The sequence below is a fragment of the Paroedura picta genome, chromosome 1 (genome assembly GCF_049243985.1).
Source record: "Paroedura picta isolate Pp20150507F chromosome 1, Ppicta_v3.0, whole genome shotgun sequence".
NCBI lineage: Eukaryota > Metazoa > Chordata > Lepidosauria > Squamata > Gekkonidae > Paroedura > Paroedura picta.
In genome coordinates, this window is record NC_135369.1 from 51,483,220 (window position 1) to 51,555,308 (window position 72,089).

The 72,089-nt window shown below is 44.6% G+C and overlaps 1 long non-coding RNA gene across 1 annotated transcript; it reads right to left on the bottom strand.

The window, feature by feature from the left end:
* Window positions 1–1,894: 1,894 nt before the first annotated feature.
* LOC143837356 (uncharacterized) lies at window positions 1,895–59,333 on the bottom strand. Its single transcript, XR_013230964.1, has 3 exons — window positions 59,220–59,333; window positions 4,189–5,076; window positions 1,895–3,189 (listed from the first exon to the last, which is right to left on the bottom strand). It is a non-coding gene; the product is annotated as an uncharacterized LOC143837356 (long non-coding RNA).
* Window positions 59,334–72,089: the final 12,756 nt, after the last annotated feature.

A 72,089-nucleotide genomic window follows, 5' to 3' on the forward strand; every position in this document is an offset into this window, starting at 1 on the left:
CGGATGTAGCATTTCTTCACCTCCATACATTTCTTTTGTGGGTGGTCTGCTGGTTATCCACTGGGGGAAAGTGCTTTTAGGTTGGTGAATCCACTTTTTGGGATTCATCAACTCGCGCTTTAAAATGGCGGATTTAGCGAGCAGTTGGTGACGTCATGTGGAGTGGCTGGAATATAGCGTCTTCAGGTGGTAAGCATGATGCTAAAATTAAGACATGCAGAAAAACCCTAAATCTCACTAACATATTCTCTATGAATTTAAACAAAAAGTCAAAAAATCATTATTCTGTTGGGTTTTGAATTACTGATCTCAGTTAACATTGGATTTATGATGTCAAGAGTTCTGTTTGAACTCCAAGCTAATTGTAAATCCTATTCTTATTAGCTACCCCAGCACACTGTGAGGGGTGGAATACAAATTAAATAATAAATAAATCAGAATTAATCACATTGGAGAATGAAAAACATTTCACCTGAAAATGTGAATGGTCCTTTCTTATTTATTTCATTTATTGATTTTCCCCCTTTTTCATCATTTCTAACAAAAAGCTTATTTCATTGAGAAGGAAGAGGAAGAGGAAGAAGAAGAGTTGGTTGTCATATACCACTTTTCTCTACCCAGAGGAGTCTCAAAGCAGCTTACAATTGCCTTCCCTTCCTCTCCCCACAACAGACATCCTGTGAGCTAGGAGGAGCTAAAAGAAAACTAAGAGAACTGTGATTGCCTCAAGGTCACCCAGCTGGCTTCATATAGAGGAACGAGGAATCATAACTGGAAACATGACATCAGCACACTAAAGAAATCAAGTTCCTTGAGAACCTCATACCAGGTTTACTTGTTAGCAAGCTTGGGTCACAGAGGTTTTATCAGGAAGAGAGCCTGGAGGAGAAAGAGTTGTTTTTTATACCCCACTTTCACTACCCAAAGGAATCTCAAAGTGGCTTACAATTGCCTTCCCTTCTTCTCCCCACAACAAACACCCTGTGAGCTAGGTGGAGCTGAAAGAGAGCTAAGAGAACTGTGATTGCCTCAAGGTCACCCACCTGGCTTCATATGGAGGAGTGAGGAATCATACCTGGCTCTCCAGATTAGAGTCAACTGTTCATATTCACTATGCCATACTGGCTCTCAAGGGAGATGTTGGGAAATCACCGAGTGTTGACATCACAGTGTTCCAAATAAACTGAAAGAAGTGGACAAGACTTTCAGAAGGGTCCTAGTGGAGAAGCTCATGCTTTGCATGCTGAAAGTCCCAACATCTCCTATTAAAAGAGCCAGAGTAGCAGGTCGGTAGAATGCCTTTCTTTGCCTGGGACTGGGAGTTAGATGAACCAATTGTCCATAAGGGAGTTTCAGATATTCAAGATGTGTTGGATCAACCATGGTTATCTTTGGCAGATAAGCGGGACATCTTGTCAACACTGTCTTGACAAGCAGACGGGAAAGTCAAGAATGCAGATGAAAGGGGAACACACACCCCAGGACCTAAGATTTGGTCTAATCCTCAAGGGCTGTAGTTGAAACATCACACATGCACACTCTTTTGCTGTTAAGGTTTTAAGAAGGCCAGACCTGAATTCCAACATGGGAACCTTCAAAGGTAGATAATTAATTCATTAACTATGAACATTCTTTGTTACTTCTTCTGGGAATCTGCCTATGGCAGCTTACAAAATATAGCATCACAACTCTGCAAGTGTTGTTAAGAACATAACAACAAAATCCCTTGAGTATTGTTAATTACAACCCAGTCAGGGCATAAAAAACAAAATACCAAAAAGCTTAAAATGAGCTATACAGTTTTCAGGCTGTAAAATAAACCATAAAACAGTGTTAAGAGATCAAGCCTTTAATTAATAAAAGTGTGAGTAAAAGGAAGCATTTTGGCCTGGTGTTTTAAAGAGTAGTGTAGGCGCCAGGCAAGCTTCAAAGGGAAGGGCATTGCAGCCCATCTTCCACAAGCAGGACTGCTCAAGCCTTGTTGTGACATCAGAGGAAGACGAAAATAGCTACTGACAATGGCAAAACCCTTTATTCCAATGATGTATTACCAAGCCAAGTCTTAAGTCAAAACTGACAGGTCATTCTTTGTTTTGTTTTTATTGTGACATCAGAGCAGCTAAACCAGTAGCTCAGGCCATGTTTTTACAAGAAGCAGACAAAAACTGCAGAGCTTAAGGAGGTGATTTAAAGGGTGAAGCCACTAGAGGGCATGGAAAGAAGGGTGCTCTATTTTAGAAGTTGGTCTGGCTGCACTGCCGGGTTCATAGCGAGTCACAAACGGAGGCATAACTTCCCCCATCATTACAGCCCCAGTTTTGCCTTGTTGAGATCAAAGGAAATACTCAGAATGTATGGTATTACTCTCACAGCTCAAACTGTAGGCCGGTGCAGGGAGCCCTAAAACCAGATCTGTCTTTGGCAGCATTCCCTGGACCAGCAGGGTAGAGAGAAAGAAGAAAGGGTTGCTTTAAATCATTACCAAAGTCCAGGGCATGTTCCAGGTTAGGAATGCCGTCTTGGAGAGTCACAAGCTGTGAATATACAGCTGCAAACATCCTGGATCAGAATAACCCCACATTCAAGCAGGATGCAAGTCATCAATATTAATGAACATTTCGGAGGGATCATCACTGGATATCTGATCCCCTCTGCCAACTTTCCATACAGTTATGCATCCTATTCTGCACGCATTTCAGGTTCTCGTTTCCTGTGACTATGAGGGCCTGTCTTTGAAATCCAACTCCTCTGGTAAGGAAAAGAAAGCATGTTTCCTGAATCCTACAGAGGGAGCATGGAAATGATCCGCATTTTGATACACCCAAAGTAACAGATGTTTTTTCTGGGAAATGGAGACTTCCAATTATCACACTGTTTCTCTACCCTAGCCATGTTTTGGCATCTGTGGCCTGTTTTTGTTATACTCTCTATTTTTCACACTTTTTCCTTTGCAAACTGAAGAGAAAGTGGCCATTTTGATTTCAAGTGAAGTTCCTCTGAGACAAAACTTATAGTGGTGAGACCTCTCTTATATACAGTGATTGCTCTGATCATTCATCGCCCCCAACAATCAGCACTGAAAACTTTTGTCATTTCAGGTGGGATCCAGACTAGAGTGGCAATGCCCACTGATTTCTCCTTTCCTCATCTGGTTTTTCAGGTTCCTCTGCTTACCAGGAGATCAGTGGCCTGCAATGGGAAGGGGAGGCAGGAAAGTTTCAGGAAATTTCCAATGGCAGAAATTCAGCCTGAATTTAATCCTTATTTATGTACACTGCTGACTTGCAATAAAATAATAGAACATAGTTGGGGAGGAGGTTGAGGACCAGATTGATGGTTAGAGGTGCATCTGGAGCATGTAAATGTGGAAGCCCCTATCGGAAAACTATCCTGAGTCAAGGAGTAAAAACCAGACTAGATATACATGCTTTTTGAAAATTGGGTCCAGGTCCCACAGATCCAGCGCTGGGGAATAGTTTTTAAAAATAGCCATTGGGAGAGAGGCGGCTACTGCCTTCCCTCCCAAGCTGTTTCTTTATGCTGAAATACTGCTGGGAGGAGTTATTTCCCTGTTTTTGTAACTCAACATGAACAGAAAACTCTGACAGACCCTGCGGAGCTCTGGTTGAGGCCAAGTGAATGAGAGCTAAAGGGTTCTTGGCTTGTGGATCAAGCAGGGCGGGGGTGCTCTGTAAATGTTCCAGAGTTTGCAGAAGGGGTCTGTTTCTTCCTGCAATGGATTGAACTGGCATCACTGGTGATGGACCTGAGGCTGAGACTTGTCTCACTCCTCCATTGGACTTATTGTAAAGCCCTTTTCACCAGGTCCACAAGACTCTTCACAAAGACATTTTCCCCAACCCTCATGAGATGCAAAACATCTCCTGATAGAAGAGCCTCATCACGTTAGCAAGGTCCATGGTCCAAAAACCCAGACCTTTCCCAATGACACCAGCTTTACAATAAGTCCAATGGAGGAGTGAGATATACATTCAAAGCCTAGTTCGATGGTGATAACTGTAGATGGGAACACGGAGCTGGCAAGAACGCTGCAGAGCCACGGAACTGGCAGGAACACCGTACGTCGGTGGAGGAGCTGGGCCAAAAGCCAAGCTGGGCCAAAAACCTGGCTTCTCCAAGTATGCACTGGGCTAGCCCAACCTAGCCCTCCCCACACCCGTAGCTTACCCAGTAATGCAGAAGAATCCACATTTCCTTAACGCAGGTCTTCCAAGGGCCTGGGTTGGGCCAGGGCTGAGATGGCAGCAATGTCGAGCATAATTGGGGATTTTTCCCGAAGCCCTGTCACTGCCATCTTGGGCATTCAGAGTTGAGAGTCCAGTCTGGGAGGTCAAGAACCAAAGAGACAGTTCACACAGCAAGTGGGGTAGAGAGCAGAGTCAAGCCAAGCCACGGTCAAGAACCAGAGAAACAGTCAAAGCCAAACTTTGGTCAGAAGCTGGGGACGTAGTCAGCAGCCAAACCTTGGTCTAGAGCCAGGAGTGTAGTCTGGAACTGAAGTCAAGTGTCTGAATCTGGAAGCATAGTCAAGTGTCAGGCTGAAGTCAAGTACTAGGAGTCAGGCAGGCAGAGCTTCACCATAGTGAACTGGAACAAGGAATTGTCTGGGAAGACAGGCAGGGAATGCATGCATTGCACTCATGAAACATCTTAAGGCAAGATCCTCCTGAAATACACAGAGCAGGGTAGAGCAGTTCTCATCCAAAGCACTTGCAGATGGACCTAACCCTAATCAGGGGAAGGAGATGCAGCTGGGCCCCATCTACTTGGACAGTGAGCTGATGGGCATGCTGATCTTCTGACAGGCATCAAGGTAGATCTCCTTTGTTGATGCTGCAGTTCAGGTCTTAGCATGAGGCCACTTGTGCTGTTCCTCCAGAGAGTCTTTAGAGGTGGTTGGCGTCTTGTCCCAAGGTTTCACATAGAAGGGCTGAGTCTCACACTGGCTAGTACCAGGCTCCTCATCCTCCAGGAGAGCAGGCAACTCCTGGTCTGTGGCAACCAGGTCTCCTGGTGCCTCCAAGAGATCCTTTGTCTTCAGAGCATTTTCTGGTTCTAGAATGGAGAGTGCAGGCATGACAAAAGGAAGGGGACTATCATCTGGTAGGAATTACAGAAACCTGGTGGGATAATACTCACAACTGGAATAGTGGGATTGAGAGTACAACTTATTTAAAATGGGCAGACAAATAAAGAAGGGGAGGAGTAGCACTATATGTTAAGAATATATATACTTCTGGAGAAATACATATGTCTGAGCATCTGAGCTGAGAGTCTTTGGTTAAAAATAAAAGGAGTAGGAAATAATAATGGTATTATGTTGGGGGGTCTGCTGCAGACTGCCAGGCCAGGCAGAGGACTTGGATGAGGTGATCCTAGACCAGATTACAAAATTCTCAGAGAGACAGGACCTAGTGTCATGAGAGATTTCAATTACCCAGATATCGGTTCGAAGACCAGCTCTGTTAAAAATGAAAAGTCCAATACATTTTTCACTTGTCTTACTGACAACTTCATTTCACAGAAAGTGACAGGGGCAACCAAGGGGTCTGCTATTTTAGACCTGTCAGCTTGATGTCTATAACTGGCAAAATTTTACAAGAAATCATCAGTCAGTCCTTGAGTAGCTAGAGCAGATGACTATAATTACTAAGCATCAGCATAGATTTCTCAAGAACAAGTCATGACCTTATCTCTCTTTTTTGAGGAAGGCTTTTGATAAGGTTCTACATGAAATTCTTATTGATCAAATGTGGTATGGATCCTATTACTGTTAGGTGGCTCGAGAACTGGTTGACAGATTGTATCCCAAGGGTGCTTGTAAATGGTTCATCATCTTCTTGCAGAAGAGTGACGAGTGGAGTGGCTCAGGGATCTGTCCTGGGCCCTGTGTTGTTCAACTTATTTATAAATGATTTGGGTAAAGGAATAGAGGGGGTACTTATTAAAACTGCAGGTGACACTAAGCTGGGAGGCATAGCAAACACACTAGAAGACAGAATCAAAATGCAGGATGATCTTGACTAATTACTGCCTTCCTACTAAACACTGTTACTCTGCAGTTCTGTTTTTTTGGAGGGACCTCAGACAAAGTGTAGTCCAAGAGTCCCAACACTATGTCCCCCAAAGAGTGCTGAGATGGAGTAAACAAACTGGCCCCAAAGAGGTAAAACTGGCCTTTGCCAGGACTAGGGCTTTATCAGCCCTGGTCTCAGCCTGGTAGAATGTTCTCCTTATTGCGATCAGGGCCTACTTGAAACAGTTCCAGAGGGCCTGTAAGACAGAGCTGTTCCACCAGGCCTGCAGCTGAGGCCTGGAACTAATATCAAACAGATTTTGACCTCCCTGCTTGAGAAAACCATCCAACCAATGAAATCTATCCAACACTGACTAGTCCCCTCAGTGAGATTTTAAACTGGTCATAATGGCAGCTTTTAAATTAATTTGAAAACGTAAATGTATTAATGTGTTATATAAGAAATTAATTTTTGTGCATATTGTTTTAAATCTGATTATATAAAATTAATATTGTGGTGGTAGTGGTAGGATTTGGGTCGAGCATTCTAACTACATAATTAGCATTTGGGTCGAGCGTTCTAACGACATACAACTATACAGATTTAGTTATATCACTGCTTTCTGTGATTTAAGATCTTCTTGAGACTTCTATATTCTTCATCAATCTTTCCACATTTTGGATTTCGGACCATCAAAATATTTTGTACCCACGCAGTACAGTTTTTCCAAGACTGGGTTAGACACACTCCTGCTTTCAGGGGTAATTCACTGACTTTCCAAAATACCATATGAATTCTTGGATTCATTAAAAAACCGGAAGAATGACAGAAGGAATTATTCTTCAACCAGGAAATATTTACTCTGGGAAAACAAAGAATAAAGCTACAACTACAGAGATAGATGGGTAGCTGTATTAATCTGTCTGTAGCAGTAGAAAAGAGCAAGAATCCAGTAGCACCTTGAAAACTCACAGAATTTGTGGTAGGGCATGAGCTTTCATGAGTCACTGCTCACTTCTTCAGATACCTATGCACAGAGAGAACTTTTGTCCACATTCTAACACGATCAAACAGCAAACTTATTCCAGTATTTTTGAGAGGTCCAGGATGATACAGATAATGCCAGAGAGCTGAAAAACTCATTACCAAGCAATTACAGAACTGGATCCAGGACTGCAGGAAACTAGGAACCAGAATCCAATTCAAATACTGCAGCTATTACTTATAACATGAGGCACAGAAAAGCAAAGCGTTTTTTAACATGGAAAAATGAGCAAATACAAATACAATCACTATTTGGAAAGTTACCAGAATGTCAAAAGCTAAGAGACGTATAGGGTGGGATTTCTTTGTCTTCCCCAGATACATGCTTTTCTTTATATGGCTCTGTGGGGACATGCAGTAGTATGACCATATATTCTCCCATTCATTTTAGATTAATGACACCCCATTAAAGTTGGCTAGTTCCTGAGATCATGCAATGTTTTGGCACACAAGAGACATTTTATTTCAGAAGGTAGAATTATTAATTTTAGAGGGGATCGACATTATGTCATGTCCAGATGGCACATGAGATTTCCTACCAACACCAAGACCTTTAATTTGCTAGTTTAAAAAAATGCCAAAATAGAATTTGTTTTCTTAAAATTTAGTGCACTTTTAATAGCTGTAAGTCATTGCATCTCTGCCCAGTGGCCCATTGAGATGGACTGTGTGCTTTACTGGCTGCTCTAGGCACTGCAGTACTGTGGATCTTGTTTCCATAGTTTATGCCATTTATGATACATTCAACCATCAAGACACAGGTCATCTGAAACTTAGAAAACTATAGAGGTGTCTTCTGTATGAGGTGTTCATGGATGATAAGCAGAAGGACAAAAATGGGCCCAGTGCTCAAGGATACTTGTATAGCCTCTGTTTTCCAGTTGTGGTCAATTTACCATTGTTTAGCAGGTTAAAAAAAGGTAAAGGTATCCCCTGTGCAAGCACCGAGTCATGTCTGACCCTTGGGGTGACGCCCTCTAGCGTTTTCATGGCAGACTCAATACGGGGTGGTTTGCCAGTGCCTTCCCCAGTCATGACCGTTTACCCCCCAGCAAGCTGGGTACTCATTTTACCGACCTCGGGAGGATGGAAGGCTGAGTCAACCTTGATCCGGCTGCTGGGATTGAACTCCCAGCCTTATGGGCAAAGCTTTCAGACGGCTGCCTTACCACTCTGCGCCACAAGAGGCTCTTGTTTAGCAGGTTACTTCACCCCATTCCTTTCAATTTCTGGTTCCATGTTTGGACACCCTGGGCAGATAGTGCTATGGAGTTCCCTTATGCCTACCACCAGTAATCCCTCATGCCTCCCTTTCCTCCCACCCATCTGCATGCTTCTCAAATTCTACCTGCTCGCAAGACATCCCTGCATCTATTTTTACTGCAGCTTGCACAATATCCATGCTCAGTCCCCAATACTACTTGCTGGTGGTGAACATAGCTGGTAGTCCTCTGATTGTGGTCACCAGGAGCAGTGCTCCTGTGTAACCCTCCCATGCCCTGCTGGAAAGTTGGGAGCACAGGTATTGGAATACTTACACGCGCATGGGCAAGGAAGAACACAAGGACAGGTGGCAAGGGAGGGGCATGGATTGGGGTGGCAGTAGTGGACATTGCCAAAAGCCCTAGGCTCTGGCAGCTGTCCAGCTTCAGGGTATTCTGAAGCCAGTTCTGTTCCTTTCAAGCAGCGCAGTCTGGTACTGTGAGTTTTTTGCTCATGCACATATTCACACAGCCACCACATTGACCTCTGAACAAGTAGTTGTTCAAATACACAGTTCAGCCAGTTGCAAATCAGTTAAAGTTAATTCCCCCCCCCCCCTACCAGAACTGACCATTCAGTGTCTGTCTAAACTCTACATTGTTAATGGCAGCCAATCTCTTTGCATAGGCTGCATTTTCATGAATGAACAATTTTGAAGAAACTCAGGGCAAACCCACTGGCGTTTCTGAGTGCTGGCCTACATATTGTTTCAGGGGTGTGCTGTAACAATGATGACTGTGCAGGGCTATTGGTAGCTTCAGCATCTCAAACAGTTGTCTCTAACAACTCAGCTGGCAGAGATGTTAATTAATGGGATATAACAGAACTGCTTCTGTGAGTGGAGAGAGCTATGGCCTCCCCAGAGGAGCACACAGTCTGGATGCTGCTGTCAGTATGCACAGGCCCCATGAACCTACGTGTGCATACAGCCTTGCCTTGGAAGTGGTCATGCTCCATCTCTCAAGCATGCATAGATGGGGGAGAAGAATGAGTATTAGAGCTATCAGAGAGGAGAAACACAGTAGAAACCCAGGGCTGTGCAGAACCACCTCCAAGGGTTTCATTCTATAGCAGAACTCTTTGGGCATGTACTTCTGTGGACAGGGATGGTGCCTCCTTGTTGCCCTGTTGTCCAGACTCAGCAATAACAAGTCTTTTAGGAATCAGTTACCAGAGACAAAAGAGCCCATACTGTAGGGCCAACCCACCATGTCTGCCGGTTTCCCTTGGCTGGGTTTTCACCTCTGCATACTGTTCTTGGGCTGGATCCTGCAGCCAGCGGTTTCCTCTATTAAGTTCTAAAAGCATTACAGCATTTCTGTACATAAAACTCAAGCCTGCAGCTGTCAGCTTGTGATCCTCCTTCTTCACGAGTCTGCAGCTCTTGGTTTTCATCAACCCCTTTCCACTTCTAGGGATTTTTTCTTCTTCATCTCTTCTTAAACTCAAATTTTGCAGCCAACTTTGATTTCCATCAGTCTTTTCTCTTCTTGGAGGCTTTTCATCAGCTTCGCTTTCTTGGGCTGAGTCCAGTAACCTCGTCTCTTGTTTTCGGTGGGTGTCAACTATCAGGCTTTTGATCTGCAGCTTTTTTGTATTAGTAGAAGTGTGTGGTGTAAAAGAAACAGAAAGAAAGGATATGTGGAAGAACCACATATCACAAGTACTCCTTGCATAAGCAGGGGAAAGAGGGGGAGACACAGGCAAAGACAGTTTGGAACTGAACTACTATGTAAAGCAAACCTGGTGTTTGAAACATAAGCTCCTATTACTCTTTCTTAAAAAAACGAAGGAAGCTTCTGAAACTCTCTTCGCCCAAATTCTCCTTGGATCTGGGGGTTTTGAGTTACCTGCTCTTACTTCTGAAGTGGAACCAAGGAATTGTCCCATGTATTTCTGAATTTCAAACATCGTGTTTGTACATGTATAATTTGCTACCGCTTTCAGTTCCTTCCAGTTTGTTCTGCACTGTTAATGATGCACACATGTGCCTTGACAAACACTGCAAAAAGGCATTCTTGATGTGATTGCATGGCATTTTGCCAATGCAGAGCAGTATGAGTAAATGTCAATAAGATATGGTCTACAAAAGAACCTTGATGCAGTTGTACACGCAATCACATGTGTATACATTCCTTTTTTTTTTTTTTTGCAGTTTTGCAATGTACACACACAGAAATGGTTGCAAATGAACAGAAGGAACTAAAACCTGCAGGCATCAGTGCATGCTCATAGTTAAACTGGAAGGAAGGAACAAACACAACAAGAAATTCCAGAACAGAGGAATAAAATAGAAAGAATTGGATAAACAGGGGAGAAATAATTCTCAACCTACCTTCTTCAAAATCTGTAACCTATCATACAAAATATTTTCTTTCCCTGAACAAATAGAGAGGATTTTATCCTTGAATCTTTCAAAGGAAGTCTTTTGTGGAAGAAATCTGCAGGCAGTTGGTACATACGCTGAACATGCTCCGGAAGATTTCAGGTTATGGTGCACATACTGCTCTTATTTCTGCACGTTCATGAAAATGAAGAAAAGTCCCTCATTTCAAAAGCCTGTTTAACAGTAAGGTCATTTCTGCATATCAGTCAAAATAGCGACATGTATTCTGATCCCAATCACCCAATAGTATGTCAGACCTCCTGTCCTTTCCTGACACCTTCATGCTGTCATGCCTTTTTCAGCCACTGTTTCATGCATCTTCCCCTCCTCAGCTGTGCCTTGAATGCACCTCTCATTGGCATGTCAATCACTCTAGGTGACCAATCCCATCTAGGCATATCCGGTTGGTGTTTATGTTCCCGCGATGTCCAAATTTTAAAAAAAGTATTACTTATGTGTTGTTATGCATATACACTGAATCATATATGCATAGAAATTTTAAAAATTGAAAGCTGTGTGTGGCAATAGAATCATAGAATCATAGAGTTGGAAGGGGCCATACAAGCCATCTAGTCCAACCATCTGCTCAACGCAGGATCAGCCCTAAGCATCCTGAAGCATCCAAGAAAAGTGTGTATCCAACCTTTGCTTGAAGACTGCCAGTGAGGGGGAGCTCACCACCTCCTTAGGCAGCCTATTCCACTGCTGAACTACTCTGACTGTGAAACTTTTTTCCTGATATCTAGCCTATATCGTTGTACTTGTAGTTTAAACCCATTACTGCGCGTCCTTTCCTCTGCAGCCAACGGAAACAGCATACTGCCCTCCTCCAAGTGACAACCTTTCAAATACTTAAAGAGGGCTATCATGTCCCCTCTCAACCTCCTTTTCTACAGGCTGAACATTCCCAAGTCTCTCAACCTATCTTCTTAGGGCTTGGTCCCTTGGCCCCAGATCATCTTCGTCGCTCTCCTCTGTACCCTTTCAATTTTATCTACGTCCTGCTTGAAGTGAGGCTTCCAGAACTGCACACAGTACTCCAGGTGTGGTCTGACCAGTGCCGTATACAATGGGACTATGACATCTTGTGATTTTGATGGGATGCCCCTGCTGATACAGCCCAAAATGGCATTCGCCTTTTTTACCGCTGCATCACACTGCCTGCTCATGTTTAGTTTACAATCCACAAGTACCCCAAAGTCTCGTTCACACACAGTATTACCTAGAAGCGTATCCCCCATCCAGTAGGCATGCTTTTCATTTTTCTGACCCAGATGCAGAAGTTTACGCTTATCTTTATTAAATTGCATCTTGTTCTCATTTGCACATTTTTCCATTGTGTTCAGAACTCGTTGAACTCTGTCTCTGTCTTCTGGAGTATTTTCCAGTCCTCCTAATTTGGTGTCATCTGCAAACTTGATGAGTAGTCCTTCCACCTCCTCATCTAGATCATTAATAAAGGTAAAGGTATCCCTTGTGCAAACACCGGGTCATGTCTGACCCCTTGGGGTGACGCCCTCTAGCGTTTTCATGACAGACTCAATATGGGGTGGTTTGCCAGTTCCTTCCCCAGTCATTACCGTTTACCTCCCAGGAAGCTGGGTACTCATTTCACCGACCTCGGAAGGATGGAAGCCTGAGTCAACCTTGAGCCGGCTGCTGGGATTGAACTCCCAGCCCCATGGGCTTCAAAGAGCATTTCTGCTGCCTTACCACACTGCGCCACAAGAGGCTCTTAGATCATTAATAAATATGTTAAAAAGTACTGGACCAAGCACCGAGCCCTGAGGTACCCCGCTACTCACCTCCCTCCAGTCTGATGAAACACCATTGATCAACCAGGTTGGTCTGGCAGGACCTGTTGGAGACAAATCCATGCTGACTTCCTTGGATCACCAAATTGTCCTCCAGATGTTTGCAGATCGCTCCCTTTAATATCTGCTCCATTATCTTCCCCACAACAGAGATCAGACTCACTGGTCTGTAGTTTCCCGGGTCATCCTTCCTCCCTTACCCCCCCCCCCCTTTTTTTTTCTTTTAATTAACCTTTGGAGGCTTTTTGTCTGAAAAGTAATAGAACTTCCCACTGTGTTGCCGCTTTGGTTCTCCTATTGGAAATGGATCTTGGGTCAGAAGAATGGCGAGCTAGGCTTTCCACCTTTCCTTGAAGGTTTTGTTTATTAGGTTTTGTTTTCTAGGTTTCTTTTTTCTTCTAGGTTTCTTTCTAGGTTTCTTTTTTCTTTTGTTATCTTTTGCAACAGAGATCGAATATTGAATCCAAACTCAATATTTCAGGGCTTCACCCTTCATTTCTGTTATCCATTGGCCCTCAGGCCTTTAAAATTTCCCTAGATACAACACTGAAAGTGTCACTGAAGGTGACACTGAAGGTGTCACCAGACAGCCTTTTCTGGGGATATTTTTTGGCACTGTGCTCCCTTCTACTCTTCCATTCTGTTTTTGATTGACTATTCCTAAATATCAGAGGGCTGTTCTCTATGCTAGGTTAAGGGCTTTCCCCTTCCACTGTTTTGCTGGATAGCTTCTGAGGAGTAGCCTACTCAGATAGATTATGCCGCTGTGGATCCAGCATGATTAAAAATTTATGTCACATGTTTTTTAATTGTGTGTTTATGGCCCCTCTGAAAGATCTCTGGATACAGCAGGTGATACATTCTGATGCATTTCTCTCCTCTCCAGATTTTTTCAGTACCTAACACTGATTTCAGGCTTACTTTGGCTGTAGGAAAAAATTTGGCAGCAGTGGCTGTTGTTTGAGGATGTAGATAGAGTATTGCAGTGATTTGTCTTGTCCAAGACCACTAGGTTACAACAAACAATTATAACTTGAAGCAATTAGTATTGGAATAACAGTATTCCATTCTAAGTATGCTTAGGCATGGTGCCCTAAGATCAGCAATAAAACTAGTTATATTAAATTGGGCCTTTTCCATATGAATGGTTTATTGCCCAAGACAGGTTCTATGTTGCAGGGGATCCATAGGCTTTCCCTTAAAGGAGTATCCCTTTTTGTCAATATCACGTGTGTATTTGATTTTTGACCACACCTGTCCACCATACATAACCTTCAAGATGGCTTACAAAAAACAACACAAAGACACACAGTAGCTGCTAGGCAGGACCCAGGCAGATTTTTCATTCAGTCTTGACCAGTTTCCCTGCTTATTTCTCATCCATTTTACCAGTGAAAAATCTGGTTGAATCCAATCCATAGTTTGTGTCTTCTCCCCAGTTCTGAAAGTCTTCCACCACTGCTGCTCTAGATTTATTTTCCCCAAGCTATGATAGCTACAAGAGAGAGGTGGGACCATGCCTTGTTATATGTAGAAGGTCTCAGGTTTCCATCTCCAACATGCTATAAAAGACCTCTATATGCAGATAAAGATGAACACCTTAATATAAACACCTCCCCAGGAAACAGGACACTGAACTTCTCTTTAGCAGTCTGATGTTATCAATCCCTGCAGGGAACTGTTCAGCTGAACTCTGCTCCATTTTTATAACTGAGAGAGAAGCCGTGATGGCTGCTCTGGCTGTTGCTCCTCCTTCAGGCTATGGCATCCATTGGATAAATCCCCTTTCCCCAATATAGCTTCCAGTCAACATTAACATGTTTCTTTATGCTACTTCCTTTCGTTATATGTGGACTAGAAACAACATCCGTTTTTATGGGACTATTTTGTAAAGGCTAAAATTCAGTAAGGGATCCTTAAACAGATGCATTATTTTATTATTTTTTATAATTGGATTTCAGTGCCACACCCTTCCCATGAGCAGCTCAGGTGGTTCACAACAATACTTATTGATTAAAACCAAGTCAATATGAGGAACTGAAGATGGCGCCATAAAGAAAGCTGGACTTCTGTTCAGCTCTTAAGCCATGCCGAGGGTCAGGGGCTTCTGCACCTGGCTGACCTGAACAGATATGCAAATCTGCTCACCGGTCGCCCCAGGAACCGGGAACGGTGACCTGAGGGTCCTACAGATCCGTAGGGAGATAGCAAGACCTCCCTGGATTAATAGCGGCTTGTGCTCAAGGTCACGATGGCGTCTTTGTCGCAAACAACTTTACAAGCTTGAAACGACCAGCCGACCTCACATTCTTCCCAGACCATCATTTACCAGATCGACAGGAGCAGAAGCTGACAGAAGCTGGAACCTACAACAGTAAGAATTGAAAGCTTTCTGGCTTTTCTCTCTCTTCTCCCACAAGCTCTTCCCTCCCCCCCCCCCTCAACCAATTCACAAGCGAATTCCTTCTTTCCCCGAGTGAGAGACTCCCAGCTAATTATACCCATTAACCAAACAAAGAGAGTGCTTTGAAGATTTATGGGTGAAGGTTCAGTGGGGGAATTTGACTTGATCGGAGATCGACAAACTGATAATTTGGGATTGCTCGTGCTCCCGCGAGACCTTACGAGACTTTCTGTTTACAGTTTGTGACTGCCTAGAACTATGGAAGAATTAACTAAGGCACAGCTTTTCCATTTGTTATGCAAAGGAAACTCAGAGATACTGAAAGCAGTCAATAAGCTGGAAAAGGAAATTCGTGGGACTAAGGGGGAGCTTTTGGATGGAGCCCAAGGTCCGGAGAGACCAGCTGATGACGCAGCTCAGCTAACAGTAAATCAAGTGAAACTTCAATGTCTGGAAGTTAATCAACTGGAGGGAGAGAGTGCCAGAGATGTAAAAACCCAAAGTATCTTTAAAGAACCTGGGAAAACAGATTCACAGAAGGAAAGTACCAAAAACCTGGAAGTCTATTCAGAGCAGGAAATGACTAAGATCAGCAAAATAAAAAGAGTCTATTCAAAAGCGACAGCAACTAGGAAGCTATCAGCAGATATTTCTGTGCGACCAGAGGAAGAGATCCAGATTGACAAAGGATTCAGAGTCCCCTCAAAGGCGATTACAAGCAAGAATCAAGTAAGAGATTTCTCTGGCCCTGACAGAAGGACAATCAGAAACACTCTACTATGGAAAAAAACACAATTTCATTTTCTGCGACCACCTGAAAGATGAGCTGAACAATGGCGTATTCTCCTGGCTTCCTGGGAGAAAAATAGCAGTAGCAACCTTTAGGACAGGTCCAATATATGAAGGGAACTGACTTTATATCATTTAAGACAATAATAGAATATATCCTTATAATAGATTATACCCTCCTATGTATCAACAACTACTTTGTTAAGAAAGATGGTAATAACTCCTAGATCAGGATTAATATGCGATGGGAATTGAATATGTATGTTAATATGTATGCCAAAAGAGGATGACAAACCATATTTTATAGGCATTAACAAGACAACAGTAGTAATTCTTGGGTCAGGGCCAATTTATGAAGGAGACTGACCTAATATCATTTAAGATAATAACAGAATGTATTCCTATAACAGATCTCATATGTATTAACAATCACTTGGCTAAGAAAAATGGTAAAAACTTCTAGACTAGGAATAATATGTGATGAGAACTAAATATCTATGTTAAAAGAGATGGCAAACCATATCAACTGGTCGCTTTTTCTTTACAACTTCTCTGTAAATGCTTTATATAATAATAAACAATAAAATTATAAAAAAAAAACCAAGTCAATATAATATAATATAATCTTTAACCACTCCTGCGGTTAAAAAAAAGGGTAAAGCCACCTGGGGAGGAGTTAGGGCGGGCCCTGTCCAGGATAAAAACTCAGAGGGCTTCGCGGCTCCTGATTGGGCCCTCCGAGTGTCCATCCAGGGCCAAGCAGCCAATGGGAAGGCGCGCGAAGCGCCTCCCTATTGGCCCCTCACCAGGACAGACCAAAATTCCATTCACCCAGCCCAGTCTGGATTCCAGTCTGCTCCTGACCACAGCAGGGAGAGGAGGTCAGCAGGGCTGCCAAGGGGGATGAGAACAGAGGCTTGGACAGGCTTTGCCAGCCCTTTTTGGTTGCCATGTAATCTTCCTCTAAGAAGAGTCTCCAGTCTCATTTTCCCTTCACATATCTGAAGACATGGCTCTGGAAAGCCCATCTCTAACCACTATGCCACAATTCCCAAAGGTCAGTCATCTCCCATACTCAATGAACATTCCACACCACAGGTTCTTGACACCCATATCTCCACACCCATACCCTCATTTGCCACCATGCCACCACAACCTCCCAGACCATTCAACCCCATGCCCTTACAGACTGGGCAACTCCTCCCCTTCCTCTTCCCACTGCCAAGCTCTAGCGCCCGTTGTATTCTTGGAGACAACAGGCTTTGCCTATAATACAATACAATACAATACAATACAATACAATACAATACAATACAATACAATACAATACAATACAATACAACAAAACACAACACAATACAATACAATACAATACAATACAATAATGATTGATTATAAAATGCTCTGCCATTTCATTGGGATTGTCATAATCTTTCTGGCAATTTCCAGCTATTTTGGTGGTATTGGGTGGGGGAAGCCTATAAGGGGTGAGATGTGTAGGAAGGCCCAAGGTAATTCTGCACTGCCCTGGCCTAAGCTGTAGGCCTGGTAGAAGAGCACCATTTTACAAACCCTGCCAACTCCTTCAGGACCTGGATATTCACTGGCAGCTTATCCTATCAGGCAGGAGCCAGAGCCAAAAAGGCCCTGGCTGTGGTCAAGGCAAGTTGGATCTCTCGGGGCCAAAGATAATTAACAGGTTGATATTTCCTTAATACAATGCTCTTCAGGGGATATAAATCCATAATTGTATACAGGGTGAATTTTATGTTAATATTTTATTCTTCCTTGGGATCAGATTTTTAGCTATCTGCTCAGATTTTTTCCACAGTTTATTCGAAAACATTTGCTTTAAAAATTGTCTTCAGATAGTGCTACAACAAAAAACCCACAATGCCAGTTTGCCAGTCAGAATGATCCAGCCCCATTTTAGTGCTTTTGAATCACAGTATTTTCAATGGGAAAGTTAAAGACACTCATAAATCTCCTTGAACATCTTTCACTTCTGAATATACATTCACAGAGTCATATGTTCGAAACATTTAACTGTGGCTGAGTCAAGCTCAGTGTTTGCTGGTCCAGTCACCATTTCTTGTTTGCTTTCTTCACTTTAGTGAATAGATATTTACACAAACTTGTCTACCTGAATGTGGATATTGTTATTAGGCAAGACACTATGCAGGAGGAGAAATTGTAAGAAAAGAGCAATATCTCATCCTGTTTATGCTTTGTTAGGAACACAAATGAATTCAGTGGGACTTACTATGAAGTAAACAGGCATAGGATTGGACTTTTCATCGCAGGGGAGAGGTCTTGGTTTTGTTTTTTTTGCAATGTTCCCACAAGATTCCATGGAAAGATGCACCTCAGCTCAAATAAGCTTGAACAGTGAGATTATCCAAGGCCACTGGGAGACTTCATCCGTTTTTTATCAGGCAGGATTAAAGGTGACAGAGAATGTCCGCTACAACTGTATAAATAGAAAAAACATATCAGGAGGACGTGATGGAGCAAATGTCAACCAGAGCCAGTCTGAACCTGGCACGTGATGACAGACGGGACTCATGCTATTTCCATGGGGAAGCATGACAGAAGGAAATGCTGGCTAAGCCCCTTTTGCCTGGTGAGATTTCAGTTAACTTCTTGAAACAGATATCAATCGAATGTTATGCACAATATTGCTAGGGCAGGGGGGAAAACTAGATATTTTTCAGCCCTGATAATTTGGACAGTTTTTTGTTACTGCTATCTGGATGGAAATAGGAAGGTCACTTCAATAGAGATTGATATCAAAAAAAAGAAAAAAGGCTTACTCTATCATGGAATCAACAACACCAGTTTTGTGGCAAACAGTTACCATTGGTAATCCAAACCAGCAAGGTATAGGGAAGAATAAAATTGTTTATAAACAGGGTTTTGTGGGAACGATAGCTGTCTCTGTTGGAAGTCATAGTATCTCAATATCTATTATGGTTAATTTAAAGCTCTTCTATCTCTATTTTAAAAGTCTAGCCTATGGCTTCTAATCGTCCTTGGACTCTTATTCCCTCCTGTAGATGATTCCTGCATTATGTAGCTTGTGCAAATTCTAAAGAGCAGCTATCACTTTCCAGCATCAGAAAAATTACCAAACATAAGGCATGCACTCATTTTGTTTAGCACTTTTACATTGGAAGAAACTACACACTGCAAAGGCATGCTGTCAAATACAGCATCTCCATGTGGGATTCTTTCCTTCCACAGTTTCAGAGCAGCGACCCTGAATTGCAGTTGGATGTTCAGTGTTTCCTGTTGCCTGCAACACATCATTGACTACTGCTGGAAGAGATAGGAAAACACCCCATAACTAGCTCCATCCTTAGGCCTCCGGTCCCCTTTCAGCTTCACCTATTTTGTTATCCACAGTCCCAGAGTTGATAAATACATGGGCAAAGTTGTCACTGCATCTGTGTAGTTTCTTGTTCCAAGTCAAGAAACGGAGTGATCTTGGATACAACCACACAGAAATTATTTTATCATTTCTCCCCTCCTATGGCAGCCTGAAATTCTCCCCCAACCCCAAAATCCTATTCTTGGAGAGCCAATGGGACCTAGATTTGGAGGAGCATTGGGGGATGCCATGGGAGGAGGGAGGTGGTATAATTGTGCTCCATGGGAAGACATCTATGCTCCAGTGGAAACATTAGTCTGGATCCAACCCAAGATATAGAGATGTGTTCCATATGATCCACTCATCCAGTGTGAACTCTGGCTTCAGATGTTACCAGAGCAGAGTGGGAAGAAGCCAAATGGAGAAGCACTCTAACAATCAGTAATAATAAACTGTATTAATCTCAGGATGTTTACATAGCACTGCAGCCAGGATCTCCAAGAAGGATGATACCCCAGTAAAAACGTCTTGTGATGCACAAAGAATTTTAAGCAGACATACATGTACTTTGGCTTGTGTCATTTATTATTTTAAATCAAGGAAAGGAAACATATGGCCTGCAGACCCTATCCGGTCAATGGATGTTCTGCCAGCCCAGACTTTCACACTTCTCAAAGATGAGGGTGGTGGGGAGTCCAATTGAACTCTACTGTTCAAGCCAGGAGAAAATGCCTAGCAGGGGCCAGGGACAGAACACCCCAGGAAGAATGGATTTTCTCGATCACAAAAAGAAAATGAAGGCTGACATCTCAAGAGAGGATTCTGTGCTATCCACACTGAGAAAGGTGGCAGAAAACCAGAGGAGCTTCTGCCAAAAGAACTTTTTGAGAAAGCCATCATGACCAAGGCACTGAATGGCTGTTTGCTTTCAAAAGGATCCAGAATGTCACATCATCCCTTTGGCAGGATATTGTCTGTTGCAGAAACCTGGGCTGAATCTGCACTGGGCTTTTTATCCCTAGTGACCCTGAATTTTAAAAAGTCATCTACAAGTTTTTGATATCCATTTTGATATTTAGCGCTTTAGTGTTCCCCTTTGCAATGTCTATGATTGATCTGCGGTAACACTACCTTTTCCCTGTGATATCCAGGAGCGGGTATAACTCACTACATTTGAGCAAGCTGCTCCAAGAGCCTCAGTGTTAAGTGTAGACCACTGCGTTTTGCTAGATTAACCTCCTCCCCCTCCCCTGTGCCTCTAACACTGATGCTGATGTACCACAGTAGTCTATTGCTGATTGGTCAGGGTGTCAGTCCAAAGACTTCTGGTTCCTGGTTGCCATTCCCCCGCAAGATTTATTTTTGCCTTCATTTTTTAAGTGACCGTGCTCTTGTCCAAAAGCCCACACATCTCTGTGCTGATATTTGCCTTTTGGATTTTCTTTCCCTCCTTGTTCTCCCCCTCCCCATCACTCATTCAGGAAAAGAAAAATAAGCAAGATACTCCTTCTCCATCCCCCCCCCCCACTTGCTTTGGCTGTAGAGGGGACACAAAGCATGAAATAAACCCCTCTCTAACCTTGTGCTCCTTCAGTGCTGGCTGGAGCTTCACAACCACCTCTTCCCCCTCCCCCCTTAGCTTCCCCAATCAAGCTGGAAGGAGAGCAACCACACAATTAAGTGCAGAAGACAATATCTGTTTCAATTCGGGAAAAATGAAGGCAGAAGACCCAGGTTCAGATTGATCTGAATTCAGCAGGATCGACAATGGGGGGAAAAGTAAGTGCAGAACCAGCCCTGCTGAGTAGAACCTTCTTCTTTCACAGGAGATGGGGGTTATCCTTCTTCCCCATCACTGTCAGCTTTGACACCTGTGACATTTGCTGTTCTCTTGTGAAATGTATCTGCTCAAGGAATGTGTGTGAAGACGCACAGTTCTGCAGCAGCGAAAGAGAAGGAAAAGGAATAGGCAGAGTTTCTGCCCAGAATTCCTGGAGAAAATTGGAACCTGGACTGGAGGATGTGGAGACTCATTTATTTCCCTGGCTTTGAATGGTTTGTGTGTGTGTGTGTGGGGGGGAATTCTTTGTTGCATGCACCTTTTATCTGTTAACTGTTCTTTAAAGGAATTTAGCAAAGCCGATACCCAGTTGCTGATAAAAGTGTTATTGGAAGCAGAGCCAGGCTCAAGGGTTGGCAGTCAGGCAGCTGCTAGGAACCCAAGGAAGAGCTGCCTGCTGCTACCATATGATTGATGAGAAAAAGTTAAGAGGGCTCCCTCTCTTGGTGTGTGTACATGTTTGTGCACAGTGGCTAAAGGTCTCTCCTATGCACTGGTCAGCAGCAGCAAGTTACCCACAACCACCACTTCCTCCCTTTGCTGCAGCCCTGTGCATGGGCAGAGAACCACAAGCATGCATGCATGCATGCATGCATGCGTATTCTCACAGGAGATAGCAAGAAGGACATAACAGTTCAAGGTGTTTGCAGTGACTACTGATGTTTGGAGCTTCTGGCACTCTCCCTACACTCTCATGCTTGCCTTCTTCTTCTCCTTGAGTGGTGCTGTCAGTTGCTCTCCTAAGCACCTGTTACACTCGCTTGCTGGGGAGGAGAGTAGTACAGCACCAAAGGTAGAAGCAGAACACCACATTGATTAAAAGGATAAAGTAGTTTTATTTAGAACAGAAACAACTTTGTATAGAAAGAGATGAGAGGCAGCCCTATTTAACTTTTCCAGCCTCCCAAGGATTGGGACTTTTGGGGAAGGGTTAAGAAATTCCTGGAGATCTGGGGTGGAGCATAAGAAGGAATTCAGCAGGAATATGATTCCATCCAGCACACCTTATGAAGCTGTTGTTTTCTTCAGTGCAAGCCCAACAGAACCAATTTCAAATAGGCAAGTACCCCCTAATGTGCGATCCCATTTACCTGTGAGAGCTGCCCCACTTATCCCTCTCTCCTGTTGCCCAGGAAATCTGCAAGATGGTGCTTTAAAACACTGGCTCCTGATATGCCTGGATATTTTCAGGAATATTCAGGACTGGGATATCGATATTGATGCTAATGCATATCTGGATCCAGAATATACCTGAAAAATACTGATAAAGTGTATTTCAGGTACATTTCCCAACTGAATATATATGAGTGCACAATGCTACTGGACAATTCTCTAGAGCAGCACAGTCTGTTCCTGGAGTTGTTCCAAATGGCCTTTTGGCTCAGTCAAAAAGTTTTCCCCAAGAACAGGGAATGAATGAAATAATGGCAGATTCTTTGAAGGCCATGATGGGAAACTGCTCCTCTTCATGAAAAGTTTCAATGCCTGTATGACCCTTTACAGGCATGCCACATTATAGTACAGTCTCCAGCATGAACCAATCCCCAAAATACAGTTGGGGGGGCAGTAATCAGCAATAACAGGGTAGGGGCAAGGGTGACAACATTGCCTGGGTTATAAAGCCTTCCAAGTGGCTTTTCCCTTGTATACTACTCCATTGTTTGGCCTGTCAGTCACTCAATGGAATGAATGTGATACAGATGTTAACCCCACCAGCCTTTGTGTGAATGCAGACTACAGGAGGAGAGAAGGAATCAAAGGGTTGTTGTTAACAGAACAAAATAAGACAACATGTCTTGAAAAGCTAATGAAATCTGTGCACTTTCTGGATCAAAAGTGTGGGCGGGGAGGAAAACTGTGTGACTTTGTTAACCCTTCAAATAGGATACTTCACTTTCCCTGGCTTTTCTGCAGCTGCACAGTGCTGGAGGAGTTCATCTTTTTACACAACCACATGGAAGATGATGGATCATTATGCCAGCATTATAGTGTATAAATTCTGACCATGGGGATGGATATTTAAAAACATTAAACGTTCTGAACAATGTGATTCATAATCAAAACAAAAAGGAAGACTAAACATAATTCTAAGACTTTTTCTTTTTTTTTAGGGTATAAGCTGCAGGCATTGAGGGGGGGAGATTTAATGGAGTTTTCTTATATTGTGTGTGGTTTTCGTTTGGAATTGTAAGCCACTCTGACCTGCAAAGGAAAGGTGCCGTATAATTTTTTAAATAAATAAATGCAAGTTGCTGTTTAGAGGCTGCTTCTAACATATTTACTCAGGAGTCATGAAATATATAATTTTGCGGATTATACCAACCACATGGTTAGATTCTCCTACCATTTTAATGCTAGTACAATGCAAATTGGTTGGTTTTTTCTTATCGAATTTTCATTCTATCTTTCTTTCTGCAGAGGAAAGGACGCGCAGTAATGGGTTTAAACTACAACAATATAGGATAGATATCAGGAAAACATTTTTCAGAGTCAGAGTAGTTCAGCAGTGGAATAGGCTGCCTAAGGAGGTGGTGAGCTCCCCCTCACTGGCAGTCTTCAAGCAAAGGTTGGATACACACTTTTCTTGGATGCTTTAGGATGCTTAGGGCTGATCCTGCGTTGAGCAGGGGGCTGGACTAGATGGCCTGTATGACCCCTTCCAACTCTATGATTCTATGATTCTTCCAAAAAGTTTAAAACAGCAGAGAACTTCTTCCCTCTTATCCTCACAACAACCCTATGACCTAGGCTCAAGTTAGATAAAGTAATGGTCCCTAGGTGACCCAGTGAGGATCTGAACCTAGATCTCCCAGATCACACTCTAACAACTACACATACTGGCTCTCATGTTATATCATCCCCTGCTAGGTCTAACAGCCACATGGGGATTTCCATGAAGGAAATGGAGAGTGGGGCAGGGTTAAACCTTATCCCTAGTCTGCCTTAGTTGAAATTTGGACACCACAGTTGCTCTTAAAAAATAATGTACTCAATTGTTTTGCATGCCAACTCTCCACTGCAAGCACCTGAGATAGTTTTCACTAATAAAAAAACAATAGAAACAACCCATATGATATTAAAAAGTTCCACCAGACCAGCTACAACCAGCTACAAATTTTAAAGTATCTAGTGTTGCTGTAAAATGATGTGACTAAAAACAACCACAACCCTTTAAAACCATAATGCAACCAAGAACAAAGCAACCAGGGGATGCCCGCCCCCCCCCCCACAAAAAATCCACCAGTCATTAAGATAGCCAGCTGAAAATGTCATAGCTCTTAACCTGAAATGAATTTAAAAAATCTACCATGGTGCCAGTAACAAGAAAAGGGGGCATTTCAAAACAGGAAGGACGACTGGAACGTTCCTGTGCCTCACAGTCGCCTCACCTGCTGTGTATCAGAAGGCACAAAGTCACAGAGGAGAGCCTAAGAAGATCAAGCTCTTCTTTTTTTAAAAAAGGGACTAAGTAAAATGTTATGACACAGATCAAATGCCTAGCTATCCTGAGGGCGTTGTCAGACATGGCCATGCTGTTCATCAGAGATATTTTCAATTAGGCCCAAAGGACTGTTATATGACTCACTCTTCCCCTTCCCTTTATGTGCCACATCTGGATCCAGGATAATTAAAGCACCTGACTCGAGGACAGAGTAGTCCACATTACACAGGATTAATTTGAAAGGGCTAATTATATCATTTCATAAGAAGTCTGTCTAGAACAGATGTGGAATCTGTATATACGATGGTGTGGAACAAGGATTTTATTACTGCTCATTTTGGGTGTTCCAATGAACTTCTGTGTGATTTCATTCCTCAACAGAGCCAAACTAAACAGAGATTTATGACTATGGAGCTTTGGGAAGGCATGTCACATCTTGTCTGCTCTCTGAGCTTAGTTATTATGCTTAGCATCTGTGCACAATGTACGCCCCAGCTGGTGCTCCTTTTGCCTAGTTCTTCCCCTTATTTTCTCTCCCCCATACCTCATTTATTAGAAATATATTATTGATTTGTCCAGTAAATAGATAATAAGAAAAAATGAAATCCAATCCATGAAAGTGCTATTTTGTGGGAGTAATCTGGATATATTTCTTCTTTTCCCCACTTACATTAGTAAAGGTAAAGGTATCCCCTGTGCAAGCACTGGGTCATGTCTGACCCTTGGGGTGATGCCCTCTAGCGTTTTCATGGCAAACTCAATACAGGGTGGCCTTGCCAGTGCCTTCCCCAGTCATTAACGTTTACCCCCCAGCAAGCTGGGCACTCATTTCACTGACCCTGGAAGGATGGAAGGCTGAGTCAACCTTGAGCCGGCTGCTGGGATTGAACTCCCAGCTTCATGGGCAGAGCTTCAGACTGTTTCATCTTATGATTTTAGACCATAAACCTCTTGGGACCAGAGGTCTGCTTATCATTTTTAATGTTCAAAACTCTTTGGAGGATGATATATGCTGTACAAATGATGATAAATATTAATAATAGCATGAGCCATAATAATCATTCTGCAGCAACACTGGGATCTCCACTACATGTTCCAAGAAAAAAGTAGTAGTTGTCTGTTTTCTGGGTTTTGTGGCCATGGTTGGGTAGTTTTAGCCCCTGAACCTTTGCCAGTAACTGTGGCTGGCATCTTCAGAGGTAGAACACAACAGTACGGCACAGAGAGATTCCTATCTTGCTGTGTCCTATCTTTGAAGTTGCCATCCACAGTTACTGGGAAACCAGCAGGGACTAAAACTATCAGTCCACAGCCACATAGCCTGGAAAAGCCACAACATCCTGTTGACTCTGGCCATGAAAGCCTTCAACAATTCATATAAAAGTATCTATGCTTAGCATCGATAGTTGTTAAAATATTGGCTGCTACTGTCCTCTCCCATACACCTGGCTTGATTAATATATACAAAGGAGGTACTTTGGCCACCAGACTTGAAAATTCCCAAACCAGGAACTCCTCCTGCCCTCTTGTTGCTGGCCTTCTGATGACTGGGTAAATAAGGGGACTGCGTCCAACGTTTGGAAGTCGTATTGCTTGGTCTAAGTTTGGCTTTTAAAAAAGTATTGTTACAGTTTTAATTTTGTTTTGTTTGCTTTCTTATTGTTTTCTTATTTTTCTGTTTTTTAAACATGTAGGCCACACTGAGTACCTCTGTAGGTCAGGATATAGATACAATGGAGAAAGGAATAAGTAAATTCTGGAAGGAACTTGTCATTGTACAGTGGATTAACAACAGAACCACTGTATTCAGCAAAGTTCTTTTAAAAGAAATCCCAAGTATTGTCAGAGAGCTCATTCACAAAAGTTAACAAGTGTAACTCAGTAGTTGCTGGAGGGAAAAAAACGAACATTGTTCTGTACATGGGAAATGAATGCCACTCTTAACTGATCTCCTAGCTAAATTCAATTGACATTCCAGAGATGTCTATTTCCAAAGAACATTAAGCTGTCAATCCTATTTTGTCTAGAACGAGTTCAAGTTTTTGTTTAGAGAATTGCATCCTTTACATATGAAACAGAGGAACTGCACATGTAGGGAAGAATGGTATGGGAAACATTTGAAGATAGGTAAGCTTACAGCAGGTTGCAAAAAGATCTCTCCATTACAATGTTTAACTCCTTAGGAGAAGGATTCTGTTTCAGTGAGGGATTCTGCTCCAGTGATTGCCAGTCATGATGATCCCAAAGCACAAAAAATATAAAGTAAATAAAATGATATCTTTTATCAGAACACCTTAATGTGGGTACATGAATGCAGTCTTTGAAGCTTTATAGAGAGAGGAAAAAAAGATTCTGCACAGTGAAAAGCTCTGCAAAACTTGAGAGCTTGTTTACACCAACAACCAGAGAAATAATAGCCTGTTGCTCAAATAAATTCTACTTTTTAATCTCCTACAAAAAAGATTGTTACCTTGTTCTCATTCTAAATCTTCCATATGGAATTCATACAAATGAAAAGGGTATTTCCAAACAAGATGGAAATGTCCCCTCCAAAACAACCTTTTCCCCATTGGAAACTGATCTCTGTAGTCTGCAGATGAACTCCAATTCCAGGAGGTCTCCATGCTGCACCTGGATAACCTCTGGCTTAGAAATTTTCCTCGAAATTTGGAGGTGGGGCTTCAAGAGTCGGGGGGGGGGGGGAGAGAAGCAATAAAGGCTGCCCACAAGCCCCATGGGACACAGCGTGGCCTCTGCTCTCCCTCTCTCTCTGTCAGGTGTTTTCTCCAGAAGAACTGGTAATTGGAGATCAGTTGTTTTTCCTGAAGATCTCTAAGCCCACACCTAGAGGTTGGCAACCCAGCTGGCTGTACATGGAGGAGGAGTGGGGGATCAAACTGGGCTCTTGATATTAGAGTCTCCTACTGTTTAATCACTTCCAACACACTGGATCTCAAGATCCAGGATCAGCACCCAGGAAAGCCAAGGTGCAGGCATGTGTGCTAGCACCCTTTGTATTCCTGGGTACAATGAGCTTTTCCCGTAGTTTTTGATAAAATTAAACTTATATTTATTAGTATCTCCAACAAAATCAGTGTTTAAACATGCTATACAGTAATGATTAACCAACACATCTTGTCCAGTGGTCCCCAACCTTTTTATCACCGGGGACCACTCAACGCCGGGGGACCACTCAACGCCTTTTACTGAGGCCCGGTGGGGGGGGGGTAGTTTACTCCTCTACTCTCAACCACTGCCCTAACGCTCTCTGATCACTATGGTAATGTTTAAACATCCCTTCAAAATAAGATACAGACATGCCACAACAATGAAGTGTGTTGTAAAGGGCTGGGGGGGATGAAGTAAAGGGCTGGGGGGGGAGAAGGCGTCCTTCGGGGCCCACCTCCAATTAGTCGAAGGACCACATGTGGTCCGCAGCCCACAGGTTGGGGATCGCTACTTTAACATATCACAAGCTATTGATACATAGATTACTATGGGGGCCCTAAACTCATGGGGCCACCGGGCAACTATCCAGTGCGTTCATGCATTAAGTCATCCCTAATTTAAGATGGATGATAAAAACCATAAAAGTAATGCTGCAAATTAGCAATACCCAATGGAAACAAGGAGTAAAATAGTGTCCAGCACATGCTTCATCTCCAAATTAGAATCATAGAATCCCGGGGAATGCTATCTGGCTCATTTGAATAGATGAAACCTCTTCTCATACAATCATAGAGTTGGAAGGCGCCATGCAGGCCATCTAGTCCAACCCCCTGCTCAACGCAGGATCAGCCCTAAGCATCCTAAAGCATCCAAGAAAAGTGTGTATCCAACCTTTGCTTGAAGACTGCCAGTGAGGAGGAGCTCACCACCTCCTTAGGCAGCCTATTCCACTGCTGAACTACTCTGACTGTGAAAACCTTTTTTCCTAGCCTATATCGTTGTACTTGTAGTTTAAACTATTATTCCGCATCCTTTCCTCTGCAGCCAACGGAAACAGCATCCTGCCCTCCTCCAAGTGACAACCTTTCAAATACTTAAAGAGGGCTATCATGTCCCCTCTCAACCTCCTTTTCTCAAGGCTGAACATTCCCAGATCCCTCAACCGATCTTCATAGGGTTTTGTCCCTTGGCCCCAGATCATTCTCGTCGCTCTCCTCTGTACCCTTTCAATTTTATCTATGCCCTTCTTGGAGGCCTCTAGAACTGCACACAGTACTCCAGGTGTGGTCTGACCAGTGCTGTATACAATAGGACTATGACATCTTGTGATTTTGATGTGATGCCCCTGTTGATACAGCCCAAAATGGCATTCACCTTTTTTACCGCTGCATCACACTGCCTGCTCATGTTTAGCTTACAATCCACAAGTACCCCAAGGCCTCGTTCACACACAGTGTTACCTAGAAGCATATCCCCCATCCAGTAGGCATGCTTTTCATTTTTCTGACCCAGATGCAGAACTTATCTTTACACTTATCTTTATTAAATTGCATCTTGTTCTCATTTGCCCATTTTTCCATTGTGTTCAGATCTCGTTGAACTCTGTCTCTATCTTCTGGAGATGAATTGTCATCTTTTAATGTATTGGGGTTTTTGATAACTATGATTGATAACTATAAAGGAAATCGCCCATTTGGCAATAAGTTACACTTAAAGAGACCTTCATGAGAGATCATGGATATGCCTTTAAACTATCCTAAGCAAATTGATTCAGAATCCTACTTAAGTCTATTCAATGGTGTTTATGCCCCCCTTTTAGAATTACCCTGTTAATTTATTTATATTTATATTTTAACTTATATACCACCACTCTCGAAGACTCACAGTGTCTTTATTCTTTACAATATAGAATAAAACAACCCAGCTCATAAAAAACCCAATAATTACAAGATGACAATTCATTGGAGTTAACTAAATTTACAATGGCCACAGGATTGGAAAAGGTCAGTTTACATTCCAATCCCAAAGAAGGGCAATGCCAAAGAATGTTCAAACTACCGCACCATTGCACTAATTTCTCATGCTAGCAAAGTTATGCTCAAAATCCTACAAGCTAGGCTCCAGCAATATGTGGACCGAGAACTTCCAGAAGTACAGGCAGAATTTCGAAGAGGCAGAGGAACTAGAGATCAAATTGCCAACATACGCTGGATCATGGAGAAAGCTAGGGAGTACCAGAAGAACGTCTACTTCTGCTTCATTGACTATGCTAAAGCCTTTGATTGTGTGGAGCACAACAAATTGTGGCAAGTTCTTAAAGAGATGGGAATACCAGAGCATCTTATTTGTCTCTTGAGAAATTTATATGCAGGTCAAGAAGCAACAGTGAGAACTGAACATGGAATCACTGACTGGTTCAAAATTGAGAAAGGAGTTCGGCAAGGCTGTATACTGTCGCCTTGCCTATTTAACTTGTATGCAGAGCACATCATGAGAAATGCGGGAGTAGAGGAGTCACAAATTGGGATCAAGATTGCAGGAAGAAATATCAACAACCTCAGATATGCAGATGATACCACTCTAATGGCAGAAAGTGAAGAGGAACTAAAGAGCCTGTTGATGCGGGTGAAGGAGGAGAGTGCAAAAGTTGGCTTGAAACTCAACATCAAGAAAACAAAGATCATGGCTTCCGGCCCTCTCAATTCCTGGCAAATAGAAGGGGAAGAAATGGAGATAGTGACAGATTTTATTTTCCTGGGCTCCAAGATCACTGCAGATGGGGACTGCAGCAAAGAAATTAAAAGACGCTTGCTCCTGGGGAGGAAAGCTATGGCAAATCTAGACAGCATCCTAAAAAGCAGAGACATCACCCTGCCAACAAAAGTGCGTTTAGTCAAGGCTATGGTCTTCCCAGTTGCAATGTATGGCTGCGAAAGTTGGACCATAAGGAAGGCCGAGCGTCAAAGAATTGAGGCTTTTGAACTCTGGTGCTGGAGAAGACTCTTGCGAGTCCCTTGGACTGCAAGGCGAACAAACCGGTCAGTCCTAGAGGAGATCGGCCCTGACTGCTCTTTAGAAGGCCAGATCCTGAAGATGAAACTCAAATATTTTGGCCACCTCATGAGAAGGAAGGACTCCCTGGAGAAGAGCCTAATGCTGGGAGCGATCGAGGGCAAAAGAAGAAGGGGACGACAGAGAATGAGGTGGCTGGATGGAGTCACTGAAGCAGTAGGTGCAAACTTAAATGGACTCCAGGGAATGGTAGAGGACAGGAAGGCCTGGAGGATCATTGTCCATGGGGTCGCGATGGGTCGGACACGACTTCGCACATAACAACAACAAAATTTACAATATGCTACTCATAAATACAACGTGAAGTTTTTAAAAAGCAACAGAACCAAGTTAACATTCAAGTCAGATTTTGTTGCTGTTCATTTTAAAGACCTGCATTACATTCATAATTTTGTGTGCCTGTGGGAAGAAATGTATGTGACCAAATATATGTCATTACTTTTGCTCTTACAGGAGTTGTTTAAGGACTTTATGCTTTGGCATTTTCCTGTACTTTCACTGTGCATGTCCCTTGTGTTTTCTTTTCCATTTTGCATTTCCCTGTGCTTTCAACACAAAGGTCTGTCAGTTTTTGTTTTTCATTCTGCATTGATTTTCCTCCCTCCAATGTTCAGTTCACTTTCCATCACTGTTTCACCATATTTGCTGAGAGTGGTTTTGCTGAGGTTTTTCCTCTTGTTTGCTTCTAAGCTAAGGTGTAGAATGATTCTCTTGGATTTCCTCCCACCCTCTTCCCACCTTTCAAAGGCCACTCCGATACCCATGCGGAGGAAATTTCTCCCTTGCTGCACTTTCTGCCATTCCTTCATCAGTAATAAATACCCACTATTCCATATCTATTTTCTTCTTATATAAGCAGGATTAGTCTAGTAATAAGACTTCTGGGGGGGGGGGGAGTTAGAAGCAGAATGAGTATAGCAATATGACATTTTTACTGAATTTGTATCACTGGTAAACATTATGACAGGGAAAGTTTTAAATGTTGTGTGTGTGTGATAGAACACTGTTTAAAGTTTTAAAAGATGTGTGCCCTTAGGAGAAGATGCTACATTCAGGTGAGAAGTGCCTCTTCCATTGAGCTGGGAGCCTTGGAAGGTTACAATTCTCCTCCAGTCCTCCAGACAGAAAGAATGAGAGACAGAGAGAGACACAGAGAGAGAGAAGAAGAAAGATTGGGCAGAACTATGCTGGGCTTGGCAGAACGACCCTCTCCTCCTCTTCCACTCTGATCCTGTGCAATGTCCCAGAGAATCCGGGAGAGTGCTCCAAGAAGCTTGTAGCCAGATGCAGATGTTGGATTTTCGTAGGGCAAACTTTAATAAAGTCAGAGACATGATGAGTGTCATACCATGGTCGAGAATGCTGGAAGGGAAGGGAGCATGTGAAGGGTGAACGCTACTCAAACAAGAGCTATTGCATGCTCAATCAATGACTATCCCAGAAAGACAAAAACACTGCAGGAGCTCTAAGAAGCCTATTTGGATGAACAGAGAACTTCAAGAGGAACTAAGAAAGAAAAGGAAAATGTTCAGGAAATGGAGGGAAGGACAGAGCTCTAAAGAAGAGTACCTACAGGTTACTAGGCACTGTAGATAATCATCAGAAAGGCCAAAGCTGAGAGCGAGCTAAGATTGGCCAGGGAAGCCCATTGTAACAAGAAAAGATTTTTCAGTTATGTGAGGAGCAAACGTAAAGTAAAGGAGGCAATAGGCCCACTGTTGGGTGCGGATGGACAAACTCTAACGGAAGATGCAGAGAAAGCAGAAAGGCTTAGTGCCTATTTTACATCTGTTTTTTCCCACAGGTCAAAGTGTTCAGGCACATCTAGAGATGGCAGTAGCCAAAGGATAGTGTCTAGGTGACAGGTTAACATGGATAGAGAGGTTGTCGAGAGGCATTTAGCTGCACTGGATGAGTTCAAATCCCCTGGTCCGGATGAAATGCACCCGAGAGTACTCAAAGAACTTTCCAGAGAACTTGCACAGCCCTTGTCCATCATCTTCGGAACCTCTTTAAGGACTGGAGATGTCCCGGAGGACTGGAAAAGAGCAAACGTTATTCCGATCTTCAAAAAAGGGAGGAAGGATGACCCAGGAAACTACAGACCAGTGAGTCTGACCTCTGTTGTGGGGAAGATAATGGAGCAGATATTAAAGGGAGCGATCTGCAAACATCTGGAGGACAATTTGGTGATCCAAGGAAGTCAGCATGGATTTGTCTCCAACAGGTCCTGCCAGACCAACCTAGTCTCCTTTTTTGACCAAGTAACAGGTTTGTTGGATCGGGGAAATTCGGTTGATGTCATTTACTTTGATTTTAGTAAAGCTTTTGACAAGGTTCCCCATGATGTTCTGATGGATAAGTTGAAGGACTGCAATCTGGATTTTCAGATAGTTAGGTGGATAGGGAATTGGTTAGAGAACCGCACTCAAAGAGTTGTTGTCAATGGTGTTTCATCAGACTGGAGAGAGGTGAGTAGCGGGGTACCTCAGGGCTCGGTGCTCGGCCCGGTACTTTTTAACGTATTTATTAATGATCTAGATGAGAGGGTGGAGGGACTACTCATCAAGTTTGCAGATGACACCAAATTGGGAGGACTGGCAAATACTCCAGAAGATAGAGACAGAGTTCAACAAGATCTGAACACAATGGAAAAATGGGCAAATGAGAACAAGATGCAGTTTTAATAAAGATAAGTGTAAAGTTCTGCATCTGGGTCAGAAAAATGAAAAGCATGCCTACTGGATGGGGGATACGCTTCTAGGTAGCACTGTGTGTGAACGAGACCTTGGGGTACTTGTGGATTGTAAACTAAACATGAGCAGGCAGTGTGATGCAGCGGTAAAAAAGGCAAATGCCATTTTGGGCTGTATCAACAGAGGCATCACATCAAAATCACAAGATGTCATAGTCCCATTGTATACGGCACTGGTCAGACCACACCTGGAGTACTGTGTGCAGTTCTGGAGGCCTCACCTCCAGAAGGACGTCGATAAAATTGAAAGGGTACAGAGGAGAGCGACGAAGATGATCTGGGGCCAAGGGACCAAGCCCTATGAAGATAGGTTGAGGGACTTGGGAATGTTCAGCCTGGAGAAAAGGAGGTTGAGAGGGGACATGATAGCCCTCTTTAAGTATGTGAAAGGTTGTCACTTGGAGGAGGGCAGGATGCTGTTTCTCCTGGCTGCAGAGGAGAGGACACGCAGTAATGGGTTTAAACTTCAAGTACAACGATATAGGCTAGATATCAGGAAAAAGTTTTTCACAGTCAGAGTAGTTCAGCAGTGGAATAGGCTGCCTAAGGAGGTGGTGAGCGCCCCCTCACTGGAAGTCTTCAAGCAAAGGTTGGATACACACTTTTCTTGGATGCTTTAGGATGCTTAGGGCTAATCCTACGTTGAGCAGGGGATTGGACTAGATGGCCTGTATGGCCCCTTCCAACTCTATGATTCTATGATTCTATAAGCTCCTTCCCAGGGTTGTCTCCCCAAGGAACAGAATCTAGCTGTGAGCCAGGGAAAGGAGAGCAGAGGCTCCCCTCTCAGCATGAGACTGACCAATTGAATTTGAATGCTGGGAGGGGTGCCCTATTGATGCAACACATGCCAGACTGCTGGCCCACGGCAGCAGCAACAGCACAAGGGAGCTGAAGACAGCAGTGCAGGAGGCATTCTTGGCAGCAGTATGTTCTGTTCTTGGCCCACCTCCACACCCCCTTTTTCTGGCTTGCAGCTTCACAGTGTGCCTCGGAGAGACTCAGAACCCCCAGAGAGGACTTTCTAGACGTGCCAAGCTCCTCAATCCCCAAGCAGGGAAGGGAGCATTCTCTCTACTTATCTGTGACTTTCCACAGGATCAGCTGCAAGGGAGGAGGGGGAGGTCATCCTGCCCAGCCCAGTCCTACTCAAACTGGCCCCTGCTCTGGCTCTCTCTCTCACTTGCTCTGCCCCAAGGGCTGGAGGAAAGTTGCAAATTTCCAAGCCTCCCAGCTTGAAAAAAGAGGCATTTCCCAGCTGAACATGGCATCTCCTCCTGAGGGTGCACATCTTTTAAAACTTTAAACAAGACACACAGACACACACAAAACATTTTAAAGTTTCCTTGTCACTAATTTTTTCTCCCAGTGACCCAATTTCAGTGAAAAAGTTATATTGTTAGACTCTTTCTGCTTCTTAAAACCCCTATAAATTGACCAGTAAGCAGTTGTGGAGCTAATATGTCTACCAGAGAGTAAATGCAGCATGAAAAATATCTATGTCCTCTTTTTAAAAACATGCCCAGTGTAAAAATGGCCAATAAGGAGAGACCAACCATGCTGCACACACACACAAAGACATTTCATTGGTATGCAGAACATATACCCAATGATTCCCAAGAGAAAATTGGAGGGGGTGAAAGGTGAGTGCAGGCACAGGATTCAAAATAAAACCCAATAATGCAACTTCAGTGAAAACTGAAAACAAACTATGTTTATGGGGAGATATATGTCCCCCCTCCCCTAGTAGATTGGATTTTTTGTCTTGATTAATCTCTCTGCTTAAACTCCCTGGGAAGTTTTGGGAAGGTTAGCCCACTTTGAAGCTAAAAACCCACCCGAGCATGTTGCCCTCAGCTACTTGGAAGATGGGATGTATACCAATATGATACATACAATTCAATCTGCACATTGGAAGCGTGCATCATTTCATCCATGGTCAGTTCCAGAATCATTTCAATACATGACTACAGGCAAGATGCATGTAGTATTTTGGCCACTTTTCCAAACCTATTCTTCAGTCTACTTCTGTATTTCCCAGTTTCTTATACTGACTAGAATATAAGCTAGGTTTAGAAATGACTCTATTTTGTTTTCTATGTCACATTCACAGCAGATGCAAGTGACACATATCAGATCAAAAAGTGTTTTCACCATCATTCTGAAAATTAGGGTTAATTAACAAGGCTAGTAGCTAATCAAGTATAAAGGCAAAGGATGTCGAATCTGCAATGGCTTGTTTAGATTTGCCTTCAATGTGGATTGGATAATTTTGTTCTATTGATGGATAACATGGAAAATTTAGCATGGACTGATGGAAATGTAATCTAAAAGAGAAAATGACATCTAGCACTAGTGAAAAGCCCCCCTTCCGAGATCTTGGTTCTCTCTCTGCCCATCTGTTCTTACCATCTCTCTGTGTCCTTTCCAGCAATCTCTCTTTCTTGTTCCATCGTCCATCCTACCAAACCCTGAACATTTACATTGCACCTGACCAGTGATCCACTCAGCCTGGTATTGTTTATTCTCAGTAGTGGTAGCTGAGCACTGACACCTGAGATCTTTTCAGCCGTGAGCAACCTTATGCATGCAGCCAAGCAGAGCTTTGGACTCTCCCTGCCTTTCTCTCTTCCGTCTCCACTTTGCTGGACTGGAAGAAAAGGAAAACAGCACAGATGGACGTTAAAGATGAGATGAAGATAAAGAAGACAACTGCTCCTGGCATAAAATTACAGCAGCCAAAGAAAAAGCAAGCAGCCAGCTGCTTGAGGTCACAGCTCAGGGCAAATGTCAGATTGGCCCATAAGGCAGGCTGCCTTCTTCCCTTACAATTTCTAAGTGGGGGCATAGAGGAAATTTGAAAACTATATCTTAACCACAGAACAAATAATTGATCATACCCAAATGTGTATGTGCATGAAAATGTTTAACAGAAGCAGTCAGGCTTTATAAACTGGCTAAACATCTGTAAATCACAGAGGTGAATGTCTGTTTCCAACATATTGTTTTCTTTTATTACCATTGCACTCTTTCTCCATCCATATCTCCCCCACTCTTATCCTCACAACAGTCCAGTTAGGGAGATTTGCATGTGAGAGGATGACTAGCCAGGTGAACATTATGACAGAATGGGGCACTAGTTTGACTCCCTCACCCTATCATACTAGTTCACCAATTTATTGTGTATATACTGTTTTTGTATATGCTTGAATCTGGCACATCCAGATTTTTTTAAAAAATGAATATCAAGTGTAGATTTGGGATGAAATGGTCATCTAGATGAAGAAGAGCTGGTATTTATTCCCCATTTTTCACTACCTGAAGGAGTCTCAAAGCAGCCTTGTCTTCCTCTCCCCACAACTGACACCCTGTGAGATAGGTGAGGCTGAGAGAGCTCAGACAGTACTGCTCTGTGAAAACAGCTCTAACAGGACTATGAGTAGCCGAAGGTGACCCGGCTAGCTGCATGTAGGAGTTTGGAATCAAACCTGGTTAACCACATTAGAACCCACCACTCTTAACTAGGCTTGTGCGATTCGGCCGGTTCGGCAGCCGTTCCCACCGGGCGCAGCCAATGCCGCGCCGCGCGGGGGGGGGGGAGGGTGGTGCAGGAGGCAGCACAATGGCCGACCCAACCATGCAGGTGCGGAATTATGCGTCTGCGTGGTTGCGCTCGCCATTGTGCCACCGCCCATGCTGCCCCTCCGGGGTGCTGGCTGTGCCCGGAGGGAACGGCCACTTCGGCGGCCAAATCGCACAGGCCTACTCTAGAATCATAGAGTTGGAAGGGGCCATACAGGCCATCTAGTCCAACCCCCTACTCATCCCAGGATCAGCCCAAAGCATCTAGGGTAAGTATCTGTCCAGCTGCTGCTTGAAGACTGCCAGTGAGGGGGAGCTCACCACCTCCCTAGGCAGTTGATTCCACTGCTGAACTACTCTGACTGTGAAATTTCCCCCCTGATATGTAGCCGATATCATTCTTCATGTAGTTTAAACCCATTACTGCAGGTCCTATCCCCTGCTGCCTACAGGAGAAAATGGCTGCTTTGGGGGGTGGACTGTATGACATTTCTCACTTCTCCCAACCCTGCCCTTCCCAAGCTACACCTCCAAATCTCTTGGAACTTTCCAACCTATTCTTGGCAACCCTTCCTGAACTGAAGCCTTTTTGCACACAAAACAGATCTTCTGTTATGAAGATAAGGCCCTGCTGCTTGTAAATTCCATGAAAGAAGAATTTTTATTACAGCAAGCATATTTACAAGGCTTGTCAGTCTATGCTTCAGCAAAATAAAAGACATGTTTATCTCCTTATCGAAATTGTGACCCATCATCTTAAAAGAACTGGACAGATGCTTTAGTTGTCCCTTGCTGAATGAGCTTTCATCATTTTTAGTGAGCTTAGATATCTGAGGGATGATTTCTCCATGCATAGACCCTCCTTTGTATGCAACAGGAGTTGGTCTTCCTGCCCAAGAGCCCCACTCACAAAATGTCAATCTGCCAAGTATAAATTAGCTCCCCCATAAGTTTTTTAGGAGATGGCTTTAAATAATGTGTTAAATAATGTTTTAACTTAAACTTATATACTTATTATTTTAAAGTATATTATTTTGTAGATTTATTTTGTTGTTCCCCACCTGAAGCCAATTGGGTAGGGTGGATTATAAAAATGAATCATGATGATGACCTTAAAGAGACTGCAGGATAATAAAGAGAGTAGACAAATGTAACTGTGTCATCTGTGTATGATCTGTTTCAAAAATCAGATGCATAAACTATAACTTCCATATGACAGTAGTTTTATGACCATACAAAACTTAACCTTGAAACCATACATGCATCTCTTATAAAATTTAAAGATAAATTAATATTTATCTAATCTTAAAAAATCACCTTTCATTATGTCTCCCCTCCCCTATATTTTTGCCAATGCTGCATAACTGGAAAGCAAAGAAAGAAGTATCAGCAAAAAGGATTTTTTTAAAAAATTGCAAATCATTAAGCTACATGTGTGACAATAATACAAATCCTGATGCATTAAATCCTTTATTTGAAGAAAACTATGAATAAAGATGCCTCTGTTTTGTAAAGTATAATTTTCTTTCCATTCTGAATTTCTGAGCAAAAACCAGTTGAGGATTTCTATATATTTGCACCAGGGAGAAGAGGGGCACTGATATGAGACAGAACAATGGCTCCATGCGCTACATACTTGAAAGTGTCCACACTGTCATGCCTTGACGAGCAGCAATTATAAGATGCTTCAGGCACAGAGTACAGATGCATCACTGAAAGGCTGTTTCAACATTCCCCAGATGAAACAGATCCCTTGAGCCAAAGGAGATCAATAAGGCAGAAGAGGCACAGCGGGAGTGTCATGCCAGGCTGAATCACTCATTAGTTGGAATCTTACCTTGTAGTCTAGCCAGCAAATCCCTACAAGATTTGTTACCAATTAAAGTGCAGAACCTTCAACCATACACCAAAGAATAATAATTCATGGATAAGTGCTTGTAGGTCAAGAGTATCAGACCAAGAGTTGTGTTAGAACATGTCAGTCAGCTCAGTTGACTTCCCTTGGTGAGTCTGCTTTCAAGCTGAACTCTGACCAGGTCATCTGAGTGGTTCATCACAAACTACAGCTTACTTTGGTCTCTATTTTTAAAAATTCCCAAAGTGGTTTAGAGCCAGTGTATGATAGGAACCTGTATCTCTGGCAGCCCATACTTTACTTCACCCATCTGTGAGACTGGCAGACCAAGAAGAGACCCTACTTAGGTGCATAGCCTAAGGAAAGCCCAGAGCTGCTGCTGGAAGTGAAAGGGTGGACAAACAGCTCTGAGAAGCAGGCCATACTCAGGTGGAGATGGTCTGGGCTAATGACCCTGAGGCCAGCTGAGTCAGCAATCATTAGTTGGAAGTGGGTGGGGGCAGCAGGTCCACTAACCCTAAGTGCTTGTTAAAAACAACAGAACAGATGCGAGAAGGTAGGTGGTCAGTTAATTACAACCGTGTCCTACTTGTAGGAAGACAAAGAGTAAATAGCTCTTATAGAACTGACTTGGGAGTCTGGTATGTGCTTGGGGAAACATGGGGCCCAGATTTTTGCCCATAGTAAGTTGTATCTTGCTATGAGGTCCCAGGAGATGCCCTGCCCTGTCATGCTGTTGTATTCATCATGTGCTCAATTTGGTCCATTTCAGAATCTCTGAGGCTTGTGAAGTTACCTGGATAATGAACAGGGGAACAGGAGGAAGGCAGCAGAGGTGACTCACCAATCATTTATTTAACTGAGTATCAAATCAACCTAAAGCCAACAACCAACAGCTACAAATAACTAGAGAGCAGCAAAGTCATCACCAACAACCCAAGAACATTGCATTATAGACAAAGCCACAACATAACCAAATTGCCATCATCCTATAAAACAGGGCTAGCCCAATAAGTGATAAGAATAACATTCAAACTGTAAACAACTAAAAGATGGTCAAAAAACCAGATAACATCCTAGATAAATAAAAATGCCTCAGCATGACACCTAAAAACTGTTACGAGTAAGCATCACCTCAACTTCTGAGACTTTTGAAAAGCTAGCTGGATTTCTGTTGATTCTTCTGACAAGATGGCCATTGAAAAAGCCTTCGGTCTGGTTGCCACCCAACCCGTATCTATAGGAAGGGGCACAATGCATGGTGTGGCGTGAAAATGTTAACTGGTGGGCAGGGTGATACTGAAGGAGCCAGTCTTTCAAGTAGCCTAATCCTCTCAATTAATTTGCAGTACAACTGTAAGCGGAGTGATTTGCTGTTTTATTTTTGGGGTTGTTATTTTGGGATTTGGGTAGAGGGTTGGCTATTCATCTTTGGTTTTAACTGATTTTTTAAAACTGTTACTGTAAGTCACCTTGAACCATAAGGGGAGGCAGCACATCAATGTTTACATTAAATAAATAAATGGTTGTCATGGCAATCACAAAATAATTGCTATGAAGTCCAGTTCACAAAATGTTAAAGGTAAAGGTAAAGGTAAAGGTATCCCCTGGGCAAGCACCAGGTCATGTTGGACCCTTGGGGTGACACCCTCTAGCGTTTTCATGGCAGATTCAATACGGGGTGGTTTGCCAGTGCCTTCCCCAGTCATTACCGTTTACCCCTCAGCAAGCTGGGTACTCATTTTACCGACCTCAGAAGGATGGAAGGCTGAGTCAACCTTGAGCCAGCTGCTGGAATTGAACTCCCAGCCTCATGGGCAGAGACTGCATGTCCACAAAATGTTAGGAGGTTCCTAGTGAAGCTTTCACCTATGGTGGAGGCAGCAGTCATATGAGGCATCATTCAAACAAGAGTTAGAGAGATCAACTTGGACTTTAAGCAGCAGAGAATGCCCTGCTGTTTCCCAAACTAAGCCCTCAGCTTTGGCCTGAAAGAATTCTTCATGAGACAGAGCTATTGTTTAATCCTCTGTGCATCTGTGAGTAGCTTTCAGGAATGTCTTCTTGAGAAAGGATCTACAAGTAACTTTTAGTGGCCGGCTGGTGAGATTCCTGGGGAAAGAAGCTACTAGCTTCACACTGCTGAAGTAGTAAAGACCATAAGATATAGGGAATCCCTATAGCATCACAGAGAGGCTGTGACATCACTTATGGGTTTTCACCAGAAGTGATATTACAACACTGTTCTCCTGCATTTTCCTCCCACTGCCCGTACGAAAGCAGCAGGAGGGAGGCACAAGTGAAATCTAGATAATGCCCACCACTACCTAGTAAATTGCAACCCTACTTGTGTCTTAACATTCCTGATGACCACAATGGGGTAGTTACTGACCTGGAGCCAGACATCCTGGAATGTGAAGTCAAATGGGCCTTAGGAAGTCTGAGCAACAATAAAGCTAGTGGTGGTGACAGCATTCCAGTTGAACTATTCAAAATCTTAAAGGACGATGCAGTAAAAGTGCTACACTCAATATGCCAGCAAATTTGGAAAACTCAACAATCTCCACAGGATTGGAAAAGGTCAGTTTACATTCCAATCCCAAAGAAGGGCAATGCCAAAGAATGTTCAAACTACCGCACCATTGCACTAATTTCTCATGCTAGCAAAGTTATGCTCAAAATCCTACAAGCTAGGCTCCAGCAATATATGGACCGAGAACTTCCAGAAGTACAGGCAGGATTTCGAAGAGGCAGAGGTACTAGAGATCAAATTGCCAACATATGCTGGATCATGGAGAAAGCTAGGGAGTACCAGAAGAACGTCTACTTCTGCTTCATTGACTATGCTAAAGCCATTGATTGTGTGGAGCACAACAAATTGTGGCAAGTTCTTAAAGAGATGGGAATACCAGAGCATCTTATTTGTCTCTTGAGAAATTTATATGCAGGTCAAGAAGCAACAGTGAGAACTGACCATGGAATCACTAACTGGTTCAAAATTGAGAAAGGAGTTCGGCAAGGCTGTATACTGTCACCTTGCCTATTTAACTTGTATGCAGAGCACATCATGGGAAATGCGGGATTAGAGGAGTCACAAATTGGGATCAAGATTGCAGGGAGAAATATCAACAACCTTAGATATGCAGATGATACCACTCTAATGGCAAAAAGTGAAGAGGAACTAAACAGCCTGTTGATGCGGGTGAAGGAGGAGAGTGCAAAAGTTGGCTTGAAACTCAACATCAAGAAAACAAAGATCATGGCATCCGGCCCTCTCAATTCATGGCAAATAGATGGGGAAGAAATGGAGATAGTGACAGATTTTATTTTCCTGGGCTCCAAGATCACTGCAGATGGGGACTGCAGCAAAGAAATTAAAAGACGCTTGCTCCTGGGGAGGAAAGCTATGGCACATCTAGACAGCATCCTAAAAAGCAGAGACATCACCCTGCCAACAAAAGTGCGTTTAGTCAAGGCTATGGTCTTCCCAGTTGCAATGTATGGCTGTGAAAGTTGGACCATAAGGAAGGCCGAGCGTCAAAGAATTCAGGCTTTTGAACTCTGGTGCTGGAGAAGACTCTTGCGAGTCCCTTGGACTGCAAGGCGAACAAACCGGTCAGTCCTAGAGGAGATCAGCCCTGACTGCTCTTTAGAAGGCCAGATCCTGAAGATGAAACTCAAAATTTGGCCACCTCATGAGAAGGAAGGACTCCCTGGAGAAGAGCTTAATGCTGGGAGCGATCGAGGGCAAAAGAACAAGGGGACGACAGAGAATGAGATGGCTGGATGGAGTCACCGAAGCAGTAGGTGCAAACTTAAATGGACTCCGGGGAATGGTAGAGGACAGGAAGGCCTGGAGGATCATTGTCCATGGGGTCACGATGGGTCGGACACGACTTCGCACATAACAACAACAACTTGTGTCTTATACCCTCCCAGGCTACCCAGCTCCAAAAGGCTTCGGGGACTGGTATTCGAAGGGAGATTAGAACATTAAACTCTTCAATGTTGCAACAGTGTAGATTAACAGAAATTGAAACTTCTTTCGCAATATTACTGATTCTGAAATTGACAGAATTCCTGGATGTAAATCAAGAACAGAAATGACCTGGAAAGAAAATCAGAAAAAAAATCAGAGGAAATATATTTTTCTTATTTTTCCTGGAGGAGTATCTTCAGTTTTTCTCACAGGAAAGCAAACAAAAACAAAAAATCACAAACACAGAATGGGGGAGCATTGAAAAAATTCACTGCTTTGAAATGTGTGACTTATTCTTTAAAAATATGAATGTACTTAATCAAAATGTGCACTATTGAAAACCGTCAACAGCATTACAGAACAATAATTCCAGCATTTACTGTAGATGTTGTATAATACCTAATAAATCAAAGATGCATTTCTGCACTTACGTGCTGCCTTTGCCTTTACGACAGAAGCAGACCAGCCCATCCCTTTTTCCTTGTCAACTGCTGTATGCCTTTCTCGGATGATCTTTAAAACATATATATTTTTTCATCTGTTAAGAGCCTGGTTGAAAAGGAATCTTTTGTCCTGGTGTGTAGAGGATAGTAAGGTGAGCCTCAAGGGGAAGTGCATTCCAAAGGCAAGGAGCCACCACTGAAAAAATCCATCTCTGATCACCACTTATCTCACCTCTGCACCGAGAGGAGGCCTCAGGACGCATGTTTACACAGAAGAAGTCCACTGAGAGCAATCCTACTGAATATGCTTGGGATTTCAGCCTTAACTGTCAACATTTAATGTTAACTACAAAGATACCAAATGCTTTCCTGGGAATCATAATAATAACAGTTCACAACAGTTGTATCTTGCATACGACCCTAGCGGCACAAATATTTCTCAGGCATATTTCCTAAGAAGTTGGCTATAACACAGAAGATATACATCCCATGAGCAGTCTTCATCCAACTGAAACAGAACTACTCAGCCAAGAGAGAGAAGACGTAAGAGACTGGACTGTGAGAAGGAGGACATCAATTTCCTTGCTGTCCTTTGTTGTGTGAGAAAACACACTTGCTATAATGCTGCACATTTTCATTTTTATGAGGCTCGAGTATAAATGTTTATGTGCTGTGAATTAAATCATATACTAAAAAAGGGCAAAAGATGAAATGGAAAATTACTAAATATAAAGACGGATGGATTGCTCATTACTCAGTCTCTGAGATGGCAGATCCTAGCAAAACATTGCCTGTGAGATGACTTTTCTTATGGAAAATTTGCCAAATTCATTTTAAAAAATTAATTTCATAGTCCTTAAATATTTCTTTCTGTTTTATGGAGAGTTCATCAAAAGATACAATAATAGCTTGTGTGGAAAGTGTTTAACAATATGTAAAATATCATATAGATTGTTTAGAGCTTGGACATTTGACTGAGTGTGGCCTATGCATATTATCATCTGTTTGCCTAGTCCATTTGAGCTGGTCACAAATGGTGCTAAAATATACTTTGAAAAAACACACAATGAGTAATGCTGTGAGTCTTTCAGTCATCTCTGTCAGACATTCCATTTTGTTTAAAGGTCTTAGGAAAAGATTTAGAACTATGTTATTAGCTATATATAAATGGGGAATACACAGTAAAGTTAGCATAGCCCTAAGGAAACAAAAACAGTGATGCACTAGCAACACAAATGACAGCTGATTTGCCATGTCCCGAGAATCACAAGATAAAAGAATGAACCACACAAACAAGAGCTTCCCTGTATACAGATAACTAGTATGTCAAGGAGAAGGCTGGTAAGAACACTGGCTGCGTAGTTAGTGCCAGCAGGAGAGATTTGGTTTCTGGGACCATGGGATAGGCTTTCTTGAGGAAGGCCTACTAGCTCCTGATGGACTGCACTTATCGAAACTAGGGAAGAATGTGTTTGGAAGGAACCTGGGGATATTCATCAGGAGAGCTTTAAACTAAAGCCACAAGGGGAAGGAGACGATCGGGGGCAGTCCAACCGGCAAGGCCAGCTCATAGGGAACCAAAAGTAAAAGGATTCAGATGTCTTTATACTAACGCCCGAAGCATGGGCAATAAAAAGGAAGAACTGAAACTTCTCATGCTGATGGAAAGGTATGATGTAGTGGGCATCACAGAAACTTGGTGGAATGATTCTCATGACTGGAATGTAATAGTGGATGGATATGAACTGTTCAGAAAAAACAGAATAGATTGAAGAGGTGGAGGAGTGGCACTGTATGTGAGGAAAGGGCTTACCTGTCAGGAAATTTAGTGAAGGAGAGTATATCTATAGTGGAAAGCATCTGGGTGAAAATAAGCGAGGGGAAAACAAACAGTGTGGTGGTTGGTGTCTGCTACCGACTGCCTGACCAACGAGAGGATGTGGATGCTGCACTTTGTGAGCAGCTTGAGAAAATATCCAAGCGGCAGGACCTTGTCATCATGGGTGACTTCAATTTCCCAGATGTGTGCTGGGAAACAAACTCTGCGAAGCGTCCTCAGTCATGCAACTTTCTGACCTGCCTGGCTGACAATTTCATTTATCAAATGGTAGATGAACCCACAAGAGGTTCAGCCATACTGGACTTAATACTGACCAACAGGCAAGAGTTGGTGGATGAGGTGAAGGAGGTGGGGACCCTAGGGGGAAGTGACCATGTCCTCATAGAATTCCTTTTGAGATGGGGAGCCAAGGAAGCTTGTAGCCAGACACGGATGTTGGATTTTCGTAGGGCAAACTTTAATAAACTCAGAGACATGATGAGTGTTATACCATGGACGAGAATGTTGGAAGGGAAGGGAGCATGTGAAGGGTGGGCGCTACTCAAACAAGAGCTATTGCATGCTCAATCAATGACTATCCCAGAAAGATGAAAACACTGCAGGAGCTCTAAGAAGCCTATTTGGATGAACAGAGAACTTCAAGAGGAACTAAGAAAGAAAAGGAAAATGTTCAGGAAATGGAGGGAAGGACAGAGCTCTAAAGAAGAGTACCTACAGGTTACTAGGCACTGTAGATCAATCATCAGAAAGGCCAAAGCTGAGAGTGAGCTAAGATTGGTCAGGGAAGCCCATTGTAACAAGAAAAGATTTTTCAGTTATGTGAGGAGCAAACGTAAAGTAAAGGAAGCAATAGGCCCACTGTTGGGTGCGGATGGACAAACTCTAATGGAGGATGCAGAGAAAGCAGAAAGGCTTAGTGCCTATTTTACATCTGTTTTTTCCCACAGGTCAAAGGGTTTAGGCACATCGAGAGATGGCCATAGCCAAAGGATAGTGTCTGGGTGGCAGGTTAACATGGATAGAGAGGTTGTCGAGAGGCATTTAGCTGCACTGGATGAGTTCAAATCCCCTGGACTGGATGAAATGCACCCGAGAGTGCTCAAAGAACTTTCCAGAGAACTTGCACAACCCTTGTCCATCATCTTCGGAACCTCTTTAAGGACTGGAGATGTCCTGGAGGACTGGAAGAGAGCAAACGTTATTCCGATCTTCAAAAAAGGGAGGAAGGATGACCCGGGAAACTACAGACCAGTGAGTCTGACCTCTGTTGTGGGGAAGATAATGGAGCAGATATTAAAGGGAGCGATCTGCAAACATCTGGAGGACAATTTGGTGATCCAAAGAAGTCAGCATGGATTTGTCTCCAACAGGTCCTGCCAGACCAACCTGGTTTCCTTTTTTGACCAAGTAACAGGTTTGCTGGATCAGGGAAATTCGGTTGATGTCGTTTACTTGGTAAAGCTTTTGACAAGGTTCTCCATGATGTTCTGATGGATAAGTTGAAGGACTGCAATCTGGATTTTCGGATAGTTAAGTGGATAGGGAATTGGTTAGAGAACCGCACTCAAAGAGTTGTTGTCAATGGTGTTTCATCAGACTGGAGAGAGGTGAGTAGCGGGGTCCCTCAGGGCTCGGTGCTCGGCACGGTACTTTTTAACATATTTATTAATGATCTAGATAAGGGGGTGGAGGGACTACTCATCAAGTTTGCAGATGACACGAAATTGGGAGGACTGGCAAATACTCCGGAAGATAGAGACAGAGTTCCACGAGATCTGAACACAATGGAAAAATGGGCAAATGAGAACAAGATGCAATTTAATAAAGATAAATGTAAAGTTTTGCATCTGGGTCAGAAAAATGAAAAGCATGCCTACTGGATGGGGGATACGCTTCTAGGTAACACTGTGTGTGAACGAGACCTTGGGGTACTCGTGGATTGTAAACTAAACATGAGCAGGCAGTGTGATGCAGCGGTAAAAAAGGCAAATGCCATTTTGGGCTGTATCCACAGGGGCATCACATCAAAATCACAAGATGTCATAGTCCCATTGTATACGGCACTGGTGTCGGGGACCCGCTTGCTAACTGAAAAACCAGGGTGCCCCTTTGAAGAAAACGTCACGCCAGGCCTGGTGAACGATACAACAGGAACAAGCTTTATTTCAGCAACGTGGAGTCCGCTGGTATGGAGTAAGAGCTTCCACCGAACTCCAGGTGGAAGCTCCCTTTTATACAAAACCCACCTCCTTAGGCTGTATTGCCCCACCCAGTACTTGCGGAGGGAACATGCTGATACAATCATGACTCATGCACATATGCGAGGTTTTCCGGGGTTCCTGATGGCCCATTTTCCTGGAACAAAGGGCCATCTCCGGGCCCTTGTCAAAAGGTGGAGGGGGACATTGAGGTTCTTTAGCGGCCATTGCCACCTCAACGATCGGGTGGGGCGCCCAGCTGCCGGCTTGCCTATGATCACCATGCCCTACCTCCGTGATCGCGGGCGCCTCTGATGGCGGGGTTCGGTCCGGTTCCCCAGCCACCAAGGACCGAACCACGACATTCTGCCCCCCCAAAGGTCCATTCTCCAACCCCCCGGGACGGCCAGGATACCGCTTGTGGAAACGTTCAGTGAGTCGGGGCGCAAGGACGTCCGCTGCCCAGACCCATTCCCGGTCCCCCAAAGCGAAGTCCTTCCATTCCACGAGGTACTGCAACTTCCCCCTGTGGAGTCTAGAGTCCAGGATATCCGCCACCTCGTGGTGCTCCCCCCCCGGCAGGACCTCGGGCGCTGGCGGGGAAAACACGGGGTGCCAAACGTCACCGTCCGGAGTTTTTTTTAGAAGGCTCACGTGAAAGACGGGATGGATGTGCCGGAGGTTCTTGGGGAGCTTGAGCTTGACCGAAACTTCGTTGATCGGGGCCAAGACCTCGAAAGGCCCCAAAAACCGAGGGCCTAGCTTCTTGCTGGGCAAATTCAACCGTAGGTTCCGGGTGGAAAGGTAAACTCGATCCCCCGGTCGGATCTCTTCAGCTGGTCGTCTCTTCCGGTCGGCGTCCTCTTTCTGCGCTGCCTTGACTTTGTGGAGCTGCTCCTGCAGCGACTTCCAGCAGCTCCCGGCACGCTTCCCCCACTCGCGAAGGTCGGCCGATTCCCGGGCGGGGACCTCTCCAAGCTCCGGGAAGTGTCTCAGGTCTGTCCCGTAGACGACGGCAAAAGGCGACATCTCCGTGCTGCTGTGGTCTGCGTTGTTGTACGCGAACTCGGCCAGGGGGAGCAGGGGCACCCAGGTGTCTTGATGATAGGAACCGAAACACCGCAAGTACTGCTCCAGTACTTGATTAACCCGCTCGGTCTGCCCGTCCGTCTGGGGGTGGTAAGCGGAGCTCAGCCCTTGCTCGATGTCTAACAGGCGCAGGAAAGCTTGCCAAAACCGGGACACGAATTGTGAGCCCCGATCTGAAATCACCTTGTCCGGCAGCCCGTGCAGTCGGAACACGTGATCCAGGAACATCCGAGCCAACTGTGAGGCACTGGGGACACTGGCGCAAGGAATGAAATGGACCTGTTTGGAAAATAGATCTACCACCACCCAGATCACCGTTTTCCCCTTGCTGGGAGGCAAGTCTGTTATAAAGTCCATGGAGATCACTGACCACGGCCGGGTCGGGACCTCGAGCGGGTGCAGCAGACCTTTCGGCTTGCCAACCCCCGGCTTGCAGGTCAGGCAGACAGGACAACCACTGACGTAAGCTTTTGTGTCCCGCCGCAGACTGGGCCACCAAAACCGCCGCCGGGCCAACTTCCAGGATTTTACGAAACCGAAGTGCCCGGCGGTCTTAGCATCGTGGCAGAGGCTGAGGGCTTCCCGTCGTAGCCCTTCCGGGACGTAGACAGCCTCCCCCCTCCGCCAGAGACCGGAGTCCAAAATCAAAGAGTCCCGGAGCTCAGCCAGCTCCTCGTCTGTCCCGTAGGCTGCCACTAGGCGGTCTCGGAGCGGGGCGGTCGCCGGGTCGGGCTCCCATTCCTCCCTGGCCCGACGCCTAGTGACGACCCCCCGTCCCAGCTGCTCCTCACCAAACACGGACCTGGTGCAGGGAGCGTACCCCTCCCCATAATGCGGCAGACGGGAGAGGGCGTCCGCGAGGAAATTCTCTTTGCCGGGGATGTGACCAAGCTTGAAATTGTACCGCGAAAAGAACTCCGCCCACCTCATCTGTTTGGCGTTCAGGGATCGCGGTTGCCGGAGCGCCTCCAGATTCTTGTGATCTGTCCAGACCTCGAACGGCTCCTCTGTTTCCTCCAGCCAATGCCGCCATTCGGTGAGGGCGAACTTAATCGCAAACGCCTCCTTCTCCCAGGTAGACCAGTTCAGCTCCGTTTCGGCGAATTTTCGTGAGAGGTAGGCCGCCGGCCTCAGCTGTCCCGCCTTGTCTCGCTGCAGGAGAACCGCCCCGGCTGCTGCGTCGCTGGCGTCGACTTGTACCACCATCGGCTGGGTTGGGTCGACGTGCAGTAGCGTGGGCTCAGACGCGAAAGCCTGCTTGAGGGCCAGGAACGCTGCCTCCGATTTCTCATTCCAGCCGAGCGCTGCGCTGGGCCGCGTGGCGCGAGGACCTCTCCCCTTGGTACCTAGCAAGTCCGTGAGGGGAGCCACTACGGAGGAGTATCTGGGGATGAAGCCTCTAAAAAAGTTAGCAAACCCCAGGAAGCTTTGTAGCTGTTTCCGGGTGCGGGGCCTTTCCCAGGCCAGCACCGCCTGCACCTTCTCGGGGTCCATAGCTATGCCCTGGGCTGAGATGCGGTAGCCCAAATAGTCCAGGGAGGGACGGTGGAATTCGCACTTAGCCAGCTTCACGTCTAGGTGGTTTGCCAGCAGGCGCTTTAACACCTCCCTCACCAGGGTCACGTGCTCTTGGGGATCTTGGCTGTAGATCAGGACGTCATCCAAATAAACAACCACCCCCTGAAACAGAAGGTCCTGCAACACCTCATTAATTAGACTCATGAAAACCCCAGGTGCCCCGCTTAAACCGAACGGCATCACTTTAAATTCGAATTGTCCCAATTGACAGTTAAACGCTGTTTTCCACTCATCCCCCTCCCGGATGCGTACCCGGTAGTACGCCTCCCTTAGGTCCAGCTTAGTGAACAGAGTCCCTTTGCCCAGCCGGGCCAGCAAATCCGGGATCAGCGGGAGGGGGTAAGCGTTCCCCGCTGCGATGGCGTTGAGGCCCCGGTAGTCCTGGCACAGCCGTCGGGACCCATCCTTTTTCCGGACGAACAAGACTGGAGCTCCCATGGGACTGGAAGCGGGCCGGATGAAACCTCGGGCCAGATTTTTACCCAAAAACTCCCGGAGGTCCTTGAGCTCACCCTCACTCATCTTGTAGATGCGCCCTTTGGGTAGTACCGCCCCCTCTGGGATGTTGATAGCGCAGTCCGTGCGGCGGTGTGGGGGTAGCTCGTCCGCTTCCCGCTCGCTGAAAACGGCTGCGAGGTCTCGGTACTCTGGCGGGACCTCGGGCTCTGGTATCTCCTGCTGCGCCGCCGCCGCTCCCCTGGGACGCGCCGCCGTCCTCTTGTGGCTGGAATTCTCGTGGGGGACCCGATGCCGTGCACCCACCGTCAAGTCGAACTTCAGGGTCCCCGCCCGCCAGTCCACCACGGGGTTGTGTTCCTTCAGCCAATCCAGGCCCAACACCGCCCGATATCCCGCTACGGGGACCTGGATCAGCCACCGCAGCTCTTGGTGGTCCCCTATGTGGATGGCGATAGGACCCACCTCCTCCCCGAAAGGTCCCCCCTGAATCGGGCTGCCGTCCATCTGGACGAAAACCAGGGGAACCTTCCGAATGCGCTTCGGTAGCCCCAAAGCCCGGGCTATCTGGGGGTGGACCATGCTGTGGTCGCATCCAGAGTCCAAAAGAGCCTCCCCCACCCAACTTAGTCCGTTCTCCGGGTTCCGGAGCTCTAAAATTACCACGTTCGGAGGTCGCGCCTCATGCTGTAGGGGTTTTCCCTCGCACCGCGGGACCTGCTGCCCGGCGCCGTCTACAGCAGGTCCTGGCCGTTTCCCGTCGCCTGGGCGCTTCCCGGTTCGTTGCGGAGGTCCTCCGCCCGGCGTGCCTGCTGGGGGCGTGTCGCACCTCCCCCCTGGGAGAGCCCGCGGTCCTCCCCCCCTTGCCGTTGGCACGCTGCTGCGAAATGTCCTGACCCCCCGCATTTCAGGCACAGACCTTCCCGGCGTCTCCTTTCCCGCTCGGGGTTCGGGGGTCGTTTGGGGCGAGAGTTGTCGGGGCCCGGTCTCGGCGCCTCGGCTGACCCGCCTTTGGCCTCCCGGGGGGGGTGCGGCGGCCCAACCCAGGCTGGCTTCCAGCTTGGCGACCACAAAACACCACCCCTCCAGTGTAGACAGATCTTCTTCCGTCCCCTTGATCACGGCCCATTCCCTAAGCTTCGGGTTAAGGCCCTCCCGGAAGTACTCGATTTGGGTCTCCTCGTTCCAGGAGAACACCTTGCCTGCTTCCCTCCGGAAAATGTCTATATAGTCCATAACCCCCCTAGTACCCTGTCGAAGTCCCTTGATCCGACTCTTTGCCTTGTCCTCAGCCTGGGGGTCCTGGAATCGTCGGCGGAGCGCGACCACGAAATCCTGCAGGTCCCGAGTTGCCGGGTCGCCGCGCTCGGCCAACCCTAGGTACCACTGACCCGCCTTGCCCTGGAGACACGAGGCCACCCCCCAGACCAAGTCCTCGGAGTCCTCATACCGGTCTCCATACCTCCGGGCATGCGTCAGCGCGTGGAGGAGGAACTGCGGGAGGTCGTCCGGCGTCCCGTCGAAACGCGCCTTAAGCTCTGGGGGGGAACGTTTTGGAGAGTAGTCCGACCCCCTCCGGATCCGGGATTCTCGGCGTCCGCCGTCTCGTCCTGCTCCGCTCCACCGGCTACCAACTTGCCCAACGACGCCGTGCCGCTCCCTGCCTTGCACGTCGCTCCTGCGTTGGTCCGGCTCTCGCCGCCCCGTCGGCTCACCCGCTCCCCCGAGATCCTCTGCTGTCTCGCCTCTCCGCTGGCCGTCTCGCCTACTCGGGACTGAAAACTGCTCCGGGTCGGGGTCCGGGGCCCGCTCACCAGTGCCGGGCTCGTCCTCGTCGCTGGAGACGTCCTCACTCGACGCGATCCCCTCCGCCGTTGTATTACCAGTCCCTCCGGGCCCGGCCCGAGCTTGCTCACGGGCTTCAGCTGCCTGCAAGCGCCTGGCCAAGTCCGCCATGGCCCGCCGCAGGTCCTCTAGGGATTCCTCAGGTCCTACCGGGCGAAGCGCCTGCCTCAGCTGGGTGTCCCAGGTTGGGGCCAACCCCCCAGACCTCGGCGCGCTCCCCGCCGTGCTTGGGAACCCCATGGCCCGGCGCCTTCCCTTGGCCGCCACTGCCGAGGGTCTCGGGGTCCCGGACAGCTGCTCCTGGCCCCCCGATTTTCGGAGGAAATCTCCCGGGGACATTAAACTCATGTTCCCGGGGTTCGTGGGGGTCAAGACCGCCCCGTTGCTTGAAAACGCCATCTCTGGATCCGTCCCGATAAGCGCTCGGATGCGATGCCGACCCTGGAGTTCGGTGGGAAGCTCTTACGATGTCGGGGACCCGCTTGCTAACTGAAAAACCAGGGTGCCCCTTTGAAGAAAACGTCACGCCAGGCCTGGTGAACGATACAACAGGAACAAGCTTTATTTCAGCAACGTGGAGTCCGCTGGTATGGAGTAAGAGCTTCCACCGAACTCCAGGTGGAAGCTCCCTTTTATACAAAACCCACCTCCTTAGGCTGTATTGCCCCACCCAGTACTTGCGGAGGGAACATGCTGATACAATCATGACTCATGCACATATGCGAGGTTTTCCGGGGTTCCTGATGGCCCATTTTCCTGGAACAAAGGGCCATCTCCGGGCCCTTGTCAAAAGGTGGAGGGGGACATTGAGGTTCTTTAGCGGCCATTGCCACCTCAACGATCGGGTGGGGCGCCCAGCTGCCGGCTTGCCTATGATCACCATGCCCTACCTCCGTGATCGCGGGCGCCTCTGATGGCGGGGTTCGGTCCGGTTCCCCAGCCACCAAGGACCGAACCACGACAACTGGTCAGACCACACCTGGAGTACTGTGTGCAGTTCTGGAGGCCTCACTTCAAGAAGGACGTAGATAAAATTGAAAGGGTACAGAGGAGATTGACGTGGATGATCTGGGGCCAAGGGACCAAGCCCTATGAAGATAGGTTGAGGGACTTGGGAATGTCTGGAGAAACTCAGTCTGGAGAAAAGGAGGTTGAGAGGGGACATGATAGCCCTCTTTAAGTATTTGAAAGGTTGTCACTTGGAGGAGGGCAGGATGCTGTTTCTGTTGGCTGCAGAGGAGAGGACACGCAGTAATGGGTTTAAACTTCAAGTACAACGATATAGGCTAGATATCAGGAAAAGATTTTTCACAGTCAGAGTAGTTCAGCAGTGGAATAGGCTGCCTAAGGAGGTGGTGAGCTCCCCCTCACTGGCAGTCTTCAAACAAAGGTTGGATACACACTTTTCTTGGATGCTTTATGATGCTTAGGGCTGATCCTGCATTGAGCAGGTTTGGATTTGGGCCATGAAACACTGGGAATGCTGGGAAGGGGAGAGTTAAGCCTACCCCTCGATATTTTCCCAACTCAGTACAGCCTCAGGGCATTGATGTTTGACCCAGTGAAAGGATATACAGATACTGATACAGGTGTCTGCATTTTGCCCCAGTGGATCAGAGAATGGACTCCTAGGTTTGTTACAAATTGGGAAAACAGCATGGGGACAGGCTTAAACATCCTCCGTGGTCCTAGCCCAAATCCAACCCACAAGGGCATGACTGTTGTGTTATTTTATAATGAGGGGAGCTCTGTTTACTCTCTGAACCTCAGATAGCTAAGCTGTATTTAGTGGGTCATACTTCTGATTAAACATGCATGGTTATACCTGATGTGTGCAAAGAGATGGGGGAGGAGAGCTTTAAAATATGGATTTTGTCTGTCTAAATGATAGCCCGTGTGATATAGGGCTTAGACTGTTGGACTCAGTTTGGGGAGACCCAGATTCGGAACTCCACTTTGCCTTGGAAGCTTGCTGAATTACCTTGGGCTGCTCCATATCTCTCAGCCTAATCTACCTCAAAGATTCAAGTGGGTAGCTGTGTTGGTCTGAATCAGCAGAAGAAATTTAAAGACTGGTGGCACCTCTAAGACCAACAAAGTTTTATTCAAGGTATGAGCTGATACTAGACCATATCACACATGTGTATCTACTGGCCCCTCCCCATCAAGGCCACCTCCAAACTGCATCCTAGTTCTTAGAGATTTGGGTGATATAATATCTGTCTGGTTGATGCTGACACTGTTGCACAATTTAATTTTAGTTTAAATTGTAATTTATTGTTTTAATTAATGGCATTATGTTCACATGCTGTACACCAACCATCCCGAGCTGGTCCACTGAGACAGCAGTATGGAAATCAAGGAGATGATGATGATGGTACAGTGGAAAAAGTTTGTTTGTTTGTTTATTTGTTTATTTATTTATTTATTTATTTATTTATTTATTTCTATAATAGAAAAAATAGAAAAGGGGACTGAATTGAGTTGTTGTGAGAATAAAATTGAGGACAGGAGAATGGTGTAAGCTGTTTTGGGTCCCTGCTGTTGGTGGAAAAGGTAGGGTATAAAGGAAGGAAACTTACTGTCCACCTGCAACCTCTCTATTAAGGCCCTCCCATGGGAGAACAGCTATCCCTTTGATGCCCAGCTGCTGTGAGGAGGCCAACACTCTGTCCATCCCAAAAATCAGGGGGTTGACTTGCCCCTATATGGGTACAGCACACATTGGTGGTTTCCTGTAAAGGCTTGAGGACATGAACCATTTGGAAGAGGGTCAGCCAGTCACTGGAACTAATGCTGAACTTCTCTTCCCCATGCAGATTATCATGGAAAAGACAACATCCAGGTCACACATTACAGAGTCCTGTTTTACAGAAGTTTCAGTTTCTCCTGAATTTCTACAAAGGAAGTGCCTAATTTGAAGAAGGACTGCAACATGCATTGATCAAACCCCACCTGGAGTACTGAGTGCTGTTCTGGAGGTCTCACTCCAAAAAGGACATGGACCAAATTGAGAGTGTTCAGAGGAGAACAACAAGAATGATCTGGAGCCTGGGGACTAAGCCCTATGAGGAAAAGCTGAGGGACTTGGGAATGTTTAGCCTGGAGAAGAGGAGGTTGATTAGGATGTGACTGCTGTTTTTACGTATTTGAAAGGTTGTCAGAGGAGGGCAGGAAAAGGTTCCTGTTGGCAGCAGGGGATAGGACCTGCAGTAATGGGTTTAAACTACATGAAGAATGATATCGGCTACATATCAGGGGGGAAATTTCACAGTAAGAGTAGTTCAGCAGTGGAATCAACTGCCTAGGGAGGTGGTGAGCTCCCCCTCACTGACAGTCTTCAAACAGCAGCTGGACAGATACTTATCCTGGATGCTTTAGGCTGATCCTGCATTGAGCAGGGGGTTGGACTAGATGGCCTGCATGGCGCCTTCCCACTCTATGATTGTATGAGAAGAGGTTTCATCTATTCAAATGAGCCAGATAGCTTTCCCCAGGACTATTGCAGGTTGGAACATGACATAGGACAGAAGAATGAAACCCTTTATCCATAAGTACCATAATTGTGATCTGAATCAGCCACCTCACATAGGTGTTAGAAAAAGATGAATGTTTAGGATCAGGGTAGACAGTGGTAGTCTGTAACTTACTTACATATAACTTCTATAGAAATCAAGGTAACATCCTTCCAAGAAAATCTATTCATGGTTGAGGTGTTGGCTTTAAAAGTAATTCTGTTCTGCTTTCTAGACTATTCAGCATTGGACTCCAAAAACAATTCTTTCAAATATTGACAGAGACAGTATATCTTCACCCACCCACTGCCAAGCATTATGAGCTCAATAACACTAGGGGATTTTATCTTCTTTTGCCCCGTGTGCATTTTTGTTTCTTTAAAATATTTGGCGGGGAAAGTCTTTGGCTACTATTCCAGAATTTCCTGAGTGGGTTATGTGGCAAGAGATCAATTCAGCAGATTGCATTCGATTAAAGAGATCATATAAATCAGGCTAATCTAAGCTCTGGTTTGTCTGCAGCTCCATTCCCTCCTGCTGGTCAGAACTCTCTGCCTGTTAAACATCTGACTGGGCTAATTCAGCTGAGGCTCAGGTGAAGCTGGGAGCTCCTGGCAAGGCATTTCCTCCAAGGAGTCCTTCACTAACCGGACCTGGGCTCATAACAACACCTTCCCATAGCCCTGCAGCAGGCCATCAGAGCAAGTTTAGCTTTCCCTCTCACTCTCACTCTCCTCAGAGGGGCTGGGGAGATCCAGCAGCCTTCCCCACACAGCCTGGCCCTTGGGAGATGGGAAGAAGGCAGCCCATCCCCTACAGCCTTACTAGTCCAGCCTGTCCTTTGGGGGATGTGGGGGGTTGGAAGGAGGCAGTCCCCCATCTCCTGCCCTGCCTGCCTGCCCTTTGGGAGATAGGATTGGGAAGGAGGTAGCCCATTCCGCACAGCCTTTCCCAAGCAGCCTGGTCTTTGGGAGATGTAGGGGATGGGGTGGGTGGGAAAGGAGCAGCCCTCCATGGCCTTCCCCACCTAGCCTGGCATTTGGAGATGTAGGGGATGGGGTAGGAAGGAGGTATCTCCCCATGGCCTTCCCTCCCACCTCCACCCAGAACAAGAAGATAGATATTGTTGTAGCTGCTCAGAGTCAATTATCTCAGGAATGTATATGACCACTCCATAAGGTGCCCTGACCTGGATACCCCAGGCATGCTTGATCTCATCAGATCTCAGAAACAAAGCAGAATCAACCTTGGTATATGGATGGGAGACCTCCAAGAAAAACTAGGGTCATGATATGGAGGCAGGTAATGGCAAACCACCTCCAAACATCTCTTACCTGGATGCCAGAAAATCCTGCAATCATCAGATCTCCCAGTTACACAAGATTATGCCATAGGATAAATAAATAAATAAATAAATAAATAAATAAATAAATAAATAAATAAATAAATAAATAAATAAATAAATGATCTCCATGAGGTAAACCACATTGAAATATTTCACACAATGAACACGGCAAAACCAAGTTTGCCATGGAATATGTGTTCAACAGAGAGTGGTGGCCAATGATGGCTCTTTAACCAGTTCTCCCCTAAGATTCACCACATGTGTTTGCAAGCATATGGTACATTCACCCTGCACAATAGTGCTAAGTTGAAACACCTTAAGAATGCAAATGCAATAATGCAGAAGGTGAGAAAAAGTAAATTCATTGCTGAGATGTAGAGGTGCCTTTGTAGAATTGTCTGAGTTAAGCTGCACTCAATACCCAAAAATATTCTTAGATAACTATATCCTAGATTTAGTGATTTAGTAGTATGGAGAGACTTGGCATGTATGTGAATTTTTTTAATGGGACCATGTGGTTTATTTTTTAAATAACCTTTGTACTACAGTCCTTCCTGCTATTGTATTCTATCACAATTAAATGGTGAACTATAAAGGTATGCCATGAGAGGTTTTTATAAAAATCTACTAAACCCCGTTTCTGGCCATGCCTCTTTCCAGTTCCTACAGAACTGACATTCTTAGATTACTTCCCTTTGTGGCAAGCCTTGTCTGCAAACAGTGACAAGGTTTTGCTTGCCTAATGGCACATCTGGCTTTCAGGATGTTTTCTTTTTAAGGAGACTCACAGACAATTGCTAATGGAGTAACTTGCAATTTTCCTCCAAGACAAGAACTACTGATTGACACATAAGTCAAGGGTTGGGGGTCCCTAGAATCTCTTTTTGTCTGCTTTTTATCTTGGGAAAGTGTGGATTTTAACAGAGCCTGGCAAGCTCAAAAATATTTCCGAGGAATTCAGAAAGAAACTAATATAGTGTGGGCAGAGCTGAGTAAAAACCCGTCCCCCTCGGGTTTCAGAGAATGGTTAAAGAGGTTGTCAAGGAATCATTAGAGGTTCTGTTTAATGGCTTTGCTGCTTATAATGTGCTGAGATTGTGAGGGTTTGTTCCAGTTACACTGATCCTTTCTCTTTCCATGTACCTTTTGGAATTTAAATTAAAAAAAAAAATCTCCCCCTCCCCCCAGCTGAATGGCGCTAAGGTAAAATACTTTTCTGCTGATTTGGCAGGATTAAGAAATAAATTAAAGCACCCTGGCTGCCTAGAAGTCTTGTTTTACCAGCTGCTTGCAAAAATCGACTAATGATTACATTTTAAGCCCTTTTAGCACGTTGAGTTCAGCAGGTTAAGCCTAGTGGACCTTCTGGCCTGGGAGTCATGTGTCTCCTGTATCTGAGAGATCAATGTTTTATAGCGGGCTGGCTTAGCAATACACCGTGAAAAAAGAACCATCACTTTACACCTAGGCCTATTAAGCATACAGTACTTAGACATAGCCTGGACTTATCTAATGGCTGTGCACACTTCCTGGCAGGCCTTCCCACTCCTGCCTGTGCCAGAGCTGTCATCCAAATGCACATAAATCTGTTCAATTTGTGGGAAATGAAATACTCAAGAACCCGAAAAGAACATAAAATGTAATTAGGAAGTTATTTTGCCATCCATAAGGAATTAGTTCATTATATTTAGCCAGCACATCTCTCTATGCATGTTTCATGTAAAATTGAGCCAGTGACACACCGGCATATACATGTGAAAGTTTCCATATACATACACAAAAAATAACTTTGAGAATGAAAGAATACTGCCTTTGCTTTATGATACCGAAGAAAGAGACCCTGCAACTTTCTCCTCTTAGTAAGCAATGGTTACAGTTTGAAAATTACTTTCCTGGGAGTAGACTACACCAAATACAGTGGAACTTAATTCCAAATAGACATGCTTAAGATTGCTTCCAGTGCCCCTGAAGTACAGCAACTTGTCATTCACATTTTTGATGCCTGGGGTATAAAACAAGCCCAGAAATCTAATGATATTTCCACCAAGAAACTTGATTGACTTGTAAAGTGGCATAAAAATGTTTTAAACAAATCGGGGAGCTTTTGTATGCAAAAGTATCAAAGTGGGTGTTCTTGAGATAGAAAATTACTCCCAATGCAAATGTTAGCAATGACTGTTAGATGTATTCATTTGAAATTTATAAAAGCATGTTAGTTTTCTGAACTACAAACGTAGATTGTATTTCAAATCTCTATATAAAATTGTAATCATTCACCTCAATGACATGCTGAGTCTTCTAAGCCCTCCAAGAATGAGCCCCACTCACCAGGAGACTTGAGAATGTTCAGGACTCCCAGCAGGAGAGAGGGAGGAAGAAGGTAAGGGATCGCTGACCAGGGATGCCCACCGTATAGCTGACCCTGACAGCCCAGCTCTTCTATCACCTCAGCTCTAGGGCAGGTGCCCCCATAGCCTTAAAAGGCTTCCTTCCCTGCCCTGCCTTGGCAGGCAGGGAGTGGAACCTTTAAAGGGACTTGGGCCTCTTCTAAGTTCTTTACTTATAAGGTGGGCGACCCCTCTCTGTTCAAACAGTCCCTCCCTGCTTTGCCAGGCTGGGAGGAACTGTTTAACACACATACACAACCTGCATGTTAGGGCTGATTCTCAGAATTGTCTGCAGTGTGCATACAGGGCCCTGATCCATTCAAATAGTCTGGAAGGGACTGTTTAAAGGGACCCTGCACAGCCTTCCTTCACTCTCAATACTCTCCCTCTAACTTCCCAGACTGGGGGTGGGGGAGTATTGAAAAGGAGCCCAGGTTGCCTAGAACCTGTTGTATTTTTATTTTATTTTTGCAATGGGCTTTACTGCTAGTTGAATATAAAAAGTATAACTTCATCAAGGAATACAACTGGTGAGAGTTATTCAATATGCAAAAAGAATGGTATGAATCACCTCAGAATAAACACTTTGCCTCATATGTGTTTTCATAGGCTCTGGGTATTTAGGAGATGTGAGACACAATGACTTCTGCCACCAAAAACATTTTTGGTTTTGAGGGAACTTTTCTACCCCAAAGTATAATGGAATTTGGCTTGGGATATAAATAGCAGCAAATTGCAATATATTTAAGTCCCCCCACCCCCCCACCCCCACATGTGTTTTCCAGAAGGCATAGTTCCATTTGATTGATCCATGTTTCATTTCTGGATTTATATTTAGGAATTATGACATGTAAACAAGTTTAAACCTGAGACAATTACACCATGGAGTTGAATTCATAGACAATTAATTAAAAATACTAAACCTTCACATTACCTATAATGTAAAATTCTATACATTATTCTGTATAGCTATGTACTACATTACACATGTTTCCCCCTTCCTTTCCTGAGGAATCCAGAATGATTTTAAATGCCTTCTGCTATGCATGTTAATTTATTCTAATTCTCTGCTGCTTATCAGATTGGTTCTTAATTCCTTATGTCGAATGCTGCTTTACATTTAAACTATGGCTCAATAGATTTTGTTGCTTTTATTTGTTGCTATATTTCCAGAGCTTACCTCTGACAGTCAATATTAAAATAATTAAAATAAAATGAATTAGATATGAAAATGGCATTGTATATATTTAATGAGTTTGACAGTGTTTTTTTTTTCAAACCCTCCTTTCTTTTGGATTAGGGAAGCAGTAGCTGAGTACCCAGCTTGCTGGGGGGTAAACGGTAATGACTGGGGAAGGCACTGGCAAACCACCCCGTATTGAGTCTGCCATGAAAATGCTAGAGGGCATCACCCCAAGGGTCAGGCATGACCCGGTGCTTGCACAGCAGATACTTTTTAGCTGCATAAATATGTAAATAATACAGACTGCTATATTTTTATTCTACCCATCTTACAAAAAGATCATGATGGTAAACATTCTTCTTTTCTTCCCTTTTACCCAAACAGAAGCTCAAGTAGGCTGGTTAGGCTGACAAACTGGCCCAAGATAACTACGATGAAATCAATCCTCTGAAGAGTCATCCCAGCCTGAATCAATTGAAATCACTGGCCTTTGCCAGCAGTAGCATGTCAGAGGATTGCATGACTCTGATAAAGGGCTTCGTGGTTATTTGAGCCTGGATTTCCCTAGTCCAGTATTTTAATCCCTGCCTTGCCTTCCGTGTGCTCACAACTGAAGTGAAGTGAGCCACAAGACAATATTTGTAGCAGGATGATATTCTATGAAAAGCAAAATGTTGCTGGAAAAAAATGTTCAATAGCAAGAATGAAAGAAAACACAATGCTGGGAAATCTTTTTCTCAAAATCAGACTGGAAGAGATAGATGCATTAGTGTGGGGAGGCATCACTAACAGTTCAGGTGATCTACAGCACTGGAATGCTCAGAAAGCTAGAGATGGCCCATGGGCCCATGACCTCTTTCCCTCCCAAGGACTCAACCAGAGACTGATAGGGTTGCCAAGCCCCCCCCCCCCCGCCCCGGCTATTGGTAGGAGGTAGGGTTGCAAGATCTAGGTTAGGAAATTTTTGGAAATTTGGGTGGTGGAGCCTGGGGAGGACTGGAACTGCCATGGGGTACAATGCCATAGAGTCCACCCTCCAAAGCATCTAATTTCTCCAAGGGACTGGTTCTCTGTAGTCTGGAGATGTGATGTAATTTAGGAGGATCCCCAGGTCACTTGGAGGCTGGTTTCTCTCCATGCTGGCCAGTTTCTACTGTCTTTTGGGTTCAGGTTTACAGCTTTAAGAGTTCTGTGCCCTGCTGCCAAAATTAGTTTGTGTCATTCTCACAGTGGGTGGACCAACTCTGCTCTCCTCCTTCCTTGTGCACCACTCAGACCTGCCCCTCATATTATTGCTAACCAATTGGCTCTATCACAATTGCACCACAGAACCTAACTAAATGTTATAAACTACAAGTTCATCATGACCCCCTCCCCATCCCATAGTGTCCAATGATGGACCTGGAGGGGGTTGGAAGGGCATGGGCACCAACTATTTAAATCTTTCCCAGAGAAGGCTCCTCTCACTTGGGGGGAGGCATAACAGGGAGGTATGGCCAGCTGATATCACTCCCTGGTACCTTTAAGCCTGAAAAAAATCTACTGCCAGTCTGTCTCTTATACTATGTGGAACATTCCTGTTCTGGGGCTACTTGATCAGGACCCCCTCCTTTCCTTGTAAACACACACACACATACATACACAGACTCCCCCCCCCCTCAACTGTTGTTTTTCTGACCTCCTCCTTGGTTCCTCCCCCATCCCTCACAAACACATACATACACACACACACAGAGGGAGGGAGAGAGAGTCCCTTCCCTTCCCACTTTACTGTTTCCTTCTTTACCTGTTGGTTTCCCAATTTCCTCCTCTCCCTCCTAAGCAAAGACACACAAAGACTCCTTTCCTTTTCCCCTCCCATTTCCTGCCTTACTTGTTGGTTTCCAAACCTCCTTCCCTCCCTCCCAAGCAAACACACATACTCCCTTCCCCCTTCCCATTTATCTTCTAACCTTTGGTCCACCTCCACCGTTGCCTTGCCCCCCCCTGCTTCTCAGGTGCTGGCTGGGCCCCAGAGGGTGGCACAGCCATTGCCTCAGCCCCAGTGATAGCCCCAGCACTGGCTGGGCTCTGGGGGGGGGGGAGTGGTCACTGCCTTGGGCTTGAAGGCAGTGTGGCTACTGCCTCAGCCTTGAGCTGTGTTACAGCTACCGCCTGGGCCCCCAGGGGCAGTGTGGCTGCTGCCTCAGCCTCAGGTGTAGCATAGCAGGCACTGGCTGGGCCCTTGGGGGTAGGGTGGCCACTAGCTGGTCCACCAGCAGTGGCACAGCAGGGTGTTTCCTCAGCCTCCTCAGCTGCCTTGGACTCTTCTGGCAGGACCCTTGGGTGTCACATCTGCATTCATATCCATATGAGGAGGCGTGCCAGAAGATGTTCCACATTAAAAAATATTTTAGCAGTACCTCCATGGTCAAAAGGTTGAAAAAGGCTGCACTAGACTATGCTTGCTAGCCCCCTTGGTGGATTCATATCATTTGTAACATCTAGTTAAGCTTATAGGCAGAATCAAAGAGAGAATCTACTGAATCTGAAACATCACCTCAGCCTAATAAGCTAGTTATTTCAGTGCTTACCCCAGAACTGAAAAAAAATGTACTTGTGTTTGGAGTGTTATCAGACATCCTCTGGTCCTTGTAAGCATTTCTGCACACCCTTAAAATATGTTCCTTAAAGTCAAATTAGGTGCGATAGGAGTTCATTATTCACTGGTAAAGCAGGGAGTGTGTCAGGATCAATTTTAACAGAAAATACATCACATAAGTAGAGGAACAAAATACTTCTCCCTTTTTCTAGCTCCCTCTTAATAACAAGGACCCAAGGAGAATGCGCCCTATGGATTTTTCTTTCTAACTGACTTCAAAACAAGAAGCAAGTCTGGCTGAAAAGCCACAGAGAACCATGATACAAGAATTCAGGGAAGAGAGCAGCACTGAGATTTTTCAACCCACACCCTTTGGTCTATGTAAAGTCAGTGACACTTTACAAACGAATGTGCAGATATACACACTCACATGAACTCCTCTAGTCTGATCCACTTATGTCCTTACACATAAAAAAGCAATGTGCAGTCATTTTTTTCACCAGTATTTCTTGAAGTGCCCCTTTCTCATTTGGCCACTCACTGACCAGGTAAGCATTGGCAGGCAACAGACAGAATTACCCAGAGGTCTCTCACCTTAGGTAAGCCTATCTATGAATATATTCAGCTTGAGTTCTGAAAAGCCAGAGGAAAAAACAAGCAGAGGCCTATGCTGAAATTGTGAACTGAGTTTGTTCTCTAGAGGTGCTGGAGCCTTCAGACCTAGCATGGTCTGTGATACTTCAGCCTGACATGTTGGCATTCCACAGGCCTTGTTTTTTCAAAAGGTTTTACACCAGCAAAGTGTTCTTTAGTCCAGCAGTGTTATTCATCCCAATGGGGGGGGGCAGAGGCTCTTTGCCAGAGAAAATAGCAACCTCTAAATATTCCAAACTACTCAGTCATGCTGCACTCAAAAAAACATTGGCCATTTACTCCAGAATAAATAAAAATCTGGACTGTCTCTGAAGTCCATAGACCCAACCTGCCAGTTCTACAATAGCACCATATCCTTCCAAACAGTGATAACAAAGCACCAATATTGACTTTGTTCTTGTACAGTGCGGTGATGGCGGCAGCAAGGGCAAGACTAGGGGATGGATCAGTTACCCGCTGATCTGAATAAGTCAATGATTTACTGGAATTTCCTCTGGTTTTGCGATTTGATTGAGAACGTTTTCAGTCTCAGGTACTTGAGGCCTGGATAATTTCAGCAAGTGCACCGCCAGCTGTGGCACAAGCCATTTAACACTGTCACTTTCCCAGGCCACCTCCTTCAGTATTTGTTGTTGCTTCTGTTTCTAAAGTAACAGGACTCTGTTTTCTTAAGATACCGAGGAAGTTCCTTGCAGACACCAGGGGTTTCTGGCACGACACTGTTAATGTGCCGGAGACGTCTAATCACAGGGGAACCCAAATAAAATTACATTCTGGGAAGGCAAGCCAGCCATTTCTTTCTCTTTTCCTACAAGAAAAGTTATATGTGCATTAACTGCAAATGGTCAAATCTAGTTCAATGTCTCCATTCACGTGCAGATGCCAACAAACCAAGATTATCTTGGTGCATGGCCTCAAATAGAAATACAGTCCCATGCATTCAGGACATGCACAGGCAATGGCCTACAGTGGCCTATGCATTTCTAAGTTTTTCAACATTCACAAAAGGTGCCAGCAAGTCTTAACGTTTACGTTCAATGCTGAAAGTCTCTGGGATTCAGGCATTTACAACACATGAATGTCACAAATGTGAGAAATAAAATTAAGAAAGTAGGCCACTCTAAATCATTAGACAATTGCAGAGAAAACAAGTAAACACTGTAGAACATGAGCTTGCTGATAATTGAAACAGAAGAGATATTTCAAAAGCAACAAAGACACAAAGAGAAATTTGAGCTTTTTTTTCTTAGCACTGAACTTGAGACGCAGTCAGCTCTGCTATCTCAGATTCTTGAGTCTACTTCCATCAACAGGGCTCCACAGTGATGGGTATTTAACCTTGTGAACCTATTAAGAAAGGGTGTGGGCCACTGTTCAGAAAAGTATGAGACTGCCATTGGGCTCAGCTCATAAAAGGAAGAAAGAATCTTTTGGTTGTTAGGCATGTAACATCAAAAGCAAACCGTCTGGGTATCTGGGCATGAGGCTTTTAGGCATAAATTACCTAGATATATTACCGAGCATATCTGTACACCAGCCACTTATCAGTGGCACTAGATTAAAAATAATCATTGATCCACAGATCGGCAGTGGAATCTGCGGCCAAAACAGCTGATTAAATTACTTTACAGGCCTCTCAACTTACCCTGTTTATGTACCCTGCGAAATTAGTTGCTGATAATGGGAGGATTCTGGTGGTTGCTGTGTTTGTGAAGCAATTTGTCACCGAATTGTTTCTAGTTAGAAATTAAGCCCGGAACACATAATGACAGGTTTATGATGAGAACGCAGTAGTTTATGATTTGCAAATATTGTACGGTGGGCAGAGTACGCCTTGAACGGCTGTGTATGTTTAAAAGCCGAAAACACCTAATTGGGTTTTACAGCCTCCAGAGAAAATGAATTACAGAACAATCAATAAGAAACAACCGTTAAACCCAGCCATAAAGAGGGCATAAAGAGGGATAAAATCAAATCCTTTGGGGCCAGCAAAGAATGATGGAATGGATCTCAGACAGCAGCTGATTTGAGCAGGTGTTGTGATGAGGCTAAACAAGTTCACACAAGCAGAGAAGAATAGCCCTTGGTAGGCAACATGTTACAAAGACAGAGCTTCGAATCCAATGGCTCTGCCACGACATCTGTGCATTCATCTGATTTTTTTTTAATAAGGTAAATATGCATGGTCAGGAGAGCACCAACAGCAATGATCTCAACACCAGTGTTCAACAACATATCTGACCATGTTAATTTCATTTTACAAATAGGTGACTCTTGCAATCTAGCAGAATATCTTAGGGCACAGTCCTCTGGGAAGTACTTTGCTCACACTGCACTCTTCATTTTAATGAGATTTGCACAGAAGCATCTACCAGAACGTCATACCTTTCCTTCACATTGACTTTATAATCCCCCCTTTTCACTGAGATTCAAGGCAGGTTAATAATTAAGTTCCATTGAGTCACTGCCAATTCACTGAGAACCCATGAGGTTTTATCTCATAGGGTGTTTAACAAAGGAGTTGCACTGGAAAGTGTTCCAGCTATATACACCATCGCCACAATTCTCACAATGTTTGGAACCTTCATGATTAGATCAGTTGTTACACCTGTTTTTAGGGTAGAGGAATGTTCCTGAGCCCTCATACATTAGAATATTCTGGCCAATCTTCTATTCTTGGGCAAGATGCTAGGGTGTTGCCTCTCATCTTCAGGAATCCTTGGAAGAGAGAGATCCTCATCAGTTTTGGCTTCAGGCCAGGATTTAGAGCACAGCCTGCTTTGGTTACCTTTGTTGGTGACTGTGACTGAGAATTGGACAGAGGGAATGTGACCCAGCTATTTCTGCTGAATCTCTATTGGTCTTTGATACTATTGACTACAGTATCCTACTGAGCTGGCTCTCAGCATTGGGACTAAGGGGCAACGTATTATGGTGATTTGAATCTCATCTTGCTGGTCAGTCCCAGAAAAGAATGACTTGTGGGGTGCCACAGGGTTCCATCTAATCACCCAAGTTATTTAATATCTATAAGAAGCCACTGGACTTCAGATCTCACCTGTCTTGGATGGGGTCATCCACCCCTAGAAAGGTCAGCTTAAAAAACAGGTGGTTGCTGTGGCTTGTACGATTGCCAAATTCCCCCAGCCATCAGTTGGGGGTGAAATAGAGTTGCCAACTCCAGAATGGGAAACTCTTGGAGATTTCAAGGTGGAGCTTGGGCAAGACTTGAGTGGAGTACAGTGTCATAGAGTCCACCCTCCAAATCTTACATTTCCTCCAGAAGAATAGATCTCTATAGTCCGGAGATGAATTGCAATTCCAGGAGATCCCCACAACCTACCTGGAGGCTGGCATGCCTAGTGATATCCCTAGTGGCCTAGAGTGCATTTGCCCAGTTCTGACTGCTGCACCACTGGCATCTTTTCCATTATCAGCTACAGTTATCCATGCCTTAGTTACACCTAGCCTGGACTATTGCAATGTGCTCTACTTGAGACTATTCTTGAAGAGTGTTTTGAAACTACAGCTAATGCAGAATGCTGCCTCTAGACAGCTGGTCAAAGCCACTTATCAGGAGCATAAGTCCCCAATACTACAGCAATTAAACTGGCTGCTGATTTGCTCTGAAGCACAATTCAATGTGTTGGTTTTGTCCTTTAAAGTCACTGGGGTATCTGAAGGACATCTTCTCCCATAAATTCATGCCTTGGGATTAAGATTGCAGGAAAATACCCTCCTGACTGTCCCACAAATTAAAGACATTTATTTAGTGGGCACATGGGAGAGGGCTTTTTCCTTGGCAACCCAAGAATGGAACCTGGCCCCCTCTTTGCCAAGCTTGAAGAGACAGAAAGTTTTATTTAGGTCTACATTGTAATGGATCTACCTTTTATTACTGGCAGTCCTAATGAGAGTTTGTAATTGTTTTATAAAAGTGTTTTAATTGCATTTTTGTAATGTTTAATTACTACTGTAAGCCATAAGGGAGAAAGGCTAATAAATATTTCAAATAAATAAATTGTAGTTGGCCTTCAAGTGAAGTAAGGTAGGGGGATTTGCATCCCCTATAAATGAAAGGGGAAATGGCTTTGTACTAATTTCTACCCTTTGACCACTAAGGCCAAGGACAATGTGAGCACACATAGATGTTTGCAATGTTGTATACATGGATGCTTTGACCAACTGTAATACTGTTGTCTTTAGAGATCTGGGAACACCCTGAAGTACCTTCCAGAGTGTCTCTCCTTCCATAAACATTAAACAGTTCCACTTGTACTTTCCTTATCAGCACTTCATAAAGATAGGGAAGGAATTGCTTTTAAGATACAGACAGCTAGTTTAAATAATTAACACAGACTCTGTGGCTGGAACTAAGGGTAGCAAAGTATACATATGAAGACCTTTCTTCTGATCACAGATCAAAGCATGGTCCTCCTGAAGTGAAGTTTTGAGGACCCCTTTGGTATGGCCCTTTGGTGTGTAAGAAGAGACAGACAACATCCTCAGTGCCTTTCTTACCTGAAGAGTTTCCTTTTAGGGAATGCTTTACTCAAGCCCTCTACCTCAGCTCTCCTAGGCTCCCTTCTTCAGTGCTGTACCCCTGCCTTCTTGCTCCAGTACTTCCATTTTCACTCCTACCTCTTCCTGTTTCCTTTCTGTTCTGGTCCTCTTCACTGCTCTGCCTTTTAGTTGTCTTCTCTCATCCAACCTATAGCCTGGTACCATTTCCCACGTGTGTGTGTGTGGGGGGGGGGGAGGGGATTAAAATGGCTATTGGGCCAACAGCATGCCACATCTGGGGAAACCTAGAAGCAACACCATGCCTCTCTAGGAATCACTAACAACTCTGTTATAAAACCATGTCAAGAGGTGTGGCATCATTTCCAAGTTTTTCTGAATGGTTTCTCCCCCCATCCGTCCATTTCTGGTCTCCTACTGGTTTCCAGAGTGTGCCTGGTTATCCTGTCTGGTGCTCCTCTGATGTCTTCCTTCCACCACAGTCACACACATCCGTTCCTAACCTTGAAGCCACCTGAGCACGGGCAACTTCTCTGGCTTCCTGTGTGCTGGCATTAGGCTAAGCTGCCTTTGGCCATGGCCTTCGTCAAATAAGGCTGATCATTTGAGGCTGCATCCATGAGACTGCCATATTGCAGTTTTTAGGAGGTCTCCCATTCAGGCATGGGCCAAATGCCTACTTAATATCTGCAGTTTTTTTGTAGATTGTGCAGACAACAGTAACTTGGAAACACCATATGCTTGGACTTCCAAAAAGCTTTTGAAAAGGTACCTCACCAAGGGCTCCTAGGTAAACTCAGCAGCCATGGGCTAGGAGGAAAGGTTCTCTTACAGATTAAAATCTGGTTAAATAACAGGAAACAAAGCGTAGGACAATGGACAGTTCTCACAATTGAGATAAGCACTGGGTTCCCACAAGGATCAGTATTGGGGCTAATACTATCTCCTTGATTATCAGTGATCTGGAACAAGGGGTGAGTAGTGTAATGGCCAGGTTTGCAAATGACACAACATTATGCAGGATAGTGAAAATCAAGGCTGACTGCAAAGAGATCCAGGATGATCTCTGCAAAGTGGGTGAGTGGCCAACATTGTGGCAAATGAAATTGAGGGTTGGTAAGTATAAGGTAATGCATGTTGGGACAAAAGAAATTCCTAATTTCAAGTATAGGGTGATGGGGTCTGAACTTGCTGAGCCAGAGAGGGGGGAAGATCTTGCGATTGTAGTTAATAGCTCAATGAAAGTGTGCTGCAGTGGTGAAAAAGATAATTAGAAGTTATTAGGAATTAAAACTGCCAGCAGTGTAATGCCTCTGTATAGATCTATTGTGCAGCTTCATTCGGAATACTGTGTACAGTTCTCATCAGTGTATTGCCAAAAGGACATTGCAGAAAAGGAAAAGGTACAGAGAAGGGCAACCAAGATGATTAGAGGGTTGGAGGACCTTCCCTTTGAGGAGAGGGTGAAGAGTCTAGGACTTTTCAGTTTAGAAAAGACAAGGGTGGAGGCATGATAGAGGTTTATAAATTTACATATGGGGTGGACAGAGATGACAAGGAGAAATTTTTCTTCCTCTCCCAAAAATTCATCCCATGAAACTGATGGACAAAACAGAATGGTCAAAAAAAAATTCTACTTTACACAGAATGATTAAAATGTGGAATCTGCAGCCAAAGGATGTAATGATGCCCACAGGAATAAGCAGCTTTAAAAGGGATTAGATAGATTCATGGAGATAAGTCTCTCAATAGTTAGTAGCCACTACTGGGGGCAACCTCCACATTCAGAGGCACTAAAACTCTGAATCCCAGAGACAGGAGGCAGTATCAGGGGACGGTCATGGTTTTTATGCTCCTCTGTTGGCTGTCCAGAGGGATTCTTTGGCCACTGTGTGGGGAAGGTTCCTGGACTAGATTGACCATGGGTCTGATCCAGCAGGGCTTTTTCTTTTGTTCTTATGTTTATATGCACTAATTCCAATACTCACCAGTAAGCTGCAGATTTAACTGTTGCTAAGATATGCCCCATTTATTTTAGAGCTTGAAGGAAATGTAAAAAATGCTTTTAGAGTCTGTTTTTACCACCTGCCATCAAAGTGGTCCTGTCATATAGCCCCATGCAAGTGTGAGAGGTCCAGTGCACATCCAGACCTCCTCTGTCCATGAGAGAAACATATGTTGAACCATACTCTGAATTGAGAAATCAATAGGTACAGGAGCATCATGTGTGTATTTTAGAATAGCAATCCCCAACCTATGGGCAGCGGACCACATGTGGTCCTTCGACTAATTGAAGGTGGGCCCCGAAGGACTCCTCCCCCTCCCCTGGCCCTTTACTTCATCCTCCCCGGCCCTTTACAACACACTTTGGGTGTCATTGTCTCCCATCACTCCCAGATGGGACTATCTCGTTGCAGAGAAACAAGCTCAGGGTTCCCATTGATTTGTCATTGTCATGAGTTAAAATGTCCATGAAAATAAAATGTTCCTTATGTTCATTGTTGTGGCGTGTCTGTATCTTATTTTGAAGGGATGTTTAAACATTACCATAGCGATCAGAGAGCGTTAGGGCAGTAGGTTGAGTAGAGGAGTAAACTACCCCCTCCACCGGGCCTCAGTAAAAGGCACTGAGTGGTCCCCGGGTATTGAGTGGTCCCCGGTGATAAAAAGGTTGGGGACCACTGTTTTAGAACACAGAGAACACTGTTTTCATTTTCTGAATCCAGTAGAGCTGTCCCTTTACAGTAGCAGTCCTTGTCTGGGCTATGATATGATCCTGTAATTTTTTTTTAAAATGTGGTGTTACTATTAGGATTTAGCATTTTCCTTACTGAAAAAGTAGGTGCAAAAAATCTCCCTCTACTGAATGGCATATCTCCCATGGAAAGGAAGACAGCAATCAAAAGATTTCCATCTCTGTTAAACTCATTAACCTACAAGGAAATATAAAGGGTAAGAATGCAATATATCCTCAGTATCCTGTGCCCCATTTTATTAAACCACTTTCCTGTTGGACAATGTACGCAATTCAGTGAAGACCATTTATAAAATGATGGATGATGTTTGCATCTTTGTATGTGAAGCTTGCCTCTGCAGGCATTTTCTGCAGCTCTTCAGTTTATAAGAAATATTTTAAGGGGAGATTTTATTGGGACAATGCAGCTGATGGATTTGAATGATTATTCAATTAATATTGATAAGTGATAAATTAATAAATGATTATTAATCATTTGAATGATTATTCAATTAATATTGTAGCAGAAGGGAGGAAATCACTCTATGCTCTCTCAACACCCCATGCATAATTTTATAAATGCCTACTGTGCACTCCTTTAGTTCTATCTCTAAGACCACTTCTGCATTTAGGACTTACACAACCATTACGCTGCACTGCCCCCTGAGTTTTTTACTGCTGATTGGCTCTCCCAATTTTTTCTGATGAGCCCATGCCATTCTCTCCCATGCCCTGTTCTCCCCCCTGGTTTCCCTCAGGATTTCTGTACATACAGGATGACCAAGGAACAGGAAGTCAAAACTTCCTCGTCATGTGATGAAAACTCCCCAAGTCCCTCCAAGGGCAAAATATATTTTTTTAATTTACCACAATTGCATTGTAATGCAAACCCCTCAAAACACAAACAAGGGGATTCAAATCAGGCTGTTTTATCATGCTATTCCCTCACACATGCAGACTGTTCCTGATCTCACTAAAACCAAGAAAAAAGACAAAGGAAAGGTGCTGACCAAACATGGTGGTGGGTGGGGTGGAATTGATATTTTGCTTTGATAGATAGATACATTTATTTGTACATAGCCATAGGCCTTTACAAAGTATAAAATATAAATTTACAAACAGTAAAATAGAATAAAAG